The sequence below is a fragment of the Pristiophorus japonicus genome, chromosome 22 (genome assembly GCF_044704955.1).
Source record: "Pristiophorus japonicus isolate sPriJap1 chromosome 22, sPriJap1.hap1, whole genome shotgun sequence".
In the NCBI taxonomy this organism is placed as follows: Eukaryota; Metazoa; Chordata; class Chondrichthyes; family Pristiophoridae; genus Pristiophorus; species Pristiophorus japonicus.
This window is the reverse complement of record NC_091998.1, coordinates 38,888,443-38,960,531: the sequence shown is the minus strand read 5'-3', so window position 1 is coordinate 38,960,531 and position 72,089 is coordinate 38,888,443. Positions and strand designations below refer to the sequence as shown.

The following is a 72,089-nucleotide window of genomic DNA, read 5'->3' as shown; positions in this document are numbered from 1 at the left end:
ACTGGGTAGGCTTCCGACGCTACACGAAGTTGGCAAGGACGCAAAACATTATCATACGGGTGCAGTGCTGCTAAGTGATGGTTGCTGATCCAGGAGGTCACCTGTGCCTGTCTCAGATCCTCGAGGTTACTCCGTCCCTTTCCCAGCAACCAGGCCCCATAGAGCATGCACACCTCAATTTGGGCGGCTTGACCAGAGACATTTCTATCCTCCCGAATCATAGCGTTTATAGCCCTGGCCTGTGCCTCCAATTGAGAAATAATCTCCTTTAAGTGAACCATCATTTCCACCTCTTCTGGAGCGCGGATCCCACTACGGTATTCTCGTCCCCCAGGATTTTGCGCAGCTGGATCTTCAACCCATTCATCTGGAGGGCCAGCTGTACGTTATCCAAACTGTCTATGGCGGACGCCCGGTGTTAAACCCCGTGAAAATATCATTTAAAATCCCTCGCCTCTGCTTGCCCGGTTCGGCCCTATCCCACTGTTAATACAGGTCTGCCACTCTGACATCCCCGAAGTCAAGTTTGTAGAACTTCCGGAACATCTCCCGCAGCAGAGCCTGGTACAACAGCTTGGTTTCCTGGGGACACCACGTAGGTAGGAAGATTTCTGTCAGATTTAGCACCACTGATACCACCGTGTAGTGTATCCCCTGATAAAGTAGTTTCTCGGTGGGGACCAACACAAAACCATTGCCCGGCCCCCTGGTTGTTGTCGGGCACCCGTGTGGGACGGTGAGCTTGGCCGTGGGTGGGGGCTTCCTTTCTTGAACTACTCGTTCGGTGGCGTTTACTGGTACTCGGGGATTGGGGGACACACACGCCTCCCCGCTGTGATCCCATTCCACCCCATCCCCGACATCCAGCCACCAACTATAGAAAGCAATGGAGACCCCCGCTGAACACACGCGAGTGGATCCCCACATACACAAATAAATCCCTTGGTCCTATGCCTACCATTTCTCCCAGCACACCGTGACCCCGACAGATGACCCACTGATGGTTCGGTAGGTATCATTATCCAGACGTTCCCAGTTGAGTGTCGGTCTCCCACGTCCCTCTTGAGCTTTCTGAGCCACCACCACCGTCCCAGAGGTGTGTCCCCTTGGCAAGTTAGGCACACCTTCCTGCCTTCTGTCACTCTCACTCTGGAAGTGGCCACAGTGATCTCCAGGCATGGGATGGATACCTTTCCGTAGGTGAAGCCCTCGTTGTTGGAGTACTTGGTGGAGTTCGAGCCCAACCACCCAGGCCATCTCCCCTCGTGGGATTAGGTGACCCAGCCATCCGCCGCAGAGTCCCTTCTCCTGTGGTCACTGTCAGTGCTCTGCCCCCGGAGCATCCGAAAACCAGGGAGTCCTCGGTGTCCTTTCGGTGCCCGATGCAGATCCTTAGTGATACCAGCATCACTGATTCCTGACGAAGCGGTTCCAGTTCACCTCTCGAAGCTGTCCTTCGGTGAGGATCGGCGCCAACACATGCACTGGGGTTCTCATAATCCGGCCAGTCATTAGCTCATGGGGTGAGTACCTTGTGCTCTTTGACTGACTGGCCCAGATTCCCATGAGGACCAACGGTAAGACCGCCACCCACTTTTTAGGTGAGTCTCCCATCTCTTTGCACAGCCTTTCCTTTATGGTCCAGTTCAGGCGTTCTACGGGGCCTGAGGACTGAGGGTTGTAAGCGACATGCCATTTGGCTCTTATACCCAGCATATTTAGGGTGGCCTGCATCACCTGGCCGGTGAAGTGGCTTCCCCGGTCGGACTCCACAATTTGAGGTAGACCCCACCGAGAGAGCACCTCCCTCACCAGGATTTTTGCAGTTCCCATTGCGGTAGCTGTTCGGCAAGGGAAGGTTTCCACCCACTTACAAAACACATCCACCAGGACGAGGCAGTATTTATAACCTCCATGGGCGGCCGGTAGTGGTCCGATGTAGTCGATCTGGATCGACTGCCATGGTCCCTCTACCTGCCTGACGTGTCCCATGGATACCTTCCTTTTCTGGGGGTCCGGGTTGTTTGCAGCGCAAACCAGACAGCACGCACAGAAGTCGCAGACATCTTCCCGGAGGCCTGGCTACCACCCTGCGTTTTCTACCTGTTGACAGGTAGACTCCGGCCCGGGGTGTCCCGCACCTGGACCCTCATGGGCCAGCTAAAGGAATTCCCTCCGGTGTTGTGGCGGCACTACCCATTTGTCCCCTTTAAACAACATGCCTTCCCGCACAGCAATATCTGTAGCAATGTCCGGGCCGTCAGCCTTTTCCCCTTTTCTGATAGCAGCCAAGGCAGCCTTCAGGACCGGATCCTGCATCTGGACTACTTTAAGATCCAGGCCCACTGCCACCCCTAATTCCCTTGTGTTCCTGCTTGCTTCTTGCTGCTGCTGCCTGCCTCCTACGGGTCCCATGGGCGACCTGCACGAGCACCTTCCTTTGCCAGCAGGTCTGCCTGCTGGTTACCTTCCCCCCATGGCTCAGTTTTGGAGTGGGCCTTCACCTTATGGATATACACATTCCCGGTTTCTCCCACTGCAGCTACGATCTTTTCTAGCAGGGGTTTGGACACAAGGGGCTTCCCATCCGCAGAGGTGTACCCCCGGCGTGACCAAATCGCCAGATATTCTGTACATGAATTGCAAGTGAACATGCTGTACGAGCAAATCGTGTTTGGGGTTGGGAATTCCTCGGGGTGTATGACCACATACATCACCGCCGAGAGTTCCGCCTGCTGGGCACTCAGGGTGCATGGGAGTTTAAGAGCCAAGGCAATCCCTGCCTTGGGATCCCAAACTCCACAGCCCGTGGTCTTGTACCCGTGGACACTGAACTAGAACCATCAACGTAGATCTCACGGCCTGTGGGGTGTATCTCTGCCCGAAATCCAAAGTTGATGTCCCATACCCCCTCCACAGAGCATCTATGCGGCTGCCTTGGATAGATTAGATTTGCTGCGAGCCTGGGCTCGCAGAGGCCCTTGACTTTTAATGCCATTTGGGAGAGGAGGAGGGTCCAGCGAGTGATCCTAGCAGTGCTCATTGTCCGGTCCTTAATCCTCCCGTCCAACAGCTTCTGCGTCAGGGTATGATGGGTGAGGAGTGCAATGGGGGATACTCCAGTAAAGATCTGAGCTCTCTTTACTGCCCAGTGAGTGGCAAGCAAGTGCCTCTCACAATTGGAGTATCCATTTTCTACTTCCGTGAGGACCCTGGAGGAGTACACCACCAGTCTCAGTTGGTCGTTTCGCTCCTGGAGCAGCACTGCACTTAAGCTGTCACCACTGCCTGCCACCTCCAGGAAGAATTCGTCTGCCCCATCAATTGCCCCTCGGGCCGGTGCTACCTGCAGGTCTCTCTTCAGACGGACAAATGCTGCCTCACAGTCCTCATCCCACTCCCACTCAATTCCCTTTTGTAGGAGTCTGAGCAGAGGGGCGGTAGTGGCTGCATAGTCTTCTATGAAGTCCCTACAGTAGCCAGTGATTCCCAGGAAAGACCTTACCCCCGACATATTTGTAGGGGCAGGGAGTTCCTGCACTGCCTTTCTTCTAGCCTCCTCACTGGCCATTTCTCCTGCCCCGATCATCAGGCCCAGGAATTTTACTTTCCCTAGACCTTTCTGGGCTTTCTTGGGGTTAACTTTAAAACCAGAACCCGTTGGATATGTCCAACACTGTGAACGTGGTTGCGGATGCAGGGATTTTCCCTATCAGATGCGCAACCGCCACTACCATGGGAGCACAAGCTGGAATGTTTTTATTGAGCACCCTGTAATCCACAGTAGCCCTCCAAGAATTGTTCGGTTTCGTAACTGGCCAAAGCGGGGAATTGACATGGTTGGCTCTGGGTCTCAAAACACCCTGCTCAACAAGCGAGCTTAAAGCTGTCTCCAAGTCTGCTTCAAATCCCTGCATCTGCAACCACGTTCACAGTGTTGGACATATCCAACGGGTTCTGGTCTATCCCTGTACGGAGGGAAGACCAGTACAAGTTTGCCTTCACCTACCGGGAACAGCAGTATACATGGAGCTGCCTCCCACAGGGTTTTCATAACAGTTCCAGCAATTTTCACCAATGCATGGCGAACTGCTTAAAAGGCTTCAGCCAACCACACCAGCTGGTCCAGTATGTGGACGACCTGCTGCTATTCACAGACAGCAGTGAGGAACACGGTCCACTGCCGGCCGAGCTGCTGGTCTTACGAAAGGAACGGGGTTTTAAAGTTAAAGTAAAGGCTCTCGGGGAAAGCCATACTGCTTTTGCGGGTGGGACATGCGATCCCCATCTATTCTAACCTCCACTCCTGTGACTCTCCCACAATCGTGTTTATGGGTGGCAAATGCTGCAAGATTTGCTTACTCATAGGCCGGGGTGTTACCGACCAGAACCTCCAGGTCGTAATCCCCTTTTGGCTTCATGGTGCACAGAGTCCCTTTTCGCTGTTTCTTATCAATAACCATGACTTCTCCCTCTGCTCCCGTGTCCACTGTGCTCCATAGACAGTGATTCCTCAAGTCTACTAGGATCTGGTGAGCGATGATGAAATCGGTCCCCAAGATCCCTTTTCCCATCACGACGAACTTCCATTGTGTTTGGAGTGCTCCTAAACAAACTGTGAGCGGGACTGAGAAAAAACCCAGCCTTCTCATTTCCTGTGAACCCAACTAGTTGATACGGCACCCCGTTTGATAGAGGTGAGGTTGCAGGGGCCTCCGAATGGACTATGATGCTGGAAGCACTGGTATCCAGAAGGTAGGTACCCAGTACACCCTCGGGTCGTATTCTAGTGGGCACAGGTATGCAGGCTGTGTCTGGGCTAGTCACGGCCTCTGTACTGGCAGGGTTGCTGGTGCTTCCCTGCCTGTTGCAGTAGCTACCTTCACCGTCCCCTCTAGCGCTGTCCTCACTGCAGTGACTATCTCGTCAAGGGATGGTGAGGAGCTCCCTCCACTTCCCCCACTCTGGGCGGCTCCTGATGGAGTTCCCCCCCCACCCCCCGCATATCTCTTTGCTGGGCTCCTGCAATCCCTTTTAAAATGCCCAGCTTTCCCGTGCCCATAGCACACTCCCTCCTTATCAAACGAGCGGCCACCCTCCTGGTGCCATTTCCTTTTGGGAATCGAGTTGGGTTTTACTTCATTTACCCGACCTTTGGAGATTTTCTCCTCCACCCCTCCTCCATTCCGTTGGATCAGTGCCAGTTGCCTGACCACTGCTTCCTCGGTGAGGTTGGGATCCCGGGAATCGAACTACAGTTCTGCCCTGGCCTTGAGCCGGGGCAAGCAGTTCGCCACCAGCATCCTCAGCCAGCAGCCGGTCTGCACCGCGGAAAGATTCGCCCGGTCGAGGAGCTCCCCACAGGCTGTGTGGTATACCACCCACAGCCTGTCCGCAAATGCCTGCGGGGCTTCCCCTGCAAGCTGCCTTGTCCTTTCGACCCGTTCGAAAGGACTACTGTCATCGAAGCCCATAGCGTCAAGGACGGCCCTCTGGACCTCAGAAAATATGCGCTGCCCCCTCCGGCATTCTGCCAGGAGGGCCTCGTACAATTTGCTGTCCAGCGAGAAGAGCAGCAGCTTGACTATCTCTTCCTCGTCGCACCCATTAATTTCCCCTCCCTGCATCACCACCATGAAGTGGATAGACGGGTGCCCGGTGCGAGTGAGTTTGGCCAAATGGGCCACTATGGCCCTGAGTGATTGAACTGCATGGGGAATAATAAAGTCGCTCTCCAGCCCTCATCGACCTTGGCCATCTGCCTGTGGAGGACCATACTTGCGCTGCCTGACCGGGCACATCTGCCCCGGTTCAGGATCTTTCTGCGCTGGTCCCTCCACCTCCGGCTGTTCCACCATACCCGATGCAGCAGACAGTGCCTGGTCGCCTGATCCCGCCCCAATCCCTGCTGCCGAATGGGACAACTTGACCAGCCCTGGGTATGCTACTACCTGCGCGCCCCGCTCCTCCTGGTACCCCACCAGACAAACCACTGGTGCCTCAGGAGGTCGTCGGGCATCCCTTGCCTTTGGATTCTCCTCTACCCCCCACAATACTCTCCGTTGTCCACTGTAGGACCCTCAAGGTCCTATTAGGGCGACCATCCCCTTTGCCTGGGATAGAGCGTGGGTGAGAGTTTTAATCCTCTTCTGGCGGGGACCGTGATCTGCCCATTTAAACTCACTGCTACTGGCCACCTTATAAGCTGCCTGCACATCTTTTAATTTATTCTCTAGTTCCCTAATTTTCTGGCATACCGAGAGTTCCGTTCCCGGAGGGACCCCTCACTACCCTTGGCCTCAGTGACCTGACACTAAAGATAGTCCCGGCTATTTCGGAAGGTCTCCTCCAACTGCCTCTTCCTTTGCTGCTCCTCAGCTAATTCGGCCAGCAGGTTGTCCCCAACTGCAGCCGGATAGCAGAGAGCTCCTCTGATGTCTGAAGACTCTGTTCCAAGTCCTTCACCCGCTGGTCGAGCTTTTGGACTTGGCGGGTGAGGCAGATAAGCCAGATGGCCTTTTCCACCCTGCGGTTGTGGTCCTTCCCTGCTGTCCACTGAGCAGCAGCATCCACTGGGCGCTCTGCCCGTGTGAGGGCTTGCACCCAAGGTTTGGTGAGTTTTACCTTGCCAAAAATGTAGGAGGAAATTCTCTCCTCCATTTTAGTTTCCTCTCTTATCACCTCATCTGTTATATTAACATCTTTTGTTTGCTTGTGTCCTGCCGTGGTCACCATGTTCTGTAAGGGGTTTTGGGGAGTGTTGTGCCTTGGGTGTCTCTCTCTGGGCTTCTGCCCTCACAGCTTATGCCTGGCCTGTGAGATACCCTGAGTACTGCAAGAGCACTCCTGGAGAGACTGTGTCCACAGCTTATGAAGGGGGTTTTGAGACTCGTGCGCCCCCAAAGCTTATGCCTAGCCTGCGAGGCACCTGTGAGTGTCAAACATAGAAACATCGAAACATAGAAAATAGGTGCAGGAGTAGGCCATTCAGCCCTTCTAGCCTGCACTGCCATTCAATGAGTTCATGGCTGAACATGAAACTTCAGTACCCCCTTCCTGCTTTCTCGCCATACCCCTTGATCCCCCGAGTAGTAAGGACTTCATCTAACTCCCTTTTGAATATATTTAGTGAATTGGCCTCAACTACTTTCTGTGGTAGAGAACACTCCTAACCGCTTTTTTCCCTAGCCTGTGGCACATAGTTGAGCGTTTCCGAGATGCTCCTGGCTTCCCTTACACTGTTCTGACACAAGACTCACGATCAGGAGTTGTAATAGAACTGGGACGAGGTGATCCCGAGAGGAACTTGAAGCTTCTACTTTATTTGACAAGGTGTATCTCAACAAACATCAATATACCAACAAAACAATCCCCCTAAATCCCACTAAATGGACACAACGAATATTTTTACAGCAATGCAATGCCCAACCTCCCACCTTCCTGACCTAACTGAGTTGGGAGTTCTGGTCACCGGAGCTTATACTCACCACAGCCTTTACAGTCTTTCCAGGTCAAAACGTGGTTTTGGTGTTCTCCTTTTGCTATCTTCAGGATCTTGAAGGTACTTTTTCCGTTGTGATTTTTCTTAGAAACTTGGTTGTTGTTGTGTCTTGTTGTTGCTGTGGATCTACTTGAGACTAGCTCTCAGAGGAAGATCCTTGTGTAAAACGAAAAGGTTCAGTCTCCAGTAGCGAAAGGAGGCTGAACTGATGCCGTCTCGGGATGGTGGTTTGCTTCTTCTGGCTTTGGTGTCAGTGGTCTTCCTTCTGTGTCGAAAGGCTGACTGCTTGCTGGAACACGAGAACGGAACAACTTGTCGGGGCAGAAACCTCTTCTTATATCCAGTTATCCAGTCAGATTTTCATGCTGAAATAAATCCTTCCCATTGGTGGGCTTATGATTTTTGAAAAATGCAGCTGTGTTGGATTTCGCGGGGGGTTTTCCACTGGCCATCCCTGATGTTAACCGAATCAAGGGTTGAGAAGGTGTTAATTGGGTTGGAAGGGTGTGGGCCTCCTGTAGCCATTGTGTAGGCCCTCAATTTGTTTTGGGTTCCCTAGTTTTCTTAAGGCCTGCATAATATCCCTCCATAGTGTAAACGTGGGGGTGACCATAGCCCGGTATTGGTGATGAGTCAGTCCCGAGTTTTCAAGCAAGGGCACTCCCATTGGCCTGGAGTCCCTTGCTTTAGGCTGACTCTGTCCCACCTTTGGGCATCTGGTGTCCTCCCCCGTCCAATCACTGCCCTGCCAAGGCCACACCCTCTCGGTTTCAATCCACATCTGGTTCTGGGTTCCCTGTTCCTTCCAGGACACTGGCCTGCTGCAGCACAGACAGATCCCACAGCTCTTTTCCTTCTGGGTAAAATGAGGGGTTTTCGTCCTCCCCTACAGAAGAGAAACAATGTGCATAGAAAACTAGGAGTAACAAACAGCAACAGAACAAAGAATCGTGTAGTAAGAGCAGAGGTAAAGGTAGTAAAAATGCAAAGCTGACTCGCAGGCGCAAGTTGCCACATGGGGTTATGGTATAAAATGGCAATAACGGAGATCTGGCTTAAACATTGGCAAAAATAGGAACTAATCATTCCTGGCTAACATGTATCAATGAGGGATAGGGAAGGGGAAAGGAAAGGATGGATGTGCAATATTGATCAAGGATAATATTAAAGTTCTACAGAGGGACGATGTACTAGATGGTTGAAAGACCGAATCTATTTGATACGAGTTAAGGAACATAAAAGGTGCTGTTACATTACTGGATGTTTAATTATAGATCCCAAATTGTGAGTAGAAGATTGAGGAGCAAATCTGGAGGCAAAAGTCAGTGAAATTTAAAAATAATAGAGCAGTGATGATGGGGGATTTCAATTACCCTAATATAGACTGGGAAAAACTTACTAAAGGGCAAGGAGGGTGAAGAATTCCGAAAGCAGAACTTTCCTAATCGATAGGTTTCTAGCAGAACGAGGAATGTAACAGTGCAGGATCTAACCCGATCGAGTGAAATATGGCAATTGCGCATGTTTCAGCCGGAGAAATCTGGGTAATAGTGATAATAATATAACTTGGTTTAATTTGATTTTAAAAGGGAAAAAGAAACATCAGTGATGAAACGAGCCAATCCCAGTAATTTGGAAGCTATCTAGCACAAGTGGACTTAAAAAAGATTGGACGGAAAATGACAACGGCAGGCCTTCAAAGCAGAGATCGTTCGTGTACAAACTAAGCATATACCCATAACGAGGAAAGATGGGATGTCCAAAGCTTGAGCTCCTTGTATGACGAAGGAAGCGCAGATTAAAATACAACAGAAAACAGAGGTTCATGACAAATGTGAGGTGAAGAATACAATCGAAAACCAGGCCAAATTGAAAGAGTGCCGAGGGTATTTGTGAAAACAATATAAGAAAGGCACAGAGGAAGTATGAGAAAAGATTAGCATGTAACATAAAGGGTATCCGTAAAATATTTTTTAGGAATGTGGGACAGCTAATTCAAAGAACCGACGCAGCATATTGGACCGATAGGCCTAAGTCTGTGCAGTAATATTCTCTGATTCTAAGATCCAGATGCAATGTCGGTGACTCATTTCCATTTCAGACTCTTACAGGTCATTGGCCTCTAAAGTGAAGGCGTTGGATGGAACCTGGGCTCGTTGCATATATTAATGTGCAAGGTCCTTCTCATTGGTGTATTTTACCAAACTGCAATTCACGGTTCATATCTTTCAAAATCTATTGGTTGTTTGGAAGGAAACACTGGTTTCTGTGCAAATTTGTGTCAAAGAATTAACTCCCAGTTCAGTCTGGGTGTCAGAATTTGCTGGCGGGAGAGCTCGGTACCTGGGAACAGCGTTCGGTTCATGTTCAGGTCCCATCCTGTAACCGGCTCCCGGGACGATGCTGCGGTCCTTACTGACCCTGTTTCTACTGCAGCTTCTGAACTGTGAGTTATTGATCATTGAAAGTATTCGGTTATTTATAGATACGCTTATTATTATTAAAACATGTACCTCGTTTATACAATTATTGGAATTTACTGTGAACACATTGAGGTGTGGAAAGTAAAAGCTGTTTGGTTTAACAGTGTCATGTAGATTTTTATGAGGTTTCGGGACTGGCTCCTCCATCGCCTTCCACCTGAGGCTCTTGTATAGACAGAGCAGACTGAAAATCTTAGGGGATTTTTTTTAATGAGTCAGTTAGAAGTCGAACGCGTTCACTGATAGAATAAAGAGTATCGGAGCGTGCGGTCAATTTATAGAAAACTGGTATATTTTATTCAAATTTGTCATTCACTGGGATCGTATGAAGTTAATATTGAAATTGTGTATTTAATTTGTAGAAGTTTAATGTAATATATATTACGGGTTGTTTGGTTCATTTTAAGTTTCATAAAATTCAAATAGGCAATTAATTCGCCATTTTTGTTGGAGTCAGTGAAAGCATTCAAACACTTTTACATCTTTGAAGTTGAGAATTGTATCAATCTTACATTTAAAACCAAAATCGAACACAAATACCGAGACAGTTTTGTTTCATTGTGTCCCCTGCTTCTCTTGTACAGACAGAGCTGGCTTGAGATGAAATGCTAACCGGATTATTTAACCGAGAATGCTGGAAATAGAGCGCCGTCGCTTTTAGAATAGAGTGTATCGGAGTCTGGGGTGTAAGTTAACCCAGTCAGTATAGAACACCAGTCAATGCTGCACCGACTGTTTATTGAATCCACACACACATTTCTGTCACAGGTATTTCTCAGTAGAAATGCTGTCTAACCCGCGTGTGATAAAGTGAACTGAACTACTTTATATCGTTCATTGAGCACTGAACTACTTTATATCGTTCATTGAGCATTAGAATGTTGGAAAGGTTAATCAATATTGCATAATAAAATATTCACCACTGGTGGAATCAATATTGTTTCAATTAGCATTCATCATTTGCATAATTATTATTAAATACACTCTCCATATAATGATGTTAATAAAATGTCCGAAAACTTTGGCCAATTTGCTGTTTCTGTGTTGTTGTTTAATTAGTGGTTAGTGAATATCTTCAAAATTATGACCATTTGATATCAAATTAAGTTTTTTATTTCATACCTTTATTGAGGCATGCAATTGTTAAGCTTGCTCAATCTCCTCCCACATGCCCATACTTTTTACATAATGCCATCTGATATCGGGACTTATTTCTCACTCTCCTTCCACTTGCTGCGTTTTTCGGTCGGTGACTGTTTTCCATTTCTTTCTGTGTGTGTGGATTCAGTCGGCGGCAGGTGCAGCTGGTGTTCTAGACTCAGTGAGTTAGCTTACACCCCAGACTGTGATACACTCTGTTCTAACAGTGAACGCGCTTTAATTTTACTCGGATCTGTTAAAATAATTGGATTCAAATTTTAACCCCAGTCTGCTATGTCTGTACAAGAAGCGCAGGGGACAAAATAAATCAAAACTGCCGCGGTATTTGTGTCCGAGTTCGGGATAAACATAGAAAATGAAGGACAAGACTAGCATTTTTAAATGAAGCTTTCTCCTTTATACCCTTGGTGCGTCCTCCTTCTCCCGCTATTCATTGTCCCCGGGCAGCCTTAATTCATCTAAGTTTCTGGGTGACTCTTCCTGCTTACTCGGGTTGTTAGTGAGACAGCTTCTCTATACCTGTGTGTCCCTGAGCAACTTCAGTTACAGGCCACTCTTAGTTCCTAAACCTTTTGGAACTTGCTATGTGAGTGTTGTTTTTTAGTTAGTGATTAACTTCAAAATTATGACCACTTTATATCAAATTAAGTTTTCTAATTGACACATTTATATACATCATCATTATCATCATAGGCAGTCCTTCGGAATCGAGGAAGACTTGCTTCCACTTTTAAAATAAGTCCTTAGGTTGCTGAACAGTTCAATACGAGAGCCACAGTCCCTGTCACAGGTATATACACCGTGCCATATAATAATGAAGTTTTCTCGGTCTCCTGAGACATGCCCCATATATTGATATGGAGTCAGGTAGAATTTAATGAGGCATTGGGACTTGTTTCTTTAACTCTTTCCACACGTTCAGACATGTTATACAATGTCATAAGATACCGGGACGTATTTCTCCGTCTCCTTCCACCTGCTTTCTCCGTCTCCTTCCACCTACTCGATATTTTTTGCTGAGGTTTTCGGCCCATGACTCCGTTCAGTTGCTCACTGTTTACAGAGTGTGTTTGGTTCTATTTATTAATCTCGATCAATAACTAATGCTGGTTTACTGACATGCGCACGTTCCCGCACTGTTATCAGATACATCATTTGTTTAATCATTTTATTTTACAAAACTGATTTTATTTTGCAAAAATCCTGTTTTGTGTATAATTTAAAGAACATTTTCTGCAATTCATAGAACAGAAAAAACAGGAGATGTATATTAATCCTCGACACATTTTCACAAACGGCGTGCTGATCACAATCAATTTACAGCAAACGGGCTTATTTTATTCAATTGTCTGTACACAAAGCGCAGGGGCAAAAAAAATCATACCTGCCGCGGTATTTGTGTCCGAGTTCGGTTTAAACATAGAAACTGAAAGGCAATCATACTAACTGAATATTGAACTGGGTAATATAATGCGTACGAGTTGCTTTTAATCCATATTTTGGTTTGTTTTATTTTAAATTCATGAACTTCTTATAGTGTGTCGGAGCCTGGGTGTAAGTTAAAACACTGAGTGTAGAACACCCGTCAAATCCGCACCTACTGCCGACTGAACCCACACCGACATTTCTGTCACAGATATTTCTCATTAGAATTGATTTCTGGCCCTTGTGTGAGACAGAGAATAGAACTAAAATAAATAGTTTGTTCAGCATTGGAGTGCTGGACAATGTCTACAAATATTTTATAATAAAACATTGACCAAAGGTGGACCCAATATTGTTTCAATTAGCAATAATTATTATTATTTTGAAGTACACGCTCAAAAATTATGTGACTCAAATTTACTAAATTTTGGGGAATCTGTTGTATGAGTATTGTTGAGTGATGATCTTCAAAATAATGAATTTTAATATTAAATTAATATTTCTATTATTTTAAGATGGAGTTAGATAGATTTTTGAACGATAAGGGAATTATGGAAGTGGAGCTGAGGACAAGATCAGATCAGCCATGGTCTTATTGAGTGATGGAGTAGGTTTGAGCTGCCACATGGCCTACACCTGCTCCAAATTCTATGTTCTTATGTTGGATAAAGGGTCGGACATTTAGAACTTAGATTAGGAGGAATTTCTTCACTCAGGGGGTTGTGAATCCTTGAAATTCTCTACACAACAGATTGTGGATGTTAAGTCCTTGAATGTACTCAAGGCTGAAATCGATAGATTTTTGGACTCTAGAGGAATCAAGGGCTATGGGGATGGGGCGGGAAAGTGGAGTTGAGATCGAAAATCACCCATGATCGTATTCAATGACGGAGCAGGCTCGTGGGGCCATATGGACTACTCCCACTCCTAATTCTTATTTCATGCAGATATAAGTACAGTTTATTGTAAGAATTACGTTTTCGCAATCACCTTCCACATTCCATACATTTTATACAATGTCATGTATGGTTAATGAGATTACGGAGCATGTTTCTCCAGCTCCTTCCATTTGGTCGATATCTTTTGCTGAAAATGTCGTTAGATGACTCTGCGTAGTTTCCGTTGTGTGTTTCTTTATATTTATTAATTTCTGTCAATAACAAAACTGGTTCACGTACTTGGAAATATTCCAGCATGATTACTTTATGTATTGAGGGAAATATATTTACGAGAATAATCGTCTTGTATTTAACAAAATTGATTGGATACTAAAATCCAATTTATGTAGCTAATTTCATGGCCATTTTCTGCAAATCGTAGAACTGAGAAAAAAGCATGAACGGTACAGTGCTCCCTGAATCATTTTCATCAATCGTGCGCTTTTCAATATCAATTTACAGGAAAATGGTATATGTTATTCAAATTTCTCATCCATTGGGATTTATGAAGTGAATACTCAAATAAATTTTGCCATTTACAGAATTCTCTTTTAATACATAATTTGGGTAATTTGTTTCACTTTATATTCCATCAATTACAAATAGGAAATTATTTCTCAATTTCTGTCATCGACAGTGAACGTGTTTGTATTATTTTACATCTTATTAACACTTACTTAACATTCCCAGTTGAGAATTGCGTCAAACTGAAATGGACTCACTGAGTGCAGAACACCAGACAAAGCTGCACCCACTGCCGACTGATCCCGCACACATATTACTGTGACCGATATTTCTCAGGTCTTGTGCTCGCTGACCGAAGTGTGATACAGAGAAATGAAGTAAAATATCTATATAGTTGGTTCAAGTTTAGACTGTTGGAGAAATACTCTAAAAACATTCAGATACAGATTAATTAAAGGTGAAACCCATATTGTTTCAACTGAATTAATTATTACTATAATTATTGATAATTACAAGTCTCTGGGGGATTTGCGTTGTGCGTATTGTTGTTTAGTAAATGAAGTTCTTCAAAATTATTAATTTTTAACTGAAATTATTTTCATACATTAAATGAGCAATATCATTTAGAGGTTACTGCACAAGATAAAAGATCACGGAGTTGGGGGTAAGATATTAGCATGGATAGAGGATTGGTTAACTAACAGAAAACAGAGAGTCGGGATAAATGGGTAATTTTGCGGTTGGCAAATAGTGACCAGTGGGCTGCCGCAGGGATCGGTGCTGGGTCCTCCACTATTTACAATTTATATTAATGACTTCGATGAAGAGACCGAGTATAATGTAGCCAAGTTTGCTAATGATACAAAGATAGGCGGGAAAGCAAATTGTTAGGAGGACACACACAATATGCAAAGGGATATAGACAGGCTAGGTAGTGGGCAACAATTTGGCAGATGGAGTATAATGTGGGAAAATGTGAGGTTATCCACTTTGGCAGAAATCATAGAAAAGCAAATTATAATTTAAATGGAGAAGAATTGCAAAACGCGGCAGTATAGAAAGACCTGGGGGTCCTTGTGCATGGAACAGAAAAAGTTAGTGTGCAGATACAGCACTAATCAGGAAGGCAAATTGAATGTTGGCCTGTATTGCAAGGGGGATAGAGTATAAATGCAGAGAAGTCCTGCTACACCTGTACAGGGTATTGGTGAGGTCACACCTGGAGCACTGCGTACAGTTTTTGCCTCCGCATTTGAGGAAGGATACACTGGCAATGCAGGCTGTTCAGAGAAGGTTCGCTAGGTTGATTCCAGAGATGAGTGAGTTGACTTATGAGAATAGGTTGAGTAGGTTGGGCCTATACATATTGGAGTTCAGAAGAATGAGAGGTGATCTTTTTTAATCCTATAAGATAATGAGGGGGCTTGACAAGCTGAATGCAGAGAGGATATTTCCACTCATATGGGAAAATAAAACTCGGCGACATAGAATAAAGGGCCACCCATTTAAAACTGAGATAAGGAGAAATTTCTTCTCCCAGAGTGTTGTGAGTCTATGGAATTCCCTGCCCCAGAGAGCTGTGGAGTTTGGGTAATTGAATATATTTAAGACGGAGCTGGACAGATTTGACAGCGATAAGGGAGTAAAGGGTTATGGGCATCGGACATGGAAGTGGAACTGAGTCCATGATCAGATCAGCCCTGATCTTATTGAATGGCGGAACAGGCTCGAGGGCAAAATGGCCTACTCCTGCTCCTATTTCTTATTTTTCTTATGTAATGATGACCGTTTCAAAATCTCCTTCCACATTCTCCATGTTTTATATTATTCATGTAGTATGGGGATTTGTTTCTCTAACTTCTTTCAAATGCTCGATAGATTTTTGGCTGAGTTTGTCAGGGTCGATGACTCCATTCAGTTTCTCAATGTTTCCAGTTTGTGTTTGGTTATCGTTATCAATCTAAATCAATTAAAATCCTGGTTCTCACACATTCATCAAATACATTATTCGTTTAATGAGATATATTTCACAGTTATTTATGTTATAAAACTAACTGGATACTAAAATGCTGTTTTTATAGTTAATTTAAAGAACATTTTATGCAAAGTGTAGAACGGAGTGAAAACATTTCATTTTCACAAACCGCGCGCTGATCACAATCAATTTACAGAAAACGGGTATATTTTATTCAAATTTGTCATTCATTGGGATCGTATGAAGTCAATATTCAAATTGTTTATTTAATTTGTAAAAATGTCATTTCGTTTATATTTTGGATTCTTTGTCTGATTTTAAATGCAATCAACTTCAAATAGGGAACGACATCTGATTAAGACTTAGATTTTCAAAGGAGATTTGTGTCGCATTTAGATTTAAAACCTAAATCGAACACAACTGCTGCGCCAGTTTGTTTTATTTTGCTCCCTGCGGCTGTCGTACAAACGAGACAGACAGGAGCTGATATTCCAATCGGGGTTTTAAACCGAGCCTGTTGGAAGTAGAGCGCGGTCACGGTTAGAATAGAAAGTCTCGGAGCACGGAGGTTAATTTCGCTCACTGGGTGTAGAACACTAGTCAAAACTACACATACTGCCGAGTGATCGCACAGCCCGATTTCATTCCCAGTAGTTCTCAGTAGAAGTGCTGTCTGACCCCCATATGAGACAAAGAATGGAATTAAAATATTTTAAATAGTTTGTTCAGCTTTAGAGTGTTCCAAAGGATTAAAAATATTGTAAATTTAAATATTAGCTAGAGTTTGAACTTATATTGCTTCACTTATTAATATCACTCTTATCAAGTACACTCTCCAAAAAGTGATACTCTTGAAACATCCTAAATCTCTCGCGGATTTGCTGTAGGAGTATTTTGTTCAGCTCCCGACGATCGTCAAAACAATGACTTTTTAATATTAAATTAAGCATTCTGATTCATATATTCATATGTACCGTGCCAAATAATAATTCATGCTTCTCAGTCTCTTTCTACATGCTCCATAATTTTATGTAGTGCGATGTATTGTTTAATGAGATATCGGGACTTGTTTCCCAATCTCCTTCCGCACGCTCCATGCTGTGGTCGCTTTGTGTAACAAATCCTGAATTGTATATTTATCTTCGGCAGATAGCGATCAGAGACATTTATTCTGCTCTTGTAAATATTCGGTGTGTATTTGGTATTTCTTACCGAGGTAACGATTATTCAGGCAACCGTTAAGCGATATGGAGATATTGTGTTGAAATTACTGGTATCGCGTTTAAAGCTCAGTCTGGATTGTTTGATGTGGGTTCCCTCTGGTGTTTTACTGGAGGTATTAACCTATAATTAATGTGTTTAAAAATTATTTGCTTCCTAAATCGAACAGGAACTCATTTAAATGTGAAAGCTGTTCAAATCCGACCTGAAATATTCATGTAAAATAATATTTTGATTCTTGCCACACCTAATAATCTGTAATGATAAGAATGTCCATATAAGCACTCTGTATTGACTGTATTTTTAAATCCCAAAATCAGCCCTGTCGTCAAATTCAACGAACTGGAAAGTTCCTGGCTTTGCATCCAATTCAGGAAGTTAAATTCGCGGCACAGAATATCACTAAATTCTCACATTTTAGTTCTTGTCTTGTGAGTACTGGAGGGATTCTCAGCTATGAGGAATCGTGTAAATAAATGGGAAAAGATTACCGACTGAAAAAGGACAAATCTGAGCAGTTATCCCTGATAATATGAGAAAAACTTGACGAATGGAGGACCATGCGAGTCGCGCTTGTAGATTGATTGCTAATTATTCTGGGGTCAGGGATAGATGATGCGATCTGTGGTTGGGAAATTGTTGGAGTCCATTATTAAAGAAGCAGTAGCAGGACATTTGGAAAAGCAAAATTCGGTCAGGCAGTGTCAGCATAGATTTAAGAAGCGGAAGTCATGTTTGACAAATTGGCTGGAATTCTTTGAGGATGTCGGGAAACCAGTGGATGTGGTGTATTTGGACTTCCAGGAGGCATTTGACAAGGTGTCACATAAAAGGTTACTGCACAAGATAAAAGTTCACGGGGTTGGGGGTAATATATTAACATGGATGAAGGATTGGCTAATGAACAGAAAACAAAGAGTTGGGATAAATGGTTCATTCTCGGATTGGCAATCAGTAACCAGTGGTGTGCCGCAGGGATCAGTGCTGGGACCCCAACTATCTACTATCTATATTAATGGCTTGGTAGAACCAAGTTTGCTGATGGTACAAAGATGGAAGGAAAAGCAATGTGTGAGGAGGACATAAAAATCTGCAAAAGGACATAGACAGGCTAAATGAGTGGGCAAAAATTTGGCAGATGGAGTATAATGTTGGAAAGTGTGAGATCATGCACTTTGGCCGAACAAAATAAAAGAGCAATTTATTATTTAAATGGAGAAAAATTTCAAAGTGCTGCAGTACAGCGGGACCTGTGGGTACTTGTGCATGAAACGCAATAGGTTAGTATGCAGGTACAGCAAGTGACCAGGAAGGCCAATGGAATCTTGGCCTTTATTGCAAAGGGGATGGAGTATAAAAGCAAGGAAGTCTTGCTACAGTTGTACAGTGTCATCAGTATTGGTGAGGCCACACCTGGAATACTGCATGCAGTTTTGGTTTCCATATTTATGAAAGGATATACTTGCTTTGCAGGCAGTTCAGAGAAGCTTCACAAGGTTGATTCCAGAGATGAGGGGGTAGACTTATGAGGAAAGATTGAGTAGGTTGGGCCTCTACGCATTGGAAGCAGTTAAGGCTAGCTCATTGAATGTATTCAAATCACAGATAGAGTTTTAACCAATAAGGGAATTAAGGGTTATGGGGAGCGGGCGGGTAAGTGGAGCTGAGTCCATGGCCAGATCAGCCATGATCTTGTTGAATGGCGGAGCGGGCTCGAGGGGCTGGATGGCCTACTCATGTTCCTAATTCTTATGTTCTTATGAATTCAGAAGAATGAGAGGTGATCTTAGCAAAACATTTAAGATTATGAGGGGGCTTGACAAGGTGAAGAGTGGATGTTTCCCTGATAGAGGACACTGAAACTAGAGGGCATAATATTAGAATAAGGGGCCACCCGTTTAAAACTGAGATAAGGAGAAAGTTCTTCTCTCAGAGAGTTGTGAATCTGTGGAATTCTCTGCCTCAGAGAACTGTGGAAGCTGGCACATTGAATAAATTTAGGACATAAATAGACAGTCTTAAACGATAAGGAAATAAGGGGTTATGGGGAGCGGGCAGGGAAGTGGACCTGGGTCCATGATCCCATCAGCCATGATCATGTTAAATGGCGGAGCAGGATCAAGGGGCCGTATGGCCTACTCCTGCTCCTATTTCTTATCTTCTTATGATCAGGTCGAAGTTTATTCCCCACCCTAATTGCTCTGAAAAGATGGTTGTTATATTTAAACCTCTGCAGTCCTTGTGGTGATAGTGTTCTGGGACCACACAGTTCATTGTATTTGTGACTTTTCTTTCCGACAGTTTCATTAATTTCTTGTCCCAGCGAACTCTGATTCTCAATGTCTCATTTCAGGCAGATCTTGGAACAGTCAAGCTAACCGGTCAGGTAATCGCCTTTATATTCACATTATCTGGTATCTCTCTGCTCTAATCCATCCCATTGAATATTAAGGCTGGACAATCTCAGGGCCTTTTTCATCACCGATTAACCTCAGAAGAGAAAGGAGCCTCCCGCGGTCCGTTACTAAAGATCTTTAATTGCAGCTGAGAGGCGGCTGCTGCGGTTATGCAGAATGATAATAAACGGGGTCCCTGCAGGGCAGCGAGTGAAGGTCCCGCTCCACTGACACTGCTGTCCCAAAGGGCGGCTCACTTTCCACCTCACCAATCGGTGCTCGCGTAGAGATCACATGACCACCAAGCCCCGCCTCTTTCTCTATTGGCTCCGGGGGTGGGAGCAATGTCTTCCAATCCTGACCTGCTCTGGGCTCGCGTTTTTTTCGGCCAATCGGTACTGAGCATGATGGGCAGCTGACCATTGCAGCCACGCCCATCTCCCGCGGTGTGGCGGCTGCAAAAAATTCAGCGCCAATCTCCCACCCCGTCCCAGTGGGAGCCGCTCTGGTGCTGGGAACTTCCAGCGGTGTGCGGGTTCCCTGCTCGTTTACACCGTTAATTGGTATGTTCCTCTCCATTTTGCCATGTTTAGTGTTTACTCCGGGTTTTATTCGGGGTCTGGGCACAGTCTGATGTTCCCACTGATTCCTCACATGGTCTTATTTGCCCGGTGAATGGGGGCGGTCCGCGCGCTGGGAGACTGCGGGTTTAATACACTGCAACCGCTTGATGATATTTCTGATATTTTACAGAGCCCGTGAAGCTGAGACTGGTGAATGGCGGCGGCCCGTGCGCTGGGAGTCTGGAGATTCACTACAGGGGACAGTGGGACGCCGCTGTTGTGTGTCGGGAGCTGGGCTGCGGAACCGCGCTGTCAGCACCGGGCGGGGCTCACTTTGGGGAAGGGGCCGGACCCATTGTGACGTCATTTGTTCAGTGCGGCGGGACCGAGGCCGCTCTGCGGGAGTGTGAGTCAGATATCCCATGGGGTCACTATCGCTGGTCACACTCCAATGATGCCGGCGTCATCTGCTCAGGTAAACATCTCCCGTCGCGTTTGGTGGTTTCCGGAAAAAAGCGGATATAAAATTACCTGCGACGGTCTGTCCCCGGAAAGTGAGAGTTTATAATTCCTGCATTGTCCGCTTATTATTAATGTTATATTATTATTAGGATCACTGTTTGTCTTGTGGTAATATCACTATATTATTATATGTAATACACATCCCCCCACCGAGAGCAGTAATCACCTGACACGCGGCACATTTACAATGCAGACAGAACAAGTTCCCATTGAGATTTGTCCAAAGCCGCAGTGAATGAGCGGAACCGCTGGAAATGTCACATTCTCAGCCCGACAGCTACCGGGCATGCGCCGTGAGCCCGGCTCTGCGCCTGCGCTCATCGCTTGATGTCAGATCTGAGATTTACCAATGAGCTATTTACTTCATTTTCTGGTTGTGGGAACTTGCTGCGCACAAAATGGATGTTTCACAAAAAAGACCGGATTGAGTCTTGTTGATGGAGGTTCAATTCACCGATGTACTACTTTGGAACAATTCTCCCGACCAGTAAGAATAAATAAATGTATGTATGTACAGGACCAGAGAAACCTGGTGCATTTGCAGCTCTCCCTTGCATTTGCCGTATCTGATTACATCATGTCTCACGATTCAGTTGAAGCTCATATTCTTAACGATCCGTCTGTGTGAGTGACTTAAACGCCTAACCTTCCCAAAATAATTAGATACATCCGCTCGTTTGTGACATAAGCATTTTGATTTAAATTAATTCACATTTGACCATCTCCATGCAGATTATGTTGCAAGTTCCTGGTTACATTTTAAACGTTCAAATGAAAACCACAATAAAAGGCGCTATCTAAAAGAACATTCATAAGATACACAGCGATAAGTCAGAAACATAGAAAATACGTACAGAAGTAGGCCATTCGGCCCTTCGAGCCTGCACCACCATTCAATAAGATCATGGCTGATTATTCACCTCAGTATCCCTTTCCTGCTTTCTCTCCATACCCCTTGATCCCTTTAGCCACAAGGGCCATATCTAACTCCCTCTTGAATATATCTAACGAATTGGCCTCAACAACTTTCTGCGATCGAGAATTCCACAGGTTAACAACTCTGAGTGAAGAAGTTTCTCCTCATCTCGGTCCTAAATGGCTTACCCTTATCCTTAGACTGTGACCCATGGTTCTGGACTTCCCAAGTATCAGGAACATTCTTCCTGCCTCTAACTTGTCCAATCCCATCAGAATTTTATGTTTCTATGAGATCCCCTCTAATTCTTCTAAACTCCAGTGAATACAGGCCCAGTCGATTCAATCTCTCCACATATGTCAGTCCTGCCATCCCAGGAATCAGTCTGGTGAACCTTCACTGCACTCCCTCAATAGCAAGAATGTCCTTTCTCAGATTAGGAGACTAAAACTGAACACAATATTCCAGGTGAGGCCTCACCAAGGCCCTGTAGAACTGCAGTAAAACCTCCCTGCTCCAATACTCAAATCCCCTAGCTATGAAGGCCAACATGCCATTTGCCTCCTTCACTGCCTGCTGTACCTGTATGTTAACTTTCAATGACTGATGCACCATGGCACCCAGGTCTCGTTGCACCTCCCCTTTTCCTAATCTGTCGCCATTCAGATAATATTCTGACTTTGTTTTTGCCCCCAAAATGGACAGCCTCACATTTATCCACATTATACTGTATCTGCCATGCATTTGCACACTCACCTAACCTGTGCAAATCATCCTGCAGCCTCTTAGCATCCTCCTCACAGCTCACACCGCCAATCAGCTTAGTGTCATCTGCAAACTAGGAGATATTACACTCAATTCCTTAATCTAAATCATTGATGTATATTGTAAAGAGCTGGGGTCCAAGCACTGAACCCTGTGGCACCCCACTAGTCACTGCCTGCCGTTCTGAAAAAGACCTGTTTATCCCGATTCTCTGCTTCCTATCTGCCAATCAGTTCTCTATCCACGTCAATACATTACCCCAATACCATGTGCTTTAATTTTGCACACTAATTTCTTGTGTGGGACCTTGTCAAAAGCCTTATTTGATAACATCAATACTTCCTCTAACACATTTAAACAATATGATCCCAGTGTTTACGATGCCTCTCACCTGACTGTAATTCAACAGGGCAATCAGATTATTGATGAGATAACTGGATCTCTGACCACATTTTAATATAAATCGCCTTACAATGCTCACTGTTTATTTAATATTATTCCCAGGAAGCACTAAGCCCAGACTGGTGAATGGAAGCAGTCCCTGTGCGGGGAGACTGGAGATTTATGGGAATGGAATCTGGAGGACAGTTTGCGGCGATCGATCCTGGGACTTAGCGAACGCGAAAGCTGTTTGTAACGAGCTGGGCTGTGGCTCAGGTGCAGCGGCGCCGCTTGATACTTTGGAGAAGGGTCAGGGCCTGTAATTGGTCCAGCAGGCTGCGGACACCAGCGGGATGTTGGAGTCATCTGTTCAGGTACAAATTATTCTTTATGTGAACATATGGATTACAGTGTGGTCACATCTAGATAGATAGTGACAGATTAGAAACATTCACATGTTCTGCTTGATGAAGGGGAGGGTGTCAAAAAGGGTTTGGTATTACATTTCTTCACTTTTGAGTGAAATTGGCTGGTTTGTCCAATCAGTAGTTTGTTGCTAATTTTCAATCCTGTTACTTTGACTGGACACTGCGTGCTGATAGGTTAGCAAAACGTGATTGAGAAACGACATGTTCAATCACTCCCACCTGCAAAGTAAAATGGCTTGACCGATGCAAAGAATAGCGCAGTTTCAGAGCATTTGCTCCCCCTACTGCTGAGCCGTCTCTCTCAGCGCTTGCTATTTTTGCATCTTGCACCTTGCGCTGGGTGGTCTCAGTGCCTTTCAGTAAAGCTACTGTTGGCTGGACTATTATAGTAACTCTTGTTCAATAGGCTCTAATAGTATCTCCTATTGACTGGCCTTTCATTATATGTCCTCTTGTCTGGGCTCTCATGGTATCTCTTGTTGAGTGGGTTTTCACTGTTTCTTCCATCGACGCAGATTTCACTGCGCCAGCTATTGACTGGGTGACAAACCTGCACATTTGATTATTTGGTTCTGGGTTTTCATGCACCTACTGTTGAGTGGGCAGTTACTGCTCCAGCGGATAATTGTGTTCTCACCTCACGCTCTAATTAAAGTTATAATGTTCGAAATGAACGTGAGAATAATACATGTAAGTGGCGTTGTTAACGATACTGAGTAACCAATTCCTGTAATATAATTGGACAATACTGATCTTGGCCAGGTTGATTGATATTTTTGCACTTGGGGAATTACTTGATTCCATTGTATATTAAACTTCATGGTTTTCTACACTACAACAATGACCTCCGTTCATTCCATTTACTCCAGAAGCAGACTTCAGTTTATCTTTAATTAAATGTGCTCTCCTTTCATTCATATATTTTCTACAACAGTCTAATTGTTTCAGGAGTCTCTGTTCTTTTCTAATTATACAACGTCTGAACCAGTGAACACTACTCACCGACTAAAGCTCAGAGATATTACAAGGTTGCCTGGCCCAGAACCTGATTTCTGTGACAGGGACAGTGATCAATGCCGAGCATTTCAAGATAGTAAATTAAACATTCAATTTAACTGCAACAAAGATAGAGTGAAAACATTTGAGCCGTTACACATAATCACTGTACCGTTATCTGTACTTAATAAACAGCCCCCATTCTGGCAACGGATCAGGAAAAACATCTGCACCATTAGAAAAAGCAGGAAACCAGCAAGATTTGATCATTTTGTTATTTTAAAACCATCTCACTTCCATTAAAAGGAGCAGTAGAAAGGCAGCAACGTTTGACTGTATTAATATATTTAACCCATCTCAAATTCCGCTACAAGAGCTCTAAAATCATATATTAAATAATTGTTACTCTTGTATCCCATGAAAGGAGTATTAAACCGCTCAGAGTTTGATTATTTATTAATGTTTAATGTCTACCTCACATTCCAGTAATGGAGCAGGAATAACCTGCAGTGTTTGATTATTTTGTTCTATTTAACATTCAATGTATAACCCTGTGCAACGGAAAACAATACGGCTAAATTGATTGATGTTTAATTATATATGAACAGTAAGCTGGTTATAAATAAGAAAACAGAGGGTCGGGTTTATAGACAAATGGTGGAAGAGGTTTTCCAGATGAATTGGTGCTGAGACCAGTTTTGTTCATCTTTTACATAAATGATTTGAACTAGGTAAATAAAATTACAATATCAAAATTTGCGGATTACACAAAATTATGAGTTGTAGTTCATATGGAAAAGGACTGTGACTAAATACAGCAATACATTAATGAACTTCTATAATGTGTGAGTAATTGACACATGTAATTCAAAATAGATAAGTGTGAGGTAGTACATTTTGGTAGGAAGAATAAGACGACCACATACCCCTTAGAAAATAAGTGTCCAACTGATAATTAACAGTGGGATCTGGACATAAAGATACACTAATCTATAAAAGTGGCGACGCAGGATAATAACGCCTTTAAAGAGCAAACAAAGCACGGCGGTTCATGTCTGGAGGGCTCTAACTGAAAACAGAGAAGATATGTCAAAATTGTATAGACCTTTGGTTAGACCACACTTGGAGTACGTTGAACAGGTCTGGTCTCCTTATTATAAAATGATAGACGCATGAGAGAATGTGCGAAAAAGATGAAATAGAATAATATCAGAACTGAGAGGTTCTAACTATCAGGAAATATTGAACATGTTGGGGCTATTTTCTCCACAAAAGGGAAGACTGAGTTTTAACGCCCCCCCCCACCCCCCGCACCAAGGGGACATTGTCACTCTGCACGACGTCTGATTGTTTCCACTGGGCCAGAAGGGCATCGTGGTACCTGGGCTGCGAAATAAAAACTGAGTACCGCGCTGCACAATAGCAGCCTGGACCACACAAGGGGACATGAATTCGAGCGGACCGATGAATCGGCAAAACCGCCAAGCTGGTGGACCATGGCATTCGTGACCTCCCCTTTAACGTCCGCCCATGAGTGGATGTCGGCACCCTTCATGACCCACGAGGCTGGCACTGACACTCACTTGCACCAGCATCGTGGAGTGTGGGGCATATCCGCCGTGGGTTGGACAAGTGTTGGTGCATGCCACTTACTGGGATGACTATCACCTGGTGCACAATAGTCCGTGGGGCAATCTATTGGGCAATTTTGCGGGAGCCGGTAACCCCACACTGGCAAAGTATTCCACACCTCATTAGCCTCCTGCAGACGTGCAAACGGACGTCGCCAAGAGGAGCAATTTCGAACGTTAGTGGGAGTTGTGTACAGACTTCCAAACAGTAGTAGTGATGTTGGGGAGGGCATCAAACATGAAATTAGGGGTGCGTGCAATAAAGGTGCAGCAGTTATAATGGGTGACTTTAATATGCACATAGACTGGGCTAACCAAACTGGAAGCAATACGGTGGAGGAGGATTTCCTGGAGTGCATAAGGGATGGTTTTTTAGACCAATATGTCGAGGAACCAACTAGGGGGAAGGCCATCTTAGACTGGGTGTTGTGTAATGAGAGAGGATTAATTAGCAATCTCATTGTGCGAGGCCCCTTGGGGAAGAGTGACCATAATATGGTGGAATTCTGCATTAGGATGGAGAATGAAACAGTTAATTCAGAGACCATGGTCCAGAACTTAAAGAAGGGTAACTTTGAAGGTATGAGGCGTGAATTGGCTAGGATAGATTGGCGAATGATACTGAAGGGGTTGACTGTGGATGGGCAATGGCAGACATTTAGAGACCGCATGGATGAACTACGACAATTGTACATTCCTGTCTGGCGTAAAAATAAAAAAGGGAAGGTGGCTCAACTATGGCTATCAAGGGAAATCGGGGACAGTATTAAAGCCAAGGAAGTGGCATACAAATTGGCCAGAAATAGCAGTGAACCCGGGGACTGGGAGAAATTTAGAACTCAGCAGAGGAGGACAAAGGGTTTGATTAGGGCAGGGAAAATGGAGTACGAGAAGAAGCTTGCAGGGAACATTAAGATGGATTGCAAAAGTTTCTCTAGATATGTAAAGAGAAAAAGGTTAGTAAAGACAAACGTAGGTCCCCTGCAGTCAGAATCAGGGGAAGTCATAACGGGGAACAAAGAAATGGCGGACCAATTGAACAAGTACTTTGGTTCGGTATTCACCTAAGGAGGACACAAACAACGTCCCGGATAGAAAAGGGGTCGGAGGGTCTAGTAAGGAGGAGGAACTGAGGGAAATCCTTATTGGTCGGGAAATTGTGTTGGGGAAATTGATGGGATTGAAGGCCGATAAATCCCCAGGGCCTGATGGACTGCATCCCAGAGTACTTAAGGAGGTGGCCTTGGAAATAGTGGATGCATTGACAGTCATTTTCCAACATTCCATTGACTCGGGATCAGTTCCTATGGAGTGGAGGGTAGCCAATGTAACCCCACTTTTTAAAAAAGGAGGGAGAGTGATAACAGGGAATTATAGACCGGTCGGTCTGACATCGGCAGTGGGTAAAATGATGGAATCAATTATTAAGGATGTCATAGCAGTGCATTTGGAAAGAGGTGATATGATAGGTCCAAGTCAGCATGGATTTGTGAAAGGGAAATCATGCTTGACAAATCTTCTGGAATTTTTTGAGGATGTTTCCAGTAGAGTGGACAAGGGAGAACCAGTTGATGTGGTATATTTGGACTTTCAGAAGGCTTTTGACAAGGTCCCACACAAAAGATTAATGTGCAAAGTTAAAGCACATGGGATTGGGGGTAGTGTGCTGACATGGATTGAGAACTGGTTGTCAGACAGGAAGCAAAGAGTAGGAGTAAATGGGGACTTTTCAGAATGGCAGGCAGTGACTAGTGGGGTACACTGTACATTAATGATTTAGACGAGGGGATTAAATGTAGTATCTCCAAATTTGCGGATGACACGAAGTTGGGTGGCAGTGTGAGCTGCGAGGAGGATGCTATGAGGCTGCAGAGCGACTTGGATAGGTTAGGTGAGTGGGCAAATGCATGGCAGATGAAGTATAATGTGGATAAATGTGAGGTTATCCACTTTGGTGGTAAAAACAGAGAGACAGACTATTTGAATGGTGACAGATTAGGAAAAGGGGAGGTGCAAAGAGACCTGGGTGTCATGGTACATCAGTCATTGAAGGTTGGCATGCAGATACAGCAGGCGGTTAAGAAAGCAAATGGTATGTTGGCCTTCATAGCGAGGGGATTTGAGTACAGGGGCAGGGAGGTGTTGCTACAGTTGTACAGGGCCTTGATGAGGCCACACCTGGAGTATTGTGTACAGTTTGTCCCCTAACCTGAGGAAGGACATTCTTGCTATTGAGGGAGTGCAGCGAAGGTTCACCAGACTGATTCCCGGGATGGCGGGACTGACCTATCAAGAAAGACTGGATCAACTGGGCTTGTATTCACTGGAGTTCAGAAGAATGAGAGGGGACCTCATAGAAACGTTTAAAATTCTGATGGGGTTAGACAGGTTAGATGCAGGAAGAATGTTCCCAATGTTGGGGAAGTCCAGAACCAGGGGACACAGTCTAAGGATAAGGGGTAAGCCATTTAGGACCGAGATGAGGAGAAATTTCTTCACCCAGAGAGTGGTGAACCTGTGGAATTCTCTATCACAGAAAGTTGTTGAGGCCAATTCACTAAATATATTCAAAACGGAGTTAGATGAAGTCCTTACTACTAGGGGGATCAAGGGGTATGGTGAGAAAGCAGGAATGGGGTACTGAAGTTGCATGTTCAGCCATGAACTCATTGAATGGCGGTGCAGGCTAGAAGGGCCGAATGGCCTACTCCTGCACCTATTTTCTATGTTTCTGTTTCTATGAACCCAATAATCTGCAACAAAATGCATTTACATTTGAAATAATATCGGTCAATCAATGAAAGCCTATATGAACTTGTTACATAAAAACATAAGAAATGGGGACAGGAGTAGGCCATACGGCCCCTCGAGACTGCTCCACCATTCAATAAGATCGTGGCTGAGCTGATCATGGACTCAGCTCCACTTCACCGCCCGCTGCCCATAACGCCTTATCCCCTTATCAGTCAAGAAACTGTCTATTTCTATCTTAAATTTATTCAATGCCGCAGATTCCACAGCTCTCCGAGGCAGCAAATTCCACAGATTTACAACCCTCTGAAAGAAGAAATTCCTCCTCATCTCTGTTTTTACATGGGCGGCCCCTTATTCTAAGATCATGCCCTCGAGCTCGAGTCTTTCCCCATCAGTGGATACATCCTCTCTACATCCACCTTGTCAAGCCCCCTCATAATCTTATATATTTCGGTAAGATCACCTCATTCTTCTGATCGCCAAAGAGTAGAGGCCCAAATTACTCAACATTTCCTCAAGTCAACGTCCTCATCACCGGAATCAACCGAGTGAACCTTCTCTGAACTGCCTTCAAAGCAAGTATATCCTTTCGTAAATATGGAAACCAAAACTGCACGCAGTGTTCCAGATGTGGCCTCACCAATACCTAGTATAGCTGTAGCAAGACTTCCCTGCTTTGATACTCCACACTCCATCCCCTTTGCAATAAAGGCCAAGATACCATTGGCCTTCCTGATCATTTGCAGTACCTGCATACTATCCTTTTGTGTTTAATGCACAAGTACCCCAGGTCCCGTTGTACTGCGGCACTTTGCAACCTTTCACCATTTAAATAATAACTTGCTCTTTGATTTTTTTCTGGCAACGTGCATGACCTCACACTTTCCAACATGAAACTCCATCTGCCAAATTATCGCCTGCTCAATTAGCCTGTCTATGTCCTTTTGCAGATTTTTTGTGTCCTCACGCATTGCTTTTCCTCCCATCTTTGTATCATCAGCAAACTTGGCTATGTTACACTCAGTCCCTTCTTCCAAGTCGTTAATTTAGATTGTAAATGGTTGGGGTCCCAGCACTGATCCCTGCGGCACCCCACCAGGTACTGGTTGCCAACCAGAGAATGAAACACAAACATAGAAAATAAGCGCAGGAGTAGGCCATTCAGCCCTTCGAGCCTGCACGACCATGCAATAAGATCATGGCTGGTCATCACCTCAGTACCACTTTCCTGCTTTCTCTCCATACCCCTTGATCCTGTTAGCCGTAAGGGACGCATCTAACTCCCTCTTGAATATATCCAACGAACTGGCATCAACAACCCTGCATTAGCGAACTCCATAGGTTAACAACTCTCTGAGTGAAGAAGTTTCTCTTCATCTCGGTCCTAAATGGCTTACCCCTTATCCTTAGAGTGTGTCCCTTGGTTCTGGACTTCCCCAACATCGGGAACATTCTTCCCGCATCTAACCAGTCCCGTCAGTGTTTTATATGTTTTTATGAGATCCCCTCTCATTCTTCTAAACTCCAGTGCATACAGGCCCAGTTGATCCATTTATCCCGACTCTGATTTCTGTTTGTGAGCCAATCCTCTATCCGTGCTAATATATTACCCCCAACCCCCTGAACTTTAATCTTGTGCAGTAACCTTTTATATGGCACCTTGTCAAATGCCTTCTGCAAGTCCAAATACAACACATCCACTGGTTCCCCTTTATCCACCCTGTTCGTTACATTCTCAAAGAACTCCAGCAAATTTGTTAAACATGACTTCCCCTTCATAAATCCATGCTGACTTTGCCTGAACGAATTTTGCTTATCCAAATGTCCTGCTATTGCTTCTTTAATGATGGACTCCTACATTTTTGCAACCATAGATGTTAGGCTAACTGGTCTATAGTTGTCTGCTTTTTGTGTGCCTTCTTTTTTAAATAGGGGCAGTCTTCCAATCTGCTGAGACCTCCCCAGAATCCAGGGAATTTTGGTAAATTACAAATAATGCATCCACAATCCCTGCCGCTAATTCTCTTAAGGACCCTAGAATGCAAGCCATCGAGTCCATGGGATTTATCTGCCTTTAATCCCATCATACTGAGTACCACCTCCCAAGTGATTGATTGTGTTAAGTTCCTCCTCCCGCCCATGCCCCGCCGTAGCCCCTTGACTATCCACTGTTGGAATATTGTTAGTTGTTGCTGTGCTCTACCATAAAGACTGATACAAATTATTTGTTCAGAGTTTCTGCCATCTCCATATTCCCCATTACTAGTTCCCCAGTCTCGTCCTCAAAGGGGCCAACATTTAATTTAGCCACTATTTTCCTTTTTATATACCTATACAAACTCTTGCTATCTGTTTTTATATTTTGTGCTAGGTTACTTTCATCGGCTATCTTCCCTTTCTTAATCATTTTTTTAGTCGTTCTTTGCTGGCTTTTAAAAGCTTCCAAGTCTCCTGTCCTCCCAGTAGTTTTGGCCACTTTGTAGCCCTTGTTTTGAATTGGATACTGTCCTTTATTTCTTTGGTTGGCCATGGATGACTATCTTTTATCTTACACCCTTTCCTCCTCACTCGAATATATTTTTCTTGAGAGTTGTGAAATATCTCCTTAAATGTACACTGCTGTTCATGAACCGTCCTACACTTTAATCTATTTTCCCAGTCCATTTTACCCAACTCTGCACTCATACCTTCATAGTCTCCTTTATTTAAGTTGGTTAGAGATCCAACTTTCTCACCCTCCATCTGAATTTGAAATTCAATCATACTATGATCACTCATTCCTAGAGGATCCTTTACTCGGAGATTGTTTATTAATCCTGTCTCATTACACAGGACTAGATCTAAGATAGCCTGCCCCCTGGTTGGTTCCGTTACATACTGTTCAAGGAACCCGTCCCTTAAGCACTCTATGAACTCCTCCTCAAGGCTACCCTGATGAAATTGATTTGTCCAATCAATATGGAGGTTAAAATCACCCATGATTATTGCTGTTCCCTTTTTACAAGCCCCCACTATTTCTTGGTTTGTGCTCTGACCAACAGAGCTGCTATTGTTAGGGGGCCTATAGACTACACCCACCAGTAATTCTTTTCCCCATATTGTTCCTTATCTCCACCCAAACTGTTTCAACACCCTTATCATTTGAGCCAATATCCTTTCTTACTATTGCAGTAATTCCATCCTTTATCAATAGATCTACCCCCACTTCCTTTTCCTTTCTGTTTGTATTTCCCTGAATATGTATTTAACAGTCCTGGTCACCTTGCATCCACATCTCTGCAATGGGTATCAGATCATACCCGTTTGTCTCAATTTGAGCCGTCAACTCATCTATTTTGTTACAAATGCTACGTGCTTTTAGATAAAGTGTCTTTCAGTTTTTTTTTTCCTGTTTGTTTCCTCTCTCCTTCAAACTCACTTTCTTTATTTTTGCTTGCTAATTTCAGCTTTACTCCCCTCCCTACTGAATCGATTTTCAGGTACCCATCCCCCTGCCAAGCTAGTTTAAACCCTCCCCAACAGTACTAGCAAACCCCACCCCTGCCGACCCCCGCGAGGATATTGATCCCTGCTGTGTTGAGGTGCAACCCGTCTGGCTGGTACTGGTCCAACCTCCCCCAAGAAGCGGTCCCAATGCCTCAGGAAACTAAAGCCCTCCCGCCTGCACCATCTCTCCAGCCACGTATTCATCTGCTCTATCCTTCTATTTCTGTACTCACTTGCTCGTGGCAGTGGGAGAAATCCGGAGATTACTACCTTTTTGAGGTCCTGCATTTTAATCTCTCTCCTAGCTCCCTAAACTCTGCCTGCAGGACCTCATACTTCTTTCTACCTATTTAATTGATACCGATGTGGACCACGACCTCTGGCTCTTCCCCTAGAATTCCCTGTAGCTGCTTGGTGACATCATTGACCCTGGCACCAGGGAGGCAACACACCATCCTGGAGTTTCGTCTGTGGTAGCAAAAACACCTGTGTGCTCCCCTGACAATTGAATCCCCTACCACTCCCCCCCCGCCCCCCCTGGCCCTGTGCAGCTGAGCCACCCGTGGTGCCATGGATTTGACTCTGGCTGCAATCCCCAGAGCCATCATCACCCCCACCGGTACTTAGAACAGAATGCCGGTTTGAGAGTGAGATGGACTCCGAGGACTCCTGCACTTCCTGCTTAGTCCTGCTCTTCTGTCCGGCGGTCACCCGCTCCCTCTGCCTGCACACTCTTAAGCTGTGGAGTGACCGCGTCTAGAAATGTGATGCGCTATCCACGTTGCTCTCTCTCTCGCGGATGCACCGCAGTTGCCGCCAAGCTCCAAAACACGGAGCTCGAGTTGGTGCAGCCGGAGACATCTCCTGCACACGTGGTCGCTCCAGCTGTGCGAAGCACCCGGGACTTCCCACATGCCACAGGATTTGCAATCCACAGGACTGAGCTGCCCTGCCATCCCTCTAGTTACACTCGCAACTATCAAGTAGAACTAAACTCTAAACATTAGCACAACACACCCAGCCACTACTCCGCAAACAGCCGATTTAATTAACTGGCTCTCCTTAGATAATAAAGATCACATGCATTTACTGGCAGATCATACTTGTGTCAATGCCAATGTTGTGTACATGGACTTTTAAAATGCGTTTGATAAATTACCACAAATCGACGTGCTAGAAAATTAATGCCATGGGATTACAGTGGCAGTGGCTGCGTGGATACGCAGATGGCAAAGGGACAAAAACGCAGAGAGTCGTGGTGAACTTATGTTTTTCAGACTGGAGGGAGGAGCGCAGTTGTATCCCGCAGGGGTTGGTGTTTATTGTACTACTCCGTTTGATATATATTAATCACATGCACTTGTTTATACAGCGTATAATTTCAAACTTTTCAACTGACACGAAACTTGGAAATGCATTAAGAATTTTACGGGGTATAGTAATAGACATCAGGGGGACATAGGCAGGCTGGTGAAATTGGCAGACACTTGGCAGATGACATTTATCGCAGAACAGTGTGAAGTGATTCATTTTAGTAGGAAGAAGTAGCAAAGGCAATTTATACTAAATGGTACAATGTTAACGGTGCGTGCAGGAGCATAGGGATCTGGGGGGTTATGTATTTTATATTGGCAGGTAAAGCTGAGTATTAAATTAAAAATGCAGAGGGGATCCTTGGCTTTATAGGTGGAGGCCTAAAGTACAAAAGAAAGGAAGTTATACTAATTCTGCATAAAACTCTGTTTAGGCTGCAGATGGAGCGTTTTGGACAATTCATTTCACCACACTAGGTAATATTTTGAGGCCTTGGAGAGGGAGCCGAAGAGATTGATTTGAATGGTACCATGTATTTAAAAAATCAGTTACATGGAGAGAATAGATGAACTGCAATTGTTCTCCTTCGAGAAGGAAAGATTAAGGGATGATTTGATAAGTTGTTCGAAATTCTGAAGTTCTTTATAGAGTAAATAAATAAAAATAGTTTCTAGTTGCAGAAAGTTTAGCAACTAGAGGAAACAGATTTAGACCCAGACGCAACATCAGGAAAAAAAAATTATACAGGGAGCAGTTTTGATCTGGAATGCAGGATTGGAAAGGCTGGTGGAAGCAGAGCCAATAATGTCTTTCAAATGGGAATTTCAGAAGTATTTGATGAGGAAAAATATGCTGGGCTATGAAAGTGCAGGAGTGTGGTACTAATCAAATATCACTTTCAAAGAGCTGGCACAGGTACGGTGGCTGACTGTTCTCCTTCTGTACTGTATTATTCAGTGATTCCAGGTACTTGGTTTTTTGACGTGGTCCCAAAAAAGAAAGATGTCCTTGGATGTTGTCCCTATAGTCTTCCAGAAGACATTAGATATGGTTCTGCAAAGAGATTATTAGCAAAAAAAAGTGCACGGGATTGAAGGTGATCATGGAACATGGTTGGGAATTGTTTGGGAGGTAGTACACGGAGTACGGATAATGGGAAAATCTCTGATTAGCGGGATGTGGCAAATGTTGTTGTTCATTGGACCTGTACTGGGATCTTTCCTTTTCTTTAGTAATGACTCGGATGAAGGAATTGAGAGTTTAGGACCAAGTTTGCAGATGACACTAAGTTAGGAGGCAAAGTAACTTGTGTAGATGGGATTCAAACGATACAACATGGCACTAACCGATCACGTGAGTGGGCGAGTCCGTGGCAGGTGTAGGTAAATGTGGGCAAATATCAGGCCATCGAAGAAAAAGCAATCCGAATGTTGTCTTAATGGTGAGAGCCGAGAATCTGTGGAGGAGCAAAGGAAGTTGGTTGCCCAGGCAGACTAATAACTAAATGTTTGTGCAAAGGTGCAAAAATTAATGAAAAGGGCTAATGAAATGTCAGAGTTCATATCAAACAGACTGGAATGCAAATGTGAGGAAGTGAAGCTTCATTGTACAGACCCTTGGTCAGACCCCATCTGGAGTATTGTTTTAAGTCAAGTTCACCACACATCAGGACGGGTATATTGGCCTTGGAGAGAGTGCAGCGCAGATTTGTCAGGGTGATACTAGGAGTAAAAGTGTTAAATTATGAAGATAAGTCCCATACATTTGGTTCGGATGCCCTTGAGTTTAGATAGTTGAGGAGTGGTGTAATTGCGATGGTTAAAATTATAAAAGTTTCGAGGAATCGACACTGAGAAAATATTTTCCCTGATGTGGCAATCCAGAACATAATGCAAGAAGGTTAATGTTGGAACTAGGCCAGTCAGAAGTAAAATCAGAAATATGTAATTCACTTCACCAAAATACAGTTGTAATTTTCAAGACTGAGATTCATAGATTTGTTTTAGGTAATGGTGTCAAGGATTATGGGGCAAAGTTTGGAAAATTTAGTTTCAGATGAGCCATGATTTAATTAAATGGAAGAACTGGCTCACAGGGCTGTGTGGTCTACTCCTGTACCTATATTCCAGCTAGTTATAGTAGTAGTAGCTGCATCAGTAATAGTAGCAGTATTATAGTAATATTAGTGCTAATAGGTGTGGTGGTAAGAATAGTATTATCAGTAGTAATGGTAGTCATAGCAGTAGTAATAGCAGCAGTAATAGTATAATACTAGTACTAGCAGTAGTAGTGTTAGCAGCTGTGGTAGTAATAACAAAAGATTTCGTAGAAGCATTAATGGTGGTAGTATTCATAGTTCTTTTTATTGAGCTGTCACAAGAATTCAGCTTCAAGCATTGCCATGGTAACCATGAGCATTATGATATTAGTATTTATTAATATAATAATAATAATTATTATTATTATTATTATTAATAATTGTTGTTAATGCTATTTAGGTCACAGAGATCTCAGATTGGTATCTGGGGGCTCGCGATGCTCCGGTCGGGTCGAACTTCAATATGGAGCACAGTGGGGGACGGTGTGTGATGTCTGCGAGCACCTTCAGTGCAGGGCAGCAGCCGCAACCCTGGGAGCAGCTCACTTTGGGGAGGGAACCGGCCCAGTGTGGAAGGAGAACTACAGGTGCCGGGGGAACGAGTCCCGCTTGTGGGATTGTCCACTTTCATCCTGGGATCAGTTTAGCTGCTCACATGGAAATGACGCCAGTGTCATCTGCTCAGGTGAGTTCTCTCGATCTACTGAAATGCAATATACCAACTGTACATGTTTCCATTGAAACTGAGAGAGTCTATGTTTGTCGGTCGAATTTTCTCAAGTTAATTAGTAATGAATGAAAGCATTTCAATGGCACATGTGTCATCAATGAATGTCCCGCGTTCCTGTGTTTATCTCTGTCTGGGTGAATCCACAGCTTATCCAGAATCTGCACCGAGAGCTGCTGGCAGATACGTTCAAACAGCAAAACGGAGCGACTGCCACACAATGGAAATGCTACAATTGTATGAAACCGCTATAAATGTTAGCAGTTAAAATATGAATCAACAGTGTAAAATTATGAAGTGTCTCCATATGCTACATTTAGAGAAGATGTTTCTACATGTTTGGGAGTCCAAAACTAGGGGCCATTAATGTCACTAATAAAGCCAACAAGGAATTCAGGAGAAACATCTTTACTCAGAGTAGTGAGCATGTGGAAATTGCTACCACATGGAATAGTTTGGGAAAATAGCATAAAAGTATTTAAGAGGAAACTTGCTAAGTGTATGAAAAGGTCTGGCATCGAAGGATGTGCTGAAAGGATTTGATGTAGCGTGGACCTGTTGGACCGAATGGATTTGATGTAGCGTGGACCTGTTGGACCGAATGGGCTGCTTCTGGGCTGTAAATACTATATAATACCGTGTAACACTATGCATTGAAATCGTTATAAATCCTTTCACATTAGTGCCTCTGACATGTTCATTCTCCAACTTTCTCCGTCTCCATTGCATCTGCTCTGAGGATGCCATCTTTCACACTAGTCTCTCTGACATGTCTTCCTTTTTCCTCAACCCAGGATTCTCCTCCCCATGGTTAACATGGTCCTCGACCGTGTCCGTTCTATTTCCCACATCTCTGCTCTCAGCTCTGCCCCTCACTCTCAGAAAAAGAACAGGGCTCCCCTTGGCCTGAACTTTCATCCCAATAACCGACACATTCAATGGATCATTCTCCGCCATTGCCACCACGTCCACCGTGATCCCACCACCAATCACATCTTCCCCTCCACTCTCAGCATTCCAAAGAAACCGCTCCCTCTGCGACACCCTGGTCCATTCCGCAGTCACCCCCAGCTCCTCCTTCCCTTCCCATGGCACCTTCCTGTGCAAGCACAGGAGATGGAACACCTGCCTTTTTACCTCCTCCCTTTCCATGAACCAGGGCTTCAAATACTCTGTCCAGGTGAAGCATCGATTTACTTGTACTTCTTTCAATTTAGTTTTCTGTATTCGCTGCTCACGGTGTGGTCTCCTGTACATTGGGGAGACCAAGCGCAGATTGGATGACCGCTTTGCAGAACTCCTCTGTTCAGGCCATAAGTGTGCTCCTGAGCTTCCGGCCGCCTGTCACTTTAATTCTCCAATCCACGCCCACTCTGATATCTCCATCCTTGGACTCCTGCGCTGTTCCAATGAAGCTCAATGTGAGCTCAAGGAACAGCACTTCATCATTAGTTTAGGCACTTGACAGCCTTCTGGACACAACATCGCATTCAACAATTTCAGAGCAGAACCTCTGCCCATCTTTGGATCGATTCACTTCCCCTCGCCCCCCCCCCATCGTATGTTTTTCATTCTTTATCTCCATTGGCAGCTGGTCATTATTCCACCAATCACACCCTCTCTAGACTAACCTTTATCTAACTCCTGTCATTACCATTTCAATTCGGCCTGGCATCCCTTTTGTCTCTAATTCTCCTGCCTTCCACCCTATCACAGACCTTCCCTTTTGTTGGTTTTCCCCTCCCCCTTTTCAGTGCTTCTTAACAATGTGTTATTTTCGAACTTTCGCCAGTTCTGACGAAGGGTCATCGACCTGAAACGTTAACTCTGTTTTTCTCTCCACAGAAGCTGCCTGTTTTTATTTGATTCCAGCATCCGCAGTATTTTGATTGTGTGTCCGTTATAAATCTGACCGGGTTTATATATCAATCAACGTACAATTCTCCGCAGAGATCAGTTGTGTTTTCATTGAAAGCTCTGTGTTAATGTGTTGCCTGTGAGATGAGTTTTAATATCCATTACATTGAGCGCAATATATTGAATAGAGATGGAAATATATCATCATGTACATCACGGATTATTTCATGGATTTTACAGTTCTCCCGGCGCCCTGCATAAAACGTTTCACGTAACCAGTACCGGCAACTAGTCCGTCATTTCAGTGATGTTTTCATCACAAATTCTCTCCCGTGGCTATTACGTGCTTTGGGATGTCGTGGGAAGCGCATTGAAATGCTCTGCCAATTGAAACTTTTGTTTGTTTCTCTCCATATTGGATAAGATGAACCGCAGCCATTTAAAGACCATCTCCTGTCATAGATCACAGCACATCAACAGCCGACCTGAGCCGCTCACTGCCTCCCCCGCCCGCCCCCGCCCAGGTTAAATTTACCCGCCTTAGCCACCGGAGACTGCAGGGTATCTCTCCCAAATGTATTCACTGAGAAAAGGTAATGGGTTACAGGATCTGCCTACAAGCCTTCCCGGTAATTATTACAGCAATGCAACCAATATCATTCATAATAAAACTGTCAGCGTCAGAGTTTGTAAATTATGGGATATTCGCTTCAGTTTACGCATTGTTCTCAATGTGTGTCTTTTTGTAGATGGAGGTTGGCCGTCGAGACTGACCAATGGGGGAAGCCGCTGTGACGGGCGAGTGGAGATTTACGACAACGGCCGCTGGGGGAGAGTGCAGGACAAGCTCTGGGACATAAATGATGCCAACGTGGTCTGCAGACAGCTGGGCTGTGGCTCTGCGATAGCCGCTTATAATTCTTCAAAGTACGGAGAGAGTGAGGGTGAATGATGTCCAGTGTGAAGGAAACGAGACACAGCTCCAGAACTGCAGCTCATTCACATTGAATCCGTTTCTCACTGACCGCTTCGGCGTCGGGGTCCTGTGCTCAGGTGACCAAATTGTTCAATGTTACCGAACCATAAAGGGGAATTCCTAATCTGCTGAGTACAGTGGTAAAAAAGATCACTTGTTCCTCGTGTCTCTCCAGCCAGTTACATAACTCGGGTCGAATGCAGAGTGAGTGGACATGGCAGAACTGAACAACAATGAGAACTTGCATTGATATCGCGCCTCCAACAAATGCAAACATGGTGTTTTGCAGGAGCTTATTCATGCAGAAAACTAACACAGAGCCAAACAAGGATATACTAGAATGGATGACTAAAAGCTTGGTCAGATGGGTAGATTGCAAGACGGCGTCCTTATTGATTCTCTACCACAAAAAGTTGTTGAGGCCAGGTCGTTGGGTATATTCAAAGGGGAGTTCGATGTGGCCCTTACGGCTGAAGAGATCAGGGTTATGGAGAGAAAGCAGGAGTGAGGTACTGAATTTGCATGAACAGCCATGATTGCCTGCTCCTGCACCTATGTTCTATGTTTCTATGAGAGGCGGAGATGTTTATGGAGAGATTTCCGATACTGCGGCCGAGACGGCTAAAGGCACGGTCGCTAATTGCGAGCGGAGGAAGTGTGTGATACACAAGGGTGCAAGATAGGGAGACAAAGCAGAGGTCGAGAAATGATTGGTTTTTGCGGCGGTTATATTGAGAGGGCGAGGCGAGACCTTTAGGATATTTGAACATGAGGATGATAATTTAAAACTGGAGGCATTGGCGAACGGGAAAACAATGTAGGTCAGCGAGCACGGGACGGCTGGAGAGTGCGACTTGGTGCGGGTCAGACAACAGAGATTTGGGTGAGCTCAAGTTTATGGAGGTGCAGGACGAGAGGCCGGCCAGAAAACATTGGAAAATATGGTTCTGAGGCAGGGACGGGGGTGGGTGATGAAACGGAGGTGGAAATAGGCGGGCTTTGTGATGGAGATCATACGGGATAGGGAGCTCAGTTCTGGGGTCAAAGACGCAACGAGATTACAAGTCAATTGCATTGTGCAGCATACAAGTCTAGACAGATGTGCTGGAGTTGTATTGGCATAAGTTATATTAACCGTGTATAAATGTCGACAGATGTGTTGGTGTAAGTTTCATTATACAGCATATTAATGCAAGTAGATTTTCTGAGATTGAAATTTTGTAAATTCCATTATGCAATATCTAATTATAGGCAGATGTTCTGAGGTTTTTCTAAGTTATACAGCCTGTTGGAATGTACATCAGTACAGCCCAGAACATCTTTCTACACTTAGATACTGTGTATTGGAAAACCGATGTTCAAGGGTTGGACTTGTGTACGTTGTGTTCTTCAGGAGGCAGGTGAAGTATTAAGTAGGGTTGTGGATAAGACTGTAAACTAGTAAGACACGGAGGTATCTGGTGAAATAAACATGAGACTGAAGTTAAAGGAAATAGGAGATGGGTGTAAATGCCAGACAAACTAAATAATATTTAAGTGTAGGCAGTTATAATGTTATATAGTTTCATTCACTTGTCACAGGCGCATTAAAACACAGCTTTCTTTAGCTGGAGAAGGTGCAATGGATTGTATTGAGTGAAGTGGTTAATGTGTATTGGAAATATAATCCTCCTGTATTATTGCCCAACAGAACACGTGCAGTTAAGGCTGTCTGACGGTGGAAGCCCATGTGCTGGGCGAGTGGAGGTTTATTACAATGGGATCTGGGGCTCAGTTTGTGACGATTCCTGGGACCGGGCCGACGCTGACGTGGTTTGCAGACAGCTGAGTTGCGGAAATGTATTGAACGTGACACTTCCTGCTTCTTGTGGACCAGGCTCAGGCCCAGTTTGGTTGGATGAACTGAACTGTTCGGGTAACGAATCGTTTTTTTGGGAATGTCCATCAACTGGGTGGGGTAATCACGACTGTGATCGTAAAGAAGATGTGAGGTTGATGTCCTCAGGTAAGGACGCTTTCAGTCTCCCGTGTGATGTCTCGCGTATAACAATGCAGAAGATGCAGTGTTATTCGCGAGGCATCACACGGGAGATAATACATAGCATAACATACAACTTGGAGTACAGAAACAAGCCATTCGGCCCAACTGGTCAGTCTGGTGTTTATGCTGCACACCAACATCCTCCAAGCGTGCTTTATCTAACCCAATCTACATATCGTTCTATTCCTCTCCCCTTCATGTACTTATCTAGCTTCACATAAAAGGCATCTGTGCTATCGCCTCAACTATTTCACGTGGTCCAAGTTCCATATTCTAACCATTTTCTGGGAGAAGAACATTCTCCTGAATTCCCTATTTCATTTACGGTCCTTAGCTTTTGTCTCCATTAGTTTTGATTATTGGTGAATCTGTATTCGTTAGCTCCTGTAACCATTTAGACTCCTATTTTCCAAGGGGTATTATTCCTCCGACCAAAATGCATCAGCTCATACTTATCTATAGTAAAATTAATTTGCCAATTACACGCCAAATCTGCCCATTTATTAATGTCTTGTATTTTGTCGCAGTCTTCCTCAGTAACTATACCCACGACCACTGTCGCCCATTTTGCTGTCACTCGTAAATCTTGAAGTTGTGCTTACGATTTCCAAGCCCAAGTTGTTGATATAAATGATGTGTAGCAGTGGTCCCAGCGCCGATCATTGTGGAACATAATTATTACCCTCTGCCAGTCTGATTAACTACCTTTAACCACGATTCCGTGTTCTGTTTAGTAGCCAGCTGGCTATCCATTCTGTTACTTGTGCTCTGACTACACATGCTCTGGCCTTAATCATGATTCTACTATGTGGTACCTAATCGAAGGACATTTGAAAATCCACTCATATGATATCTACTGAATTACACTTGCCTACTCCTTTCTGTAACATCTTCAAAGAATTCAGTAAGGTTGGTCAAGCACGCCCTTCCCCTTTGAAATCCGTGTTGACTATTCTTCATTATTTGTTCGGGTTGTAGATGTTTTTGTATTAAATTTCTGAAATAATTACCGACGACCAGTGAACACAACCAGTGCAACATGTGTTGTGCAATATGAACACGCAACGAGTTATCAATAGAACAAATTGGATATTTCTTGTTTCGTTGACAGAGCACAAAGAGATGCGGCTGGTGAAAGGAAAGCATCGCTGTGAGGGCAGAGTGGAAGTGTTCTACAATGGGACCTGGGGAACTGTGTGCTCCGATAAACTGGATCGACATGATGCAGAGGTGATCTGTAAACAGTTACAGTGCGGCCCCCTCCTATCTATTCAGTATGACACTTGGTCATTTGGAATGGGATCCGGACCCATTTGGCTCGATAAGATGGAATGTAATTCACACGAATTGACCCTTTGGCAGTGTCAGTCTGACCCGTGGGGTGAACACAACTGTCATCACGGGGAGGATGCCGGTGTTGTGTGTTCAGGTAACTCAACGAACCTGTCAGTGTGCGGGTGTCATTCCAAACATTGAGGACTAATGCAGTCAGCATGTTTCTTTTCTCAGCAGAAGCCCGAGTGCCGGACGGATCCCACAGTTCAAGGGTCTGCGTTCCAGAATCTGGTTCTAAACATGGACATTCACCAGGTGCTTCCCTCCATTCATTATACTAACTATCTGACTTGTGTTCCTGGCTTGTACTAAATACATAACAATCAATGATTCCCTTTGATAGACTCGGGACAACCCTTGCGCCTGGTTGGAGGCAACACCAAGTGCTCCGGGAGAGTGGAGATATTGTCCAATAACAGCTGGGGCACGGTGTGTGATGACTCCTGGGATATGGCCGATGCCAATGTTGTCTGCAGACAGCTGGGTTGCGGCCTCGCTCTATTGGCCGCAGGAGAGGCCGCATTTGCCCAGGGTGACGGAGTTATCTCGTTGGATGAGGTGAAGTGCACCGGAAGTGAATCATTTCTGTCCGACTGTCGTTCCTCACTGCCAGGTCAACGTGACTGTAATCATAAGGAAGGTGCCAGTGTGATCTGTTCCGGTAAGGGTCGCAGGAGGTTTCCTCGTTCTGTGAACGTGGCTCATTGATTTTAGAAATTAAGAAAACGTTAATCATTTTAATATAAAATCCTAATATTTGTAGTTCATGAAATATTTCTACAATGTATTCCACAGAGCTCGATTTGGCTTCTGCTGATTTTCCATCCACATCTGCAGGTACTTAGCATTATCAGGGTACTATTACTGGTATTAAGGTTAGCATTCGTATTAGTAGCATTGGTATTATTCACATTTTCATCGCTTTGTTAATTTTTCTAAAAAATGTGTGCGGATTCAAATTGACTGAAACATTTTTAAAACTATAATCTAATGTTGTGATTAGAACAGGGAGGTAAAACCACCTCCATCCCTGTTGCCGTCTGCATAACCCTTGCAATCCTTCTAATCGGTGAGCTGATCGCACTGATGGCAGTAAGACAGAGAAAGTCAGCAAGAAGAGGTGAGGCTCAAATCTTATCCCTGAAAGAACATTTCATCTCAGGTCGCTTCATATCCTGGCGAGTCTCCAGTTCATTACAGTTTTCCCATGGGGTGTCACATGGTCTTGTTAGAAATAAATCAAAATCCTCTTTTGGTGATTTATTCCATTGCATGTGCTGCCGGAATAATAACATTGGAAATTTAAAATGGATAGTTATTTAAAGTGTCCACATTCACTGTCCCAGTTCACCAGCCGGTACATGAGATTCCAGAAGAATTTACTAACTGCAACAATGGAACAGAAAGTTTAATTCAACAGTTTGGGCTGTGCGTTCAGTTATTATTTGTCTGTAACTCTTCCTGCATCCATTGGGTATCCGGTCCACCCCTTTATTTTCTGGGTCCGGATGGCCAATCCCGAACTCTGACTGAGTTCTGTCGGTCATGTTAAGAGCTTTATAGGACGTTCTGCATTCGCTAGTGATTATTGTACAATCCAACACAACTATCGCACTCATATCTCACCCACCAACACACTCCTGCCTGTGTACACAGCACGTCACTTGTCACACTGACGGGACTTGACAAAGTACCATGAACTCCTCACTGACGGATCCAAACTGACGCTGTCCACAGAGATCAGTCAACTTCACCCTACCTCTACAGCAGAATTCCCCGTGTGGCCCCTTAACCGAGCGATCGGCTCGATTTATCCTCAAACTCGCTCACTTCGTCTTCCCGAGGTCAATACAATTGGACGCAGCCTGCTGGTGCTGAACATGTGTCTATACAGAGACACACACACGGAAACACACACAAACCACAACTCCTTCACATTTACGTTCACTGATTTTGTCCCTTGACTATCACCATCTCTGTGGTTTGGATTTATTCGCAGATGAATTCATGTGAAACGCGCGTGTAGTGCGACACAATGTTAATCTCCCATCCTCCCTGCAACAGGTGCTGTCACTGGCGGCAGGGAGTCACCTGCTGGATTGTACCAAGCAATTTACGAAGAGATTGAGAATATTCCACCCGGCGACGATTCCGCCCAGTCCCAGGGTTCAGGTCTGTATTTTCTGTCTGATACCGAATCTTCACGGGACAAATGTCCCCTCCTTAATGATCGCTTTTAATTGTCAATGTACTGAGTGGACAGGCTCAGCAGCCCGCTCACTGTCCCCAGGTGAAGGAGTCCTATCACAGTGACAGTGTCTCTGTGTCCGCGTCTACAGTCTGTCCCGCAATGGGCTTGGGACAATTCCCACTGGTCGGGATTGCTCAAAGAACGGGTTTTCCGGCCGGTTTTAAATCGCCAGCAGAGTCGCTGAAGTTACAAACCGACTGGATCCATCTTCACCCCTTCACTGTCGCTTAACCTTTATAATATTTATTGTGTTTACTGACCTTGGACTTTCTGTTCCTCACATTTCATTTTACTCCAATTAACCAATTTCAAACTTAGTCGCTGCCTTTGGGAGGTGACAGCTGCTTCATCATTGGGCAGGGGTCTCGGGAGAGAGAGGGGGAGGAGAAGTTGGGGGCGAGAGCCGGATTCTGAAGTCACCGCGGGCGGTTTTAGAGTCTCCAGAAATGAAAGTTGGCGGGAAGGGGGTCAAATTGGATCAGGAATCGCCGCTCACACACTCTGTATAAACAGACTATTTTATATGCTATTTGTTCTGCTCCAATACCTGAGATATTAGCTGTACGAACGGGCTGTACTGTGCATTATTGTGTCCGCTCACTGGGAGGGCTGACATTTATGGACCATCCGAGTTGCCTTGATACAGCGGTGGTGGGTCTTCCCCCTGAACCACTTCAGGTCTTGTGGTGAACCATCTCCCACAATGGTGTCAGTTACCAAATTCCAGGATGTTGTCACAGGGACAATGATGCTCTTATGTTATCTGCTCCGATGTCTCAATCAATCTGTCCAATAACAATCTATTTTTGTGTTTGATAGTATCTGGTTCTAACGTCTCCCTCAATCATATTGATTATTACACCAGTGACATTTGGGGTGACGCTGATCCGGGATCAGAAAATCCTCAAAGGAACTCCTCCAGTATTCATGGTGGGTAAAATTTTACTTCCTACAATCTCTTTGTTTGGACATCACACTACCTATAATTAAAAACCAACACCTAAAGATATCGGAGCTTATTCGCCGAAAAGTGACACTGCCAAGGGCCCGTAGTAGTGGAGAGGATTTAGTTTGAAATGTTCTGGCAATACTTTGGACTTGAAACAAAATCATGTGGATTGGAACCAGTAGTATGATGAACGAAACATTCCGTTCAAACTGTTTCCCCAAACGGCTCTGTGTGAAATGTGCGGGCAGGTTGGGTGAGTGATTCAGTGTGATATGTGTGACTTTAAGACGGAGGGTAAAATATCTCGACACGACATGGTCCAATCTTTCCCCGCCAGCTAATGCCACTTCACCGGAAGTCCACAATTGGTGCACTCTCCCACCCTGCAAGGCCTGCGTAGATTGATTTATAATAATATCATTCCGGATACACAGTGCTAGCATTTGGTTTCAGTGGAAATCTCTCTTTGCTCCCAGGACCGGTTCCGGGCGATTATGACGATGCTGAGAGTGGAGTCACTGATACTCAGGGCGGTCACTTGCTGCTGGACCGCGGTCCTGATGATGTCACATTCGGAAGTGCCGGCGGTGATCTCTCCACTCTCGGTGAGTAGAATCTCTCAGTCCCGCAGTCAATAGCCCTCTGTGTAGGAATGGACTGGCGCTGTTTGAATGCCATTGCAATGGACAGTGAATGTTGTGATTACAGAAAATGACAAACAAAGCTGTACCTCTTCTAGAGAAGAGATGCTGATGCTGCTCAGTGTGTAATATCTCCCTTGTTAACACTCCAACCGGGAATCCTCTCAGTGCTCAATCTCAACCGCCCAATTCTCGCATATTCGATGCACCTCGCCTGCTGTCACCCAGCGGTAAAACACAGCCTGGGGTGTGGGCAGGAAACAATGATTTTCCATTCACAGATCAACAAATCTAGCTGTTGCCACACATATAAATGATCCGCACTGATCCCGGTTTTAATGCCATCCTTAATACATTATCTGTCTCCCCACAGCATTCAGCTCTCAGACCCACGCTGATCCCGGTTTACCGGTCCCTTCCACACCTGGTAACAATGATGACCTTCCTTGTAACACGTTCGCAACCCCGGACATTCCGCCACCGAAGGCCAGTGACTGTGAGCCTCAAAATCTTACAGCATCTACGGCAAGCCAGTAAGAGCAGTGCTGGAGAGTGTCCAATCCCGGGCGGGCTCCGCTGGCTGTTAATGGGCAGTGTGCTCAACCTTCAGTGATACTGGCAGCATCAGAGAACATGCTGTGTATTTACTGTTGCAATAAAATACCCCTTTAGACTGGCTGTATTTAATCCTATTCTCTGATAATGGCGGATGTATTTACTACAGTTAAGGACACTGAAAGTATCAGCAAGAACATGCTGTTCATTTATTATTTAACTGAAAGGCGAGTTGCAGTGAAAGAGCAGAAAGCATAAAATGCGGAGTGAAAAAATGACATTTATTTGCATTGTGTGTTGGTGGGAATTGCTTTAACCCTCTTTATCTCGGTCTCTGTTTCTCTCTCAATGTGTTTTTTTGTAATTTCAGGAAAAATGAATTTAAATTCCAAGATGAGATGTCCCGAGGCGTGCCACAGCCTGACGGGAAACATTCTGTTTTAAAGCTGAGAGAAAGTCCATTAACGTTTCCAGAAGTGTGAACATGCTGAATGTGCTTCTCATCGGCATAAACATCCCTTTACTTCATCGCCATGTTATTTTGTTATGAAGTCAATAGGTTTCACGTTTCTTCATATTTTGTCTGTGTTCTGTTTAATTAAAAACGGTAAAAGAGAATGTATTTTGGATTATTGCTCTTTCTGTATTAATACTGTAAAACACTGCTCTGCATGGATTAACCAAATCTGTAACAGAGATTAAGAGCCTGTGTTTATTAATGAAGTGCTCATGGGAACTTCATTTTGTAATCTCTTTACTTGTTATTGTTCCATTAAATCATGTTTAGAAGCTGCAGGGGATCAAATGAATGGTCTTTCTGTTTTTTCTCCCTGAAGAAACATAGAAACAGAGAAAATAGGTGCAGGAGTAGGCCATTCGGCCCTTCTAGCCTGCACCGCCATTCAATGAGTTCATGGCTGAACATGCAACTTCAGTACCCCATTCCTGCTTTCTCACCATACCCCTTGATTCCCCTAGTAGTAAGGACTTCATCTAACTCCTTTTTGAATATATTTAGTGAATTGGCCTCAACAACTTTGAGGTAGAGAATTCCACAGGTTCACCACTCTCTGGGTGAAGAAATTCCTCCTCATCTCGGTCCTAAATGGCTTCCCCCTTATCCTTAGACTGTGTCCCCTGGTTCTGGACTTCCCCAACATTGGGAACATTCTTCCTGCATCTAACCTGTCTAACCCCGTCAGAATTTTAAACGTTTTTATGAGGTCCCCTCTCATTCTTCTGAACTCCAGTGAATACAAGCCCAGTTGATCCAGTCTTGATAGGTCAGTCCTGCCATCCCGGGAATCAGTCTGGTGAACCTTCGCTGCACTCCCTCAATAGCAAGAATGTCCTTCCTCAGGTTAGGAGACCAAAACTGTACACAATACTCCAGGTGTGGCCTCACCAAGGCCCTGTACAACTGTAGCAACACCTCCCTGCCCCTGTACTCAAATCCCCTCGCTATGAAGGCCAACATGCCATTTGCTTTCTTAACCGCCTGCTGCACCTGCATGCCAACCTTCAATGACTGATGTACCATGACACCCAGGTCTCGTTGCACCTTCCCTTTTCCTAATCTGTCACCATTCAGATAATAGTCTGTCTCTCTGTTTTTACCACCAAAGTGGATAACCTCACATTTATCCACATACTTCATCTGCCACGCATTTGCCCACTCACCTAACCTATCCAAGTCGCTCTGCAGCCTCGTATCATCCTCCTCGCAGCTCACACTGCCACCCAACTTAGTGTCATCTGCAAATTTGGAGATACTACATTTAATCCCCTCGTCTAAATCATTAATGTACAGCGTAAACAGCTGGGGCCCCAGCACAGAACCTTGCAGTACCCCACTAGTCACTGCCTGCCATTCTGAAAAGTCCCCATTTACTCCTACTCTTTGCTTCCTGTCTGACAACCAGTTCTCAATCCATGTCAGCACACTACCCCCAATCCCATGTGCTTTAACTTTGCACATTAATCTCTTGTGTGGGACCTTGTCGAAAGCCTTCTGAAAGTCCAAATATACCACATCAACTGGTTCTCCCTTGTCCACTCTACTGGAAACATCCTCAAAAAATTCCAGAAGATTTGTCAAGCATGATTTCCCTTTCACAAATCCATGCTGACTTGGACCTATCATATTACCTCTTTCCAAATGCACTGCTATGACATCCTTAATAATTGATTCCATCATTTTACCCACTACCGATGTCAGGCTGACCGGTCTATAATTCCCTGTTTTCTCTCCTTTTTTAAAAAGTGGGGTTACATTGGCTACCCTCCACTCCATAGGAACTGATCCAGAGTCAATGGAATGTTGGAAAATGACTGTCAATGCATCCACTATTTCCAAGGCCACCTCCTTAAGTACTCTGGGACTGCTCCGTCTACCGCCGTATACTCGATCTATAAAAACTGCTGCAGTCTGACAATGCAAGTGTACAACGTTAAAAACATGTTAAAAAATAAAAGATGCATTTATTAAATATTTTAGTTGGTATTTGTGCCCTTGTCGATACTAACGTCTTCTTTATATTCAGTAACTAAACATACAACAATTCCGAGATCCGAGTTTTATTGTACCTATCCCTGAAGATTCCGGAGTATGGCTGGAGACCACGAGAATCTGATCAGAATTTACAGGCCACTCTTTTTGGACTTTAGTTCTAAAAGTTAAATATTCCAGTTATTCAGCAGCAGAGAGGAATAATTATTCAATCAGGAGACCGATTGCACCGTGCAGTTCTCCAACTGGTGGTGATCCTTATATCATCTGTTTACTGCTGCAATGGCCGGTACCCACCAGCAGAGGGCGACAACTGTTATAAATAGAAACAGAAAATGTTGGAAACACTCAGCAGGTCAGGCCGCATCTTTGGTACGAAAAACAGCTGACGCTCCATGTCAATGACTTTACTTCAGTAATGTAAAGTGGTGGAGAATAACCGTGTTTTTAAACATATACAGAGTGGAAAGGGGGAGGAACATGGAGAAATCAAAGGGTTAAGGTTTGTTAAAGGATGGAGGGCGGGACTGATTAAATGTATCATTCCCTCACTCACTCTGAGCTATGTCTTTAAGTCAATTTTCAGCACTCCGTTATCTCAAATCCAACTCTGGCAACCCAGTTGTTGTTTGGTGAAAAGAACTCTACTTTGTGAAGCCTAAACACGAACTAGTTGATATCTCCTCCAAACTCTAATAGACCATGACCTCACCATGATTTCCCAGACAATCTCTGATCTCGTCTCCTCTGCATCTCTTCGCCCCATTGCTTTCAACCTCACAATCACCAACTGTGCGCAGCCTCTTCTATCTCTTCCAAACAGTCAAAAGTAGGGCCACTCCGGTAGCCCCATCATACCGACCTGTTGCTGCCCCACGGAATTGAGTTCTTCCAATCTCATTTTTTTTGTTGCTCCTCTTGTCTAATCTCTTCCGTCACCATTCACCATTTTTAACAATTTCTAGTTCACTGGCCATAACTGCCTCCTTGTGACATGGACGTTCTGTCCATCTACATCTCCACCCCCACCAGGACATTCAGTCTCTACACCTCCATCCATCAGCAGGACATTCAGTCTCTAAACCTCCATCCATCAGCAGGACATTCAGCCCCTACACCTCGATCCATCAGCAGGACATTCAGCCCACTGCGTCTCACTCTCTCACCAGGATGTACAGTCCCTCGACTCGTGCATCAATCTGCAGAATATCCACTTACTTTACACCTCTATCTCTCACCAGGATGTCCAGTCCCTGCATTCATTCATCTCTCATGGGCATTCCATCCCTCGGCATGAAGTGATGTCCCTCTGCACATTTATCCCTCACCAGGACATTAAACTAACGTTTTCTCTCTCACGTGGGTGTAAATTGACATGTGACACTATTTGGCTGAAGGGCAGAGGAGTTATCTCTGATGTTATGGTCAATATTTATCCCTCACTCAACATTAATAAAAAAGATTATCTGGTCATTATCACATTGCTGTTTGTGGGAGCTGGCTGAGTGCAACTTGGCTGCTGTGTTTCCGACAATAGTAACTACACTTTAAAAAGTAATTCATTTGTTTAATGTCCTGAGGTCATGAAAGGTGCTTTTTAATGCAAATAATTCTTATTTTAGGACTTTATTCCATTCTACCAGTTGAATTGTGTCTGTCACATCTGTTCCGACATTACCAGCTTCCACACGTGTATTTCTGAATTGCCTTCCTTTTCGCTCAGCCGATGAGTTCCTTCCATCGTGAGTGACAGGGCCTTTAACTGTGAACGCCTCATTTCCTGCACTTTCGCCCTCATCATTTCCGTCCACGAAAACCATGATAGGGTCTTCCTTGTCTTCAACTGCCACAAAATCAGCTTCACCTTCATCGGAATTCTGCGATTTCTGCCACCTCCAGCCTGATGCCCCCAACAAAGCACTTTAGTTTCTATAAAAACTGCACATCTCCAGTTCAGACAAAATCACCGAATTGAAGCGTAGACTGTCTTCACATGCGCTGAATGACCTGCTGTATGTTCACAGAATGCTCTGCTTTTATTGCAGTATTTTGCTTTTGTTTTGTCCATCTTGACATATAGTCACGTGGTGTCTGACACTGTCCTGGGTCACATGCTGAAGCCAGACTTAGAGCCCACACTGAGTAGTGACAGCGTGCAGCATGAGACGTCCAGAACAAGTGACTTACCAACGATTCTGTTCAACTGTGACCCCACTCAAATGGCATTTAAATTAATATTCAGCCAGTTGCTATCCAAGGACTGGGAATTAAATATTCAGGCGTATTTGACAATCCGGAAGGACAGATAGAAAGAAAAAGGAGCTGTGGTAGCCCTATTGATAAAGGATGGAATCACTGCAATAGTGAGAAACGATATTGGCTCAAATGATCAGGATGTTGATACAGTTTGGGTGGAGATAAGGAATAATTAGGGGAAAAAGTCATTCGTGGGCATAGTCTATAGACCCCCCAAACAGTAGCAACTCTGTTGGTTGGAGCATAAACCAGGAAATAGTGGGGGCATGTAAAAAGGGAACAGCATTAATCATGGGTGATTTTACCGTCCATATTGATTAGAAAAATCAAATTGGTCAGGGTAACCTTGAGGAAGAGTTCATCGAGTGCATAAGGGATGGTTTCCTTGTTCAGTATGTAATGGAACCAACCAGGGGGCAGGCTGTCTTAGATCTGGTCCTATGTAATGTGACAGGATTAATAAACAATCTCCTAGTAAAGGATCCCCTTGGAATGAGTGATTATATGTCGAGGAACCAACTAGGGGGGAGGCCATCTTAGACTGGGTGTTGTGTAATGAGAGAGGATTAATTAGCAATCTCATTGTGCAAGGCCCCTTGGGGAAGAGTGACCATAATATGGTGGAATTCTGCATTAGGATGGAGAATGAAACAGTTAATTCAGAGACCATGGTCCAGAACTTAAAGAAGGGTAACTTTGAAGGTATGAGGCATGAATTGGCTAAGATAGATTGGCTAATGATACTTAAGGGGTTGACTGTGGATGGGCAATGGCAGACATTTAGAGACCGCATGGATGAATTACAACAATTGTACATTCCTGTCTGGCGTAAAAATAAAAAAGGGAAGGTGGCTCAACCGTGGCTATCTAGGGAAATCAGGGATAGTATTAAAGCCAAGGAAATGGCATACAAATTGGCCAGAAATAGCAGCGAACCTGGGGACTGGGAGAAATTTAGAACTCAGCAGAGGAGGACAAAGGGTTTGATTAGGGCAGGGAAAATGGAGTACGAGAAGAAGCTTGCAGGGAACATTAAGGCGGATTGCAAAAGTTTCTATAGGTATGTAAAGAGAAAAAGGTTAGTAAAGACAAACGTAGGTCCCCTGCAGTCAGAATCAGGGGAAGTCATAACGGGGAACAAAGAAATGGCAGACCAATTGAACAAGTACTTTGGTTCAGTATTCACTAAGGAGGACACAAACAACCTTCCGGATATAAAAGTGGTCAGAGGGTCTATTAAGGAGGAGGAACTGAGGGAAATCTTTATTAGTCGGGAAATTGTGTTGGGGAAATTGATGGAATTGAAGGTCGATAAATCCCCAGGGCCTGATGGACTGCATCCCAGAGTACTTAAGGAGGTGGCCTTGGAAATAGCGGATGCATTGACAGTCATTTTCCAACATTCTATTGATTCTGGATCAGTTCCTATGGAGTGGAGGGTAGCCAATGTAACCCCACTTTTTAAAAAAGGAGGGAGAGAGAAAGCAGGGAATTATAGACCGGTCAGCCTGACCTCAGTAGTGGGTAAAATGATGGAATCAATTATTAAGGATGTCATAGCAGCGCATTTGGAAAATGGTGACATGATAGGTCCAAGTCAGCATGGATTTGTGAAAGGGAGATCATGCTTGACAAATCTTCTGGAATTTTTTGAGGATGTTTCCAATAAAGTGGACAAAGGAGTACCAGTTGATGTGGTATATTTGGACTTTCAGAAGGCTTTCGACAAGGTCCCACACAGGAGATTAATGTGCAAAGTTAAAGCACATGGGATTGGGGGTAGTGTGCTGACGTGGATTGAGAACTGGTTGTCAGACAGGAAGCAAAGAGTAGGAGTAAATGGGTACTTTTCGGAATGGCAGGCAGTGACTAGTGGGGTACCGCAGGGTTCTGTACTGGGGCCCCAGCTGTTTACATTGTACATTAATGATTTAGACGAGGGGATTAAATGTAGTATCTCCAAATTTGCGGATGACACTAAGTTGGGTGGCAGTGTGAGCTGCGAGGAGGATGCTATGAGGCTGCAGAGTGACTTGGATAGGTTAGGTGAGTGGGCAAATGCGTGGCAGATGAAGTATAATGTGGATAAATGTGAGGTTATCCACTTTGGTGGTAAAAACAGAGAGACAGACTATTATCTGAATGGTGACAGATTAGGAAAAGGGAAGGTGCAACGAGACCTGGGTGTCATGGTACATCAGTCATTGAAGGTTGGCATGCAGGTGCAGCAGGCGGTTAAGAAAGCAAATGGCATGTTGGCCTTCATAGCGAGGGGATTTGAGTACAGGGGCAGGGAGGTGTTGCTACAGTTGTACAGGGCCTTGGTGAGGCCACACCTGGAGTATTGTGTACAGTTTTGGTCTCCTATCTTGAGGAAGTACATTCTTGCTATTGAGGGAGTGCAGCGAAGATTCACCAGACTGATTCCCGGGATGGTGGGACTGACCTATCAAGAAAGACTGGATCAACTGGGCTTGTATTCACTGGAGTTCAGAAGAGTGAGAGGGGACCTCATAGAAACGTTTAAAATTCTGACGGGTTTGGACAGGTTGGATGCAGGAAGAATGTTCCCAATGTTGGAGAAGTCCAGAACCAGGGGTCACAGCCTAAGGATAAGGGGTAAGCCATTTAGGACCGAGATAAGGAGAAACTTCTTCACCCAGAGAGTGGTGAACCTGTGGAATTCTCTACCACAGAAAGTAGTTGAGGCCAATTCACTAAATATATTCAAAAGGGAGTTAGATGAAGTCCTTACTACTCGGGGGATCAAGGGGTATGGCGTGAAAGCAGGAAGGGGGTACTGAAGTTTCATGTTCAGCCATGAACTCATTGAATGGAGGTGCAGTCTAGAAGGGATGAATGGCCTGCTCCTGCACCTATTTTCTATGTTTCTATGTTTCTATAGCATGATTGAATTTCAAAGTCACTGAGGATGAGAAGGTTCGATTTCTAACCAGCGTACTGAGCTTAAATAAAGGAGACCATGAATTTATGAGGGCAGAGTTGGCTAAAGTGGACTGAGAAAATAGATTAAAGTGTAGGACGTTTGATGAACAGTGGTGTACATTTAAGGAGATATTTCAGAACTCTCAAGAAAAATATATTCCAGTGAGGAGGAAAGTGTAAGAGAAAAAAAGCCATCCATGGTTAACTAAAGAAGTAAAGGATGGTATCCAATTAAACACAAGGGCATATTGTTAAGTATGAAGAAAGCGTCTGACTGGATACTGTCAGCTCGAAGTAAAGTGTGCCTTCGTCTTTAATTGCAGGTGTCCAGATTGCCGCTCCAACCTGTGAGGCTTCCTTAAATAACTGTGTTCCCAAGGGATTATGGAATTCCTTGGCACTCCAGCAGACGAGCCTTCTGGTGGCTGAACAGGGTATTTACAAATTTATATATATAACAACATTCCCCTCCAAAGTCAACAGTATAACTATTTACAAGGTGAGTCGATCTGGAGCCGTTATTGCCCTGGTTGATCGTCTTGGTGCAGATGCTGGTATTGGTGAGTCGTCAGTTGGGCCCCTGCTTGGCTGCTGTGCAGCTGGTCTTGCTAAGCTGCTGTGGAGGCAGTTCAGAGAAGGTTCACCAGGTTGATTCCGGGGATGAGAGGGTTGACTAATGAGGAAAGGTTGAGTAGGTTGGGCCTCTACTCATTGGAATTCAGACGAACGAGAGGTGATCTTATCAAAACGTATAAGATTATGAGGGGGCATGACAAGGTGAATGCAGAGAAGATGTTTACACTGATAGGGGAGACTGGAACTAGAGGGCAAAATCTTAGAAGAAGGGGCCGCCCATTTAAAACTGAGATGAGGAGGCATTTCTTCTCTCAGAGGGTTGTGGATCGGTGGAACTCACTAGCTTAGAGAGCTGTAGAATCTTGGACTTTGAATAAATTTAAGATAAAAGTAGACAGTTTCTTAACCGAAAAGGGAATAAGGGGTTATGGGGAGCGGTCAGGGAGGTGGACCTGAGGTCATGATCGGATCAGCCATGATCGGATTGAATGACGGAGCAGGCTTGAGGGGCCATATAGCCTACTCCTGCTCCTATTTCTTATGTTCCTAATTCTCGCTGAAGGCTGTATTTTCTAATTCTAATGCTGCCCCAGTGATTTCACCATGGCTGGGGGAATACTGCTGTTGTAGCAATAACAGATCTGGGGATATTGCGACTGGTGCCCTTGAGTAGTGCGACCGAGAGAGGGAATGGCGACAGACAGGTGCATCCGGGCTACCAAACCTACTTGGTGGTCCCTATGTGGACATTGGCCAAAAGTCTGTCAAGGGTGACGAATCACTTCCCTCATCCTGAGAGGGCAACGTATGGAGCAGCCATAGTGCCAGTCTCTCTGCCATGGGGCTTCACGTCATCTGCTCTTCCACTGAACTGCAAGAGAGAAGACGGCAGGACGTCAGTGACCCAATCAAAACTCCTCTCCATTGGATCCCCAAGGCTGTCAATGCTGCTGTTCCACTTTTTGAGGCTGGAGGACACCATATATGACAGATCCCTAATGGCAGCACCTTGGCCTTTGGTCCAATCTGCCCTTGATGGTGGCCAGGGCTCTTACATTGCAGACCTCACTGCAGCTTCCGGAGAGGACACCACGCACTGCACACAAAACGAATTTGTTGCACCAGAACGCCCCACATGCTTGTGTTGGGCTCTTCCATAGCCTCAGCCTTGAAGTTGCAGCTTCTTGGCAGGTTGTACAATGCGTCCATTATCCGTTGGAGTATTGAATGTTTTTCTCCCCAACGTCTTCAGCGATGTTTGGATTCGGGCTCACCCTCCGGCCACCTCTGCCTCTGCTGCAGTTTCCAGCACTGCCAGCCCCTGCTCACTGTGGAGAGAACGTTACCCTGGGCAGATTCCTCTAACTCACGATCATTCCCACATGGGGTGCTAATCTCTTAGCTGGTGCGTGCTGAATTCTGAGTGGATGACAGTGCAGATTGGTGCTCCTGGCTTGGCAGGCCTTCTTCTGAATGGTCCAATTATGCAGAAGTTTATTTATTATTCGTTCCTGAGATATGGGTATCCCTGTCACGGCCATTTACTGCCGATCACTAATTACCCCTGAGAAGATGGTGGTGAGCCGACTTCTTGAACCGTGTGGTGGAGATACACCTGCAGTGCTGTTGTGGTGTTCTATGGTTTTGACCCAGCGACGATGAAGCATTGGTCATATATTTCCAGGTCAGGATGGCGTGTGACCCAGAGAAGTTTCCTTCCCTCAAGGATATTAACGAACTAGATTGCATTTTACGTAGTTTCATCATCACCATGACTGATCATGGCTTTTTATTCTAGATTTATTTAATTAACTGAATTTGAGTTCCCCAGGTGGCATGTTAGGACTCATGTTTCCAGATAAGTAGTCCAGGTCTCTGGATTAGTATTCCAGTAATATAAACATTATGCAGCCGTACCTCACACAGGAAGCAGAAACATGATAAATGAAGAGCAAATACCCGGAAGGTTTGACAGCTTCCTACATGTGGGAGTGGCGAGACATTCGGAATTTGGGCTGTTCCCTGAAAAAGATATGCATACAGGACACATAGAAGAGAAGAAAACCAATCACATGCCAAATCAGTTTGTGTTGTTATGTGTGATGTGTCAGTTGTGGCAAATTGTTTAATTAATGAATCGTGGGCCATTTTATAGAGAGGGTCGGTTAATGGCTGAGGTCATTTTATATGAACCCATTCAGTTTGTATGTAGGGAGTCTATTTATGAAAACCCTGTCAGGTTATGGTCGGTGGACCACTTGATGGTTTCTGCCTCTCTCTATTGGCGCTCTTTACATTTCCTGTTTTGTAACAATTTTAAAGTACTGGATAAATTACAGGATCTAGATGGTAAAAAACAGTTGGAGCCATTGGTGACCTTTATGGAGTATGATCTACCAGCGGAAGGAGGCCAAATTATATAAAAATAACCAATGCACTGTCCACTATTTAGGAGAGGATGAGTACACTACTGAATAAATGTAGCCATTGCACTGTGCAATAATGAGCAGCCGATGTATAAACCCGTATTTACCAGCGGAGTGAGACATTACTGTATAAATATAATAATTGCACTGTGCAATATTCAACATTGCTTTATAAATGCAAATATTAACTATACAGAATCCACAATCTATGGAGAAATTATTGTACAAAAGGAAACCATTGTACTGTGCACTATTCAAAAGAAGAGGGAGACATTAGTGTGTAAATGTTACCATTGCATGGTGCAGTATCCACAGGCAGATGGGGATATTTAGGTATAAATGTAACAATCGCAGAGTGCAGTATCCAGCAGCGGAACTGTGAGTGAAATTATATTTGGGGAGTTTCAATTTCCATCTGCGCAATATCAAGTTAGTATATTTTATGACTAAACAAATGTTCAGATCAAAGGGGTTAGCTAAACCTGTTTTAGTGACAGCGAATTCCACAGATTTACAACCCTCTGAGAGACAACATTCCTCCTCATCTCGGTTTTAAATCGGTGGCCCCATAGTCGAAGGTCATGCCCTCTAGTTGTTGTTTCCCCTATCAGTGGAAACATCCTCCTGCATCCACCTTGTCAAGCCCCCTCATAATCTTATACGTTTCGATAAGATCACCTCTCATTCTTCTGAATTCCAATGATTAGAGGCCCAACCTACTCAACCTTGTCTCCTCATCAATAAGTCAACCCCCTCATCTGCGGAATCAACTTCCTGAACCTTCTCTCAACTGCCTCCGAAGTCTCTTTGGGTAATCTGTGTGTGACCTGGGATCCTAATTTACACAGGCTCGAGGTCGGGGGCGGGGGGGTGGGGGATGGCCGTCTACCTTCGAAATATAGAGACATAGAAACATAGAAAATAGGTGCAGGAGAAGGACATTCGCCCCTTTGACCCTGACCACCATTCAATAAGATCATGGCTGATCATTCCCTCAGTACCCCTTTCCTGCTTTCGCTCAATTCCCCTTGATCCCTTTAGCCATAATGGCCATATCTAGCTCCCTCTTCAATATATCCAATGAACTAGCATCAACAACTCTCTGCAGTAGGGAATTCCACAGGTTAACAACTCTCTGAGTGAAGAAGTTTCTCCTTATCTCAGTCCTAAATGGCTTATCCATTATACTTAGACTGTGTCCTCTGGTTCTGGACGTTCCCAACATCGGGAACATTCTTCCTGCATCTAACAACTATGCAACTTTACAGTTACCTCTAGGGGCTGAATGGTATCTTTCTTTTTCTATGTAGCAGCTTTGAGAGTCTGAATGGCCTCCTCTTGTTCCTTTTTAACAGTCTCGAGGGGTTAAATGTCCTTGTCCTGTTCCTATGCAACTGGTGAGAGGTGCTGACTTGACTCCTCCTGTTCCCATGTAACAGGCTCGAGGGGCTGAACAAATGCCTCCTGTTCCTACATTACAGGCTCGAGGGGCTGAATGGCTTCCTCGACTGAGTATGCAAAAGGCTCGATGAACTGAATGGTTTTCCTTCTGTACCTATGTAACAGGCTCAAGGGAGCTGAGTGCCCTCCTCCTGTTCCTATGCAAGAGGTTTGAACGGCTGAATGGATCTCCTGCATTTCCTATGCAATTGTTCCAAAGGGCTGAATATCCTCCTCGTTTTCCTATGCAACACGTTCGGGGGTCTGACTGCTTTCCCTTCGGCCCTATGTAGCAGATTCAAGGGGATAGATGGTCTCCTCCTGCTCCTATGTAACAGGCACGAGTGCTGAATAGATTACTTCTGTTCCGAACTAACAGACTCGAGGGACTGAATGTGGTGCCTCCTGTTCCTGTGTAACAGACTCGCGGGACTGAGTGGAACTACTCCTTTTCAAATACACCTGAATCTAGAGGCTTAATAGCCTGCTCGTGTTCTTAGGTAACAGGTTGGAAGGGCTGAATGACCTCTGCTTGTTTCTCTGCACCGAGCTCGAAGGGTTGAATCGCCTAATCATGTTCTTATGAAAACAGGCTCGAGGGATTAAATGGCCTCCTCCTTTTCCTATATAACAGGCTAGATGGGCTGAATGGTATCCTCATGTTCCTAGTTAATAGGTTAGGGTGCTGAATGGGCCTCCTCTTGTTCTTATGTATCAGGATCGAAAACCTAAATGGTCTCCTCCCCATCATTTCTATCAGCCTCGATAGGCTGGATGGCCTCCTTCTATTCCTACTTACAGGTTCGTTTATGTGAATGGCCTGCTCCTGTTCCTATACTAAAGGCCTGAAGGGGCTGAATGGTCTACTCCTCTTCATCTGTAACAGTCTTGCAGAGATGAATTACCTCCTCTTGTTCCAATGTAACTACATCGAGTGGCTGAATGGCCGGTTAATTTTCGTATGTCACCACGCTCTGGGTGAAAAATGGTCTACTCCTGTTTCTATGCAACTGGCCCTTGGAGCTGAATGTCCTCCTCCTTTTCCTATATAGCAGGCTCAAGGGCCTGAATGGTCTCCTCCTGTTCCTCGTTAAGAGTCTGGCCTCCTCTTGTTCGCATGTAACAGACTCTGGGGACTCAATGGTCTCCACTCGTGTTTAAGTAACAGGCTCGAGGTGCTGAATGTCCTGCTCCTATGTGAGAGGGTGTTGGGGGGGGAGGGGGCGGGTGGCGGTCAGAGATTGGGTCTGTACATACAGACTCCTCAATAGACATCACAGAATGAGTCTGTGTTGACAGGGATTCCACTGGCAGAGTCACAGAGTGGGTCTGATTGAATCTTCACAGAGGGAGACACAAAGCGGCTCTCTACATATATACGCCCTATGGTGAGTCTCAGACGGGCTCTGCACTTTCGGAGACTCCACAAGGGAGACACTATGTGTGATTATACTTATATAGACGCCACAGGGGGACTCTCAGGGTCGGAATCTATGTAGATACTCGACAGGGGGTTTCACGGAGTGGGTCTGTACATTTAGAGTGCACAGTGTGCATCCCAGAGTGGGCCTAAACTTAGAGACTCCACAGGGGGCGTTACATAGTGGGACTATACATACAGATACTCCACAGGGGGAGTCACAGAGTGGGGTTATACTTACAGATACTCCACAGGCTGGGGTTGGGGATTACAGATTGGGGTTATAATTACAGATACTCCACAGGGGGAGTCACAGAATAGGGGTATACTTAATGATACTCCACAGGGGGAGTCACATAGTGGGGTTATACTTACAGATACTCCACAGGGGAAGTCACAGAGTGGGTATGTCATTAGAGAGACTCAACAGAGGGGGTGACAGAGTGGATCGTTACTCAGTGACTTCACAGGGGGAGTCACAGAATGGGTGTGTACTTACAGTGACTCAACAGGGAAGTCGTAGAGAGTCCCTGTGCTTACTGACACCACAGGTGTCGTAACAGAGAGTGTCTGTACTTAGAGTATAATCAACGGCTCACAGAGTAGATCCACACTTACATACACAGGAAATGGGGAGTCACAGAGTGGGCCTGTAATTACAGAGACTCCACGAGTGGATGTATAGAATGGGTGTGTACATACAATAATTTCACAGGGCACGACGAGAGTGGGTGTCTACTTAGGAGACTCCAAAGTGTGAATCACAGAGTGAGTCTGTACTGAAAGAGGCTCCACATGTGGTCTCACAGAGTGAGTCTGTACTTACAGAAAGTCCAGAGTGGGTCTGTATTTACAGAGTTTCAATTGTTCGACTGACAGACTCGGTCTGCACTGCAGAAACGCCATTGAGAGAGTCACAAAGCGGGCCTGCAATTACAGACTCCACAGGGGTGACACAATGTGGGTCTGTACTCATGGCGAATGCAAAGATGGAGTCAAACAAAAGGTTTGTATTGAGAGAGACACCTAGCGGAGACACAGATTGGGTATGTGCATACAGAGATTCCACAGGGGGAGACACAGAGTGGGTCTTTACATACAGTGTCTCCACAGGTGGATTCGCAAAGGGCCTCTGTACTGACAGTGGTTTCAGAGTGAGTCACAGAGTGGGTCTAAACTTGCAGAGACTCGACAGGAGGAGTTACATAAAGGGTCTGCACTCCGCAGGGGGAGTCAAAGAGAGGAACCACAAATACAGAGACTACACAAGGGAAGTTACAAAGTGTGTCTGTACTTAGAAAGTACCCAAAGTGAGAGTCACCGAGTGGGTCTGTAGTTACAGAGACTCCAACGATTGAGTCACAGAATCGTTCTGTACTTACAAATACTCCATGGGGGGTCACAGAGCGGGTCTGTAATTACCGAGGTTCCACAGGTGGGATCGCAAAGGGGTTCTGTACTGACAGTGATTCATCAGAGTGAGTCAAAATGTGGGTCTGAAATTTCAGCGTCTAAACAAGCGAGTCACAGAGTGGGATCTTACTTACAGAGTTTACAGAGACGAGTCAGAGTTGGAAAGTACTTACTTAGACTGCACAGGGGAGTCAGAGTGGATCCACAATTGCAGTGACTACACATAGGGATTGACAGAGTGTATCTGTGCTTAGAAAGTACAAACATTGGGAGTCACAGACCGGTGTGAACTGATGGAGGCTCCACATGGGGACTCAGAGTGGCACTGTACGTACAGACTCCACAAGAGCTGTCACAGAGTGGGTCTGTACTTAGGAGACTCCGCAGGGGGAGGCACAGAATGGACCTGCCCTTAATAAACAACAGAGTTAACGAGTGTGACTCTACTGACAGATACTCAAAGCGGGAGTCACAGAGTCATTCTATAGTTACAGAGACTACACGTGGAGAGGCACAGAGTGGGTCTGTAATTAGAGACTCCATAGGTGGAGTCACAGAGTCAATCTGAACTGACAGAATTTCCATTGTACCAGTCACTGAATCTGTCTGTACTAACAGAGAGTCGACAGGGGAGTCACAGAGTGGGTCTGTACCGAGAGACTCGACAGGGGTAGTCACAGATTTGGTCTGCACAGGAGAAGTTACACAGGGCGACTTCACTCACAGAGACTCCACAGGTGATTGACGGAGTGGTTCTGTAAATCGAGGCCACATGGGGGAGTCACAGAGAGGGTCGTTACTTACAGACACAGAACGGGAGGTAGGGACATGTTAGCGCGAATGTATTCCTGGAAGAATCACTCGACACTCTGGGTCGGTTCCAACGCCAAAACGGCCTTTATTATGCCGGCGGGGAGAGAGCCTCTGGTCCAACTCCAGGCACTCCACTCCACCGAACAAAGAAATTCATCGATATTTATATGTTTCTCAATAGTTCATTACAGTTACTCAGCCCACTTCGGCTGGACACAATCCAATCATAATGATTATAGATTACATATAGGTTTAAATGGGCAATAGAAATAACCCTGGTACATCAGGGGCCTGCATGATCAGTTGGTGGCTGGTCCCTATCCGTGAGATGCTCTCCAAGCCCCCTTAACTTCGTTGCTCATGGGTTCTGTCGGTGCCTAGCTCCTTATCTCTGTGATTGCTAGGCACCCTATATGGGGGTCACTGACTTGATGACTTTCCGTACTAGGTACCACAGTGTTCTATATACTATCTTGTCTCAAGCTGTTGATTCAAGAAATTCCTGAGACCAGGCACTGCAGGTTCAGTGCTCAGTCAGCAACTTTAGCTAACTTGGCTAACCGAGCCCCCATCAAGCTTTGCTGAGCCCCCTGGCAGCCATTTTATATTTGGCTAACATTTTAAACATACATACAAACATATATATTTATATATCCAGCAGGTGCCTTTGCCTTCCGACAACAATCCCCCCTTTCGGTAAGGGACTACTCGGAGTTCCCTTTAACCGACACTTTGTTCTTTCAACGTGTGCCTACCCACTCCTTTTTAATGGGTATTCGAGCACCGCCCGGTATTCCCTACCCCAGCTTGCTGGCCAGTCACGCGGTTTCGGGAGTTCCGGTTGCTTATATCAAATTTAAAAAAGGTCAAATCCTCCTACCCTTCTGTTAGACAGGCCCTTCTAATCTCCCGGGACTTAGCTCGGTTTCTTCTTCGTCGTGTGTGTTGCTTACACAATTGACAAGCCATGACGCCCCATGTTACCGCTCGGACCAGTTGTACCCCAACCAGTACGTGTGATATTATTCGAATCCAGGGGTGGATGTTCACATTCATTCCCCAGTCCCAAACCTTCCTCTACCAACTCGGGTGTCCTAACACTATGTCATATCCTCTTCCAGTAATTTGATTTTAGTTTGCAATTGGTGGTAGAGCTTTACGGATTGGCCCACTCTGAGCCTCAGTTCCCTTAACACCTCGGCAATATGTGGGATGGGGACCTGGTCTGGTTCGTCATACTCCTGTAAGTGATCATGGAGTTGGTCGGTTACGTTAATGGTTTCGGTATGTCGACGTTTAACCTGGGTGATGTGGGCTTGCCCAATCGTAACAGGTCGTAGTGAGGTAAAACAAAAGTTTGGCTGTGGGATCAGGCAATATAGGTCATTGTACTGGTATGAACGTTCTGTGGTAGAGACGCAGTACTTTCCCTTCCCTCCGTAGCCTGCCCTAGCGAAGTGAGCATGTGCGGGCACTATTTCTAGTACACACCCGTCGGTTCGGTTAAACCCACACTCGTCTAATTCCCCTCGGCCCACCGGGTGAGGACACACTGTAATCTCCCCCATTTGCTTGCATCCTGATAGGGAAATCCCGGTGAGTGTATCATTTTGGTGGATTGCGGATGTTGTGCTCAAAAAGTAATGGAAAGAGGCGATTTTCTCCAGCTGGTACAGTGGAAATGGTCCCGAATCTGGGGTGGCTATAGGGATCATCAGAACTATCCCTATCCCAGTATTCTTACCCATTTGGCAATCGGGGATCGCTGGGTACACTCTGGTCAGTCCCTTCAGAGTACAGTTGTCCAGCGTCCCCTTCTGGCTGGCCAACTGAGCTACATGCGAGCTGTCTATCCAATCGGGTACCTCCCCCCTTTGGATCTGGTCAAGGTTGTGTCGTATCTGTCTCACCATCCATAGGCAGTAAGCGTGACAGAGTTGCCCCTGTCTAGATTTTCCTGTATCCTCTTTCTCTCTGTCAATGGTTTTTGCGTGTGCTTCCAGGACTGTGATGCTGTCCAATTGGATTTCGGCACCCTCATTCCCGAGTTCAGCCTGATCTTCCTGATTCCACTCTACCCGTTCTAATAGTCCCTTCATCACCCCTCTGAGCTGTTCCACCCTTTCATTTAGCCCCTGTATGTCCAGTGAGTTTACCACGGAGGTTCCGGTATTAAAGCCAGTAGCGACATCATTAACTCTTCCTCTCTTAGTTCTATGAACTGGCTCCTGTCCTCGGAATCTACTGGCACCCATGGCATCGGCAGCCTGCTGCATTACTACTTTACTCAACACTTTATACTTATTTCTTGCCTGCTCTGTACAAATTCCGGCATTCGTATGCCTGAGACATTGATCAGGTCAGGCACAATTTCATGTTTGACATTATCATATAATAGTTCACCCTCGTTGAACAGTACAATCCCATTTTCTGGTCCCTTAGTAGTTATTGGGCATGGCAATTCCTCAGGCTATGTGGTGGTTCTTATGGGGCGCGGTGTTGGAGGGGGTGAGAAGCATACATACAACGATATTGCGGCAGCCTCTACCTCCTCGTATTATCCACACAGCCCCACCCCCTTTTTGTGGTTGACTAACGGTTGTGGTTGGGCAGGGGGCGCACAAATTATCCCAAATACATTTATCGAGCCCCCTGGCCTCCCTTCGCCCAATGCAACGGCTCCTTGTACCCGTGGACCATTGCACGCATACTTTGTTTGTCCTTATTCAGGTTCACTTGCAGCCATGCATTAAAATAAGTCCTGTCCTTGCTCCAGTCCTTGGCTGCTGGGATGCACATTCCATCCGTTAAATTAAACAAGACTCCATAGTTCATGTAGTTGTTTATTTCCTGAGTGCGCTGCAATCCGTTGGTATCATCCAGTGTTTGCGTGGGTCTTAAGGTTCCCAATATTATGAGTTGAATCAGTCGTCGCGGTCCAATCTCGGTGAGTTTTATCTGCAATTTTAAACAGACAGCCTGGTCGTCACCAGGCGTTAGGTTCCAGTCTACTTGTGTCGCGGTCACTCTGTGGAATCAGAGGTAAGGATTAGGTTATCCATATTCTTTGTAGCCGTACCATCTCTATCACTTCATGTCCCTGTCTGGGCTGCCGTCGGTTTGTATTTGAGCCTGCTGTGCTCGAGCCTGCACGATGACCCATCTAAATATTATCCAAACTCCAATCAACACCAATGTCACCACTATTCCTTCAAACATCCCAGTCTGCTTTACTGTTAGGTTGGGTTTGTGGACTACATCTACCCTCTGTGGATTACATTGGCTCGATTGACATAGGTGATGGTGCTATGGCTGCACACTGCACTATCCATCTGGTCCTGCTTTTAAAAATCTCTTCCAGCCTGTTTATCTTAACTTTTAATTCTTGACCAGCTAGTTCTGTTTTATTTTTATTCTGACTATCCCACCATTTCCTCTGTCTGTCAGGTGAGTCTTCTTTATTTTAGTAAGAAATTCAAATCAGTAAGGTCCAGTGTAAAACAGCTGTCAATGGAAAGGGTTAACTCCTTTACAGGTTTGTAAGAAGGCCTGATGTCATTACGTGACTTCGCATAATCATCCAAATCTTTGTGCCTTCAAAACTTGCTTAGAAATTAGGAATCCGTTAAAACAGCAGAAATCATTCGTAAAGTGATCATAATAAAAATCTTCTCATCGGGAAAGACAGCATTTTAGATTAAATTCCAAATTTTCTAAACTTCTAATTCAAGTACTTGCCAAAGATTTTTTTTTAAATGAGAAACTGAATCCAATTTTCACACAAGCTGTATACGTTCCAACATTTCGTTTTTTTTTAACGGTTCCGTTCACTGGGCAAATCTTGTGATTTATTTCTCTTTCTGCTGAGTTCGCATAGCTTAGATCTTTTCTCCTCGTTATTTTCAAAACCCTCCTGCTTGTTTAGACTGTTTGGGACTTTTCTTGATAAACACCGTCTATTCTGGAAATCTTTTCAAACTGCAGTGAAACTTTCTCGTAATTTAAAATCATTATCAATGTAGAGTGTCTTTTACCTCTTCCAATTTTTTTTTCCTTTTCCAAATTAAACCAATATCTTTTTCACAGCAAACATCAACTAGTATTTAGTAAGTTATGTCTTTTTCCATCGCAAACATTTTCTTTTTTCAGCACCTATTTAGTACGTTACGTCTTTTTTCAAACCTTTTAGTTTTATTTCTTTTTTTTTTTAAAGAGCTCAGATTTAACTTTTTGTTTTAAATGCATCGCATTTTGTTGTGCCTTTTCTTAACCAGTGGTACTTGAAACCTCACAACAAAATTAATTCTTCACTGTTCCCATCCTAATTTCTGCTCCCCTTTTGTAGAATTTATATTTATTGTTGAATTACAAAATGCCAAATATGGTAATACTGTTTTTTTTTTGCCTAACTTCTGTTTTAGAAGCTGATCAAAAACTTTAATCTTTTGTTCTGTAACTTCAATTTTGTGATACAGGATCTCATAAATTAAATTTTTTTAAGCTTTAGCTTCTGGCGCAGTATGTGTAAAAATCTCTTTACTGAGCTAGAAGCTTTCGCGTCAAGGTTTTACACAAAGGAAAAATGGGGGTGTACTTCCCCAGCCTGCAGCCTCGACACACCAACACAGGCTTCTTTTTTTTAAAGGCATTACAGTTTCCGTACGTTGTTCTTTATCTTATTCCTAGACAGACTTTTACAAAAGTCTCTTTTCATTCAACAAAGTTTATTGTTTAGCTGGCTCTATTCTTGGATCCATGCTTCACTTAAGATAATCACTATCAGGTTTGTTAAAATTTCTTACATATTGATTTACTTCCTCTGTTAATTTTACATGGGCCCACAGTATCAAGACCACAGCCTTTTCATCTTTTTCTTTCTTTTCCATCTCCCACCATTCCCGCTGATTTGCTGGCGGGTCCTGGGGGTCCCATCCTGACTTAATCATCTTCTCAATTAGTTTCTTTTGTTTTTCCGCCAGGTGGCGGGTAAGGGACCCTTCTGGTCCCCACTCGAGGTTATTTGCTTTATTGGCCATTCCTGGGTAGGACTAGAACCGTTAGGAATCTACTCTCAGAGGTCTGCTTTCTACCCAGCATAACTTGTAGTAGACCGTGTCCTGGCTACTGTCAGGTCACAAGTTCCTCTGTTACACAAACTTATACAATTCTTAAAATGCGTTTAAGCAATTCCCGCAGTGCCCCATGCCTCCTTAACGACTACCTACCACCGTTATGTCTGTTGGTCCGACCCTGTTCACAGGTTAGGTTTCCGTTGGATGCTGTGCACCGCCTGGTCTCCGGGGTATAGTTTCAAATCACACTACTAGGTCCAGGAGATGTCGCTCGGTATCACGATCCCACAGTCTAAGTGTGTTCCCTACGCCTACTTAGTTCTTGGCCGTCACGTGGGACAAAAATCCTCTAAATTCAGGTACAGGCTAGGCGTGAGAGATATTAAACCGTCTCCTCATGTCGATCAACCGGCTTCCACCTCCCACACCGTTTATAATTAAACATTTTTTATACTCACCCGGGTTTTTCCAAGGGCATCCAGCGACTCCGGGAAATCCTGTTCGTGACGTCACTGTTAGCGCGAATGTTTTCCTGGAAGAATCACTTGACACTCTGGATCGGTTCCAACACCAAAACGACCTTTATTACACCGGCGGGGAGAGAGCCTCTGGTCCAACTCCAGGCACTCCACTCCACCGAACAATGAAATTCATCGATATTTATATGTTTTACAATAGTTCATTACAGTTACTCAGCCCACTTCACCTGGACACAATCCAATCATAATGATTATAGATTACATATAGGTTTAAATGGGCCAATAGAATTAACCCTGGTACATCATGGGGCTGCATGATCAGTTTGTGACAGTTGGGGGCTGATCCTTATCCGTGAGATGCTCTCCAAGCCCCCTTAACTTCGTTGCTCATGGGTTCTGCCAGTGCCTAGCTCCTTATCTCTATGGTTGCGAGGCACCCTATTTGGGGGTCACTGACTTAAGGACATTCCGTACTAGGTACCGCAGTGTTCTATATACTATCTTGTCTCAAGCTGTTGATTCAAGACATTCCTGAGACCAGGCGCTGCAGGTTCAGTGTTCAGTCAGCAGCTTTAGTTAACCTGGCTAACCGAGCCCCCATCATGCTTTGCTGAGCCCCCTGGCAGCCATTTTATATTCAGCTAAAATTTTAAACATACATACATACATATATATTTATATATCCAGCACGTGCCTTTGCCTTCCTACAACAGGACACATAGGGAGGGATACATACAGGAGAGAGGGCTTTAGATTCCTGAGTGTATGGGCACCGTTTCTGGGGAATTGTGCCCTGTACAGGATAGACGGGTTGCATTTCAACAGAGCTGGGAGTAACATGCTTGCGCGGGGTTTGCTAGTGCTTTTGGGGAGGTATTAAACTAGCTTGGCAGGGGGGCGGGAACCTGCGAATGCATTCAGGAGGAGAGAAGCAAAGCTGAAATTGGAAAGCAGAAAAGTACAAAGTGAGTTTGGAAGATAGAGGAAACAAAGGCTAAAAATTAACTGACAAGAGGGTTTGGCAGTGCTAAATGGTATCTACTTAAATGCAATGAATATGTGGAATAAGGCAGATGAGCTGGGAGTACAGATAGATACTTGCTGGTATGACATTATAGCTATCACTGAGACATGGCTGATAGAAGGGCAGGAATGGCAGCTCAACACTCGGGTTACATGTTTTCTGATGGGATAGTGAGGGGGTAAAAAAGGAAGGGGTCGCATTATTGATAAAAGAAATAATTACAGCTGTGAGGAGGGATGAAATGCGAGAAGTATCATCAAATGAAGCCATTTTGGTTGAATTCAAGAACCAAAAAGGGGCGATGACACGGCTGGGAGTGCACTATAGACCCTCAAACAGTCAGAGGGAAATAGAAGAGCAAATTTGTTGGCAAATATCTGAGAAATGCATAAACTATAGGGCCGTAATAGTAGGCCATAATTTGACAATTCAGAAGGACACACAAGACGGAAAAGGAGGTGAGGTAGCACTCTTAATAAAGGATACCATCAGTGGGTTAGTGAGAAACAATATTGGCTCAGAGGATCAAGATGTTGAATCAGTTTTGGGAATAAGGGAAAAAAGTGGGCATAGTATATAGGTCCCCTAACAGTAGCTACATTGTTGGATGAAGTATAAATCAAGATATAATGGAGGCTTGTAATAAAGGAACGGCAATGTTCATGGGCGATTTTAACCTTCCTATTGATTGGACCAAGCAAATTGGCCAGGGTAGCCTTGAGGAAGAGATCATAAAGTGTATCTGGGATAGTTTACTTGAGCAGTACATTGCAGAACCAAGCAGGCAGCAGGCTATCTTAGATCTGGCAATGTGTAATAACACAGGATTAATAAATGATCTCCAATAAAGGATCCTCTCGGAATGAGTGACGATAAAATCGTTGAATTTGAAATTCAGTTAAAGGGTGAGAAAGTTAGACCTCAAACCAGTGTCCTAAGCTTAAACAAAGGAGACGACAAAGGTATGAAGGAAGAGTTGGCTGAAGTGAACTTGGAAAATATAATAAAGTAGAGGACAGTTGATGAGCAGTGGCAGACATTTCAGGAGATATTTCATAAGTCGCAACCTAAATTTATCCCAATGAGAAGGGAAGACTTTAAGAGCAGGAATAACTATCCGTGGTTAACTAAAGTAACAAAGGACGATATCAAATTGAATACAAGGACCTACAATGTGGCCAAATCTAATGGGAGGCTAGAGCATTTGGAAACTTTTAAAAGCCAGCAAAGAACGACTAAAAAAATAATAAAGAAAGGGATGTTATATTATGAAAGTAAACTAGCACGAAATATAAAAGCAGATGATATGCGTTTCTACAGGTACATAAAAAGAAAAAGAGTGACTAAAGTAAATGTTTTTCGCCTAAAGGATGAGACTGGGTAATTAATAATGGAGAACGGGGAACTGGCAGAGACATTGAACAAATATTTTGTATCGGTCATCACGGAAGAAGACACTAAAAACATCCCAATAGTGTATAATCAAGGGGATATAGGGAGGGAGGAAATTAAGATAATCACTATCACTAAAGAAGTAGTACTTGGTAAAATAATGGGATTAAAGGTGAAATGTCCCCTGGACCTGATGGCTTACAACCAGGGGTCTTAAAAGAAGTGGCTGCAGCGATAGTGGATTCAATGGTTGTAATCTACCAAAATTCCCTGGATTCTGGGCAGGTCCAAGCGGATTGGAAAACCGCAAATGTAACACCCCCTATTTAAAGTATGAGGCTGACAGAAAGCAGGAAACTATAGATCAGTTAGCCTAACATCTGTCGTTGGGAAAATCCTGGAGTCCATTATAAAGGAAGCAGTAGCAGTACATGTGGAAAATCATAACTCAATCAAGCAGAGTCAGCATAGCCTTATGAAAGGGCAAACATATTTGACAAATTTGCTGGAGTTCTTTGAGGATGTAACGAGAAAGGTGCTTAATGGGGAACCAGTGGAGGTGCTGTTTTTGGATTTCCATAAGGCATTCAATAAGGTGCAACATAAAATGTTATTGCACAAGATAAAAGTTCACTGGGTTGGATGTAATATATTAGCATGGATAGATGATTAGCTAACTAACAGAAAGCAGAGCATCGGGATAAATGGGTCATTTTCCGGTTGAGAAACAGTAACTAGTGGGGTTCCGCAGCAATTGGTGCTGGGGCCTCAAATACTTACAATCAATATTAATGACTTGGCTGAAGGGAGCGATTGTAATGTAATCAGGTTTGCTAATGATACAAAGATGGGTAGGAAAGCAAATTGTGAGGAGGACACAAACAATCCGCAACGTGATATAGACAGAGAGGTGAGTGAGCAAAATTTGGCAGATGGTGCATAATGTGCTAAAATGTGAGGTTATCCACATTGGCAGAAATAATATCAAAGCAATTTATAATTTAAGTGCAGAAACATTGCAACGTGCTGCAGTACAGAGGGACCTGGGTGTCCTTGTACACGAAACACAAAAAGTTAATATGCAGGGACAGCAGTAATCAGGAAGGCAAATGGAATTTTAGAAATATAGAAATTTTTACAGCGCAGAAGAAGGCCATTTCGGCCCATCGTGTCTGCACCGACCGACAAAGAGCCACACGACCCTTGGTCAGCAGCCCTAAAGTTTACATATAAACCGATGAACAATGACGGAAAGGAAAAGTGCACCCAGTCCAACCAGTCTGCCTCACACAACTGCGACACCCCATATACTGAAGTATTCTACACTCCACCTCAACAGGAGCCATATGATCTTCTGGGAGAGGCAAAAATCAGACAAAAACCCAGGCCAATTTAGGGAGAAAGAATTTGGGAAAATTCCTCTCCGACCCATCCAGGTGATCGACACTAGTCCAGGAGATCACCCTGGCCGAATTCTATTCCCTGCAGCACTTACCATTATATCTAGGCCATCAAACAAAAGATCATTCCAATTACCAACACTAGGTCCGTAACCCTGCAGGTTACTGCACT

At 44.6% G+C, this 72,089-nt stretch overlaps 1 protein-coding gene across 1 annotated transcript; it reads left to right on the top strand.

Moving 5' to 3' along the window:
- The first annotated feature begins 21,003 nt into the window (after positions 1-21,003).
- On the top strand, positions 21,004-47,233 carry LOC139234619 (antigen WC1.1-like). Its single transcript, XM_070865307.1, has 15 exons — positions 21,004-21,153; positions 22,836-23,086; positions 35,820-36,104; positions 38,753-39,183; positions 40,670-40,984; positions 42,132-42,449; positions 42,530-42,610; positions 42,699-43,016; positions 43,151-43,192; positions 43,359-43,475; positions 44,420-44,527; positions 45,426-45,536; positions 46,032-46,160; positions 46,570-46,729; positions 47,122-47,233. The coding sequence occupies exons 4-15, from the start codon at positions 39,177-39,179 to the stop codon at positions 47,231-47,233; spliced, it is 1,818 nt and encodes a 605-aa protein (XP_070721408.1). The 5' UTR covers positions 21,004-21,153; positions 22,836-23,086; positions 35,820-36,104; positions 38,753-39,176.
- Positions 47,234-72,089: the final 24,856 nt, after the last annotated feature.

What these genes read in the sequence shown, in the direction of transcription:
- LOC139234619 (XM_070865307.1), top strand. An exon ending in TGCCGGTGTTGTGTGTTCAG is followed by an intron (nt 42,450 to 42,529) that starts GTAACTCAACGA and finishes TTCTTTTCTCAG; the next exon opens with CAGAAGCCCGAGTGCCGGAC. An exon ending in TGCCAGTGTGATCTGTTCCG is followed by an intron (nt 43,017 to 43,150) that starts GTAAGGGTCGCA and finishes TGTATTCCACAG; the next exon opens with AGCTCGATTTGGCTTCTGCT.